This window comes from Populus trichocarpa, chromosome 9 (genome assembly GCF_000002775.5).
Source record: "Populus trichocarpa isolate Nisqually-1 chromosome 9, P.trichocarpa_v4.1, whole genome shotgun sequence".
In the NCBI taxonomy this organism is placed as follows: domain Eukaryota; kingdom Viridiplantae; phylum Streptophyta; class Magnoliopsida; order Malpighiales; family Salicaceae; genus Populus; species Populus trichocarpa.
In genome coordinates, this window is record NC_037293.2 from 719,075 (window position 1) to 791,163 (window position 72,089).

General features: G+C 34.3%; 3 protein-coding genes across 10 annotated transcripts in view; all 3 read right to left on the bottom strand.

Moving 5' to 3' along the window:
- Positions 1–2,891, bottom strand: part of LOC7496469 (aspartic proteinase 36) — an 8,122-nt gene extending 5,231 nt beyond the window's left edge. Inside the window, exons 1-3 of one of the 2 annotated variants that reach the window (XM_024608083.2) lie at positions 2,806–2,891; positions 183–312; positions 1–36 (exon numbers count right to left, since the gene is read on the bottom strand). The exon at positions 1–36 is cut by the window's left edge and continues 215 nt beyond it. In XM_024608083.2, coding sequence (XP_024463851.2) covers positions 1–36; positions 183–312; positions 2,806–2,876 — 237 coding nt within the window. In that variant the 5' untranslated portion in view covers positions 2,877–2,891. Of the gene's footprint in view, positions 37–182; positions 313–491; positions 946–2,805 lie in introns of those variants that run through there. The other variant, XM_002313522.4, reaches the window with a different exon arrangement.
- A 29,004-nt stretch (positions 2,892–31,895) lies between these two features.
- Positions 31,896–37,336, bottom strand: LOC7463337 (uncharacterized). Its single transcript, XM_002313521.4, has 7 exons — positions 37,084–37,336; positions 36,965–37,005; positions 36,808–36,871; positions 36,440–36,610; positions 33,208–33,279; positions 32,521–32,696; positions 31,896–32,435 (listed from the first exon to the last, which is right to left on the bottom strand). The coding sequence occupies exons 1-7, from the start codon at positions 37,237–37,239 to the stop codon at positions 32,318–32,320; spliced, it is 798 nt and encodes a 265-aa protein (XP_002313557.1). The 5' UTR covers positions 37,240–37,336; the 3' UTR covers positions 31,896–32,317.
- A 14,222-nt stretch (positions 37,337–51,558) lies between these two features.
- On the bottom strand, positions 51,559–60,193 carry LOC7463336 (protein DECREASED SIZE EXCLUSION LIMIT 1). 7 transcript variants are annotated; one of them, XM_024609074.2, is made up of 14 exons: positions 59,892–60,191; positions 59,745–59,807; positions 59,600–59,671; positions 59,436–59,492; positions 58,530–58,735; positions 57,541–57,596; positions 57,348–57,441; positions 56,504–56,570; positions 55,102–55,184; positions 54,937–55,028; positions 53,737–53,843; positions 53,290–53,361; positions 52,025–53,213; positions 51,559–51,931 (listed from the first exon to the last, which is right to left on the bottom strand). In XM_024609074.2, the coding sequence occupies exons 1-12, from the start codon at positions 59,993–59,995 to the stop codon at positions 53,319–53,321; spliced, it is 1,044 nt and encodes a 347-aa protein (XP_024464842.1). In that variant the 5' UTR covers positions 59,996–60,191; the 3' UTR covers positions 51,559–51,931; positions 52,025–53,213; positions 53,290–53,318. The 7 variants fall into 7 exon arrangements, with proteins under 7 accessions (XP_024464842.1, XP_024464841.1, XP_024464839.1 ...); XM_024609073.2 differs by lacking the exon at positions 53,290–53,361 and having other exon boundaries at positions 52,025–52,179; positions 53,150–53,213; positions 59,892–60,190; XM_024609071.2 differs by lacking the exon at positions 53,290–53,361 and having other exon boundaries at positions 52,025–52,189; positions 53,150–53,213; positions 59,892–60,190.
- Between the last annotated feature and the right edge of the window lie 11,896 nt (positions 60,194–72,089).

Sequence of the window (72,089 nt, forward strand, 5' to 3'; positions counted from 1 at the left end):
TGGTGAGCTTCCAGGATCAAAGAAATTGAGAGGAATCTGTAATAAGAGAACCGGAGAAACAATATTGAAAACATTGCAACACTAAATTATTCTCCTTTTCCTTCTCTTTTAACAAAATTCACGAGACTAAAAATCAAAATATGAAACAGTATGAATATAAAAGTGAAAGAAGTGAGCTTTACATGAAGTCCACTGTTAACAGGACAACCATTGCAGGAGCCACAACTAACCCACAAAACATCACTTCCAGTATCTATTTGTACATAGAAATCTCTTGGAGGAGTACCCAATTGTAGTCTTGTATAATAAAGCCTACAAAACAACCAAAAAATGAACCAAACCTGAGACTAGCAACATATTTAATCCAAAATTTAAAACCCCATAATCCAAAAAAAAATCCAATTTTTACCAATACAACTTGAAAAACAAGGTGGAAATCCAGAAACTAAGAGAAACCCATAATTCAAATATGTTTCAAAAGATAGAATTACCCAACGAGGAAAGGATCAAAGGTGCCTTGAACAGGGAAATCAACAACACCAACTCCTGAAGACTGCAACATTCTGCCATGCCTCACTCTGTCTCGCTCTTTAAGTTTACTCAGTTTCAGTTTATAGTTCGCCGTAATCCCTCTTTCCAGATGAAAAGTGGCCGGAAAAGAAGACAGAACCACCGTAGCATGAAACACTACAGCAGCGATTAGGATTCCCGCGGGAAAAGGCGCAGCTCCCATTTCTTTCTTTGTTTGGATTTGTTCTTTTTGAACGAATAAAATAAAAAGGATTAGCAGGAATGTCGTTAACGTTTAGATAATTTGGTTTTCTGAAAAATAGAAGAGAGAAATATTAGTTGAGTACATAGAAAGGAGGCAAATGCAGGTTGAGATATCTCTCAAGAGAGAGAAAGGATAGGAGGGAGAGACAAGCCAAAAAAATCTTTAGGTTTTGTAACGGAAGTTTCAAAAAGTAACGTTATTCATTATATATTACCACTGCTTTGTATCCTGTGTGTGTACATACTATCCTATGTTATTTTTGTTTTTGCATTTGTAATATTTTTTGAACGTGATGTAAAAATGTGTCAAAAAAAATAATATTAAATTGATATATTTTTAATAAATAAATATTCTAATATTGAAAAAAAAAATATTTTAATATATTTTTAAATAAAAAATAATTATACCACAATATCAAATATACACGTATTAGGTATAACCTTAATAAATTAATACTTGATAAATTAATAATTTTTATTAAATGATATTTTTGTTAAATTTCAACTTAAATTCAAAATTTAAATAACATCTTGATTAATTAATAAATTTTCATGGTCCAAGGATATTAATTTATAAATTTTTAACTATATACAATTTTGTTAATGATTTTTTTTTTAAATAAAATAAAATAATAGAAATTTACAATTTCGTTAATATATTCTTTGAAAGCTAAAATGTTTATTTTTTTGTTAACTTTGTTGGTGTTAAGAGAATAACTAGTAATATTTTAACATAAATCATAAATTTTATTTTATTTGTATCTCTATCTTTTTTTTTAAATAAACTTTAAAAAATAATTAATAAAATATTATTTGTTACATAAGGTGTACCATGATATTTTTATAGAAGATGTGTGGTGTTATGTTAATAGCTTTTTTTAGTGAAGATAATATTTACATCTTTTTAGTTTTATTTGCAAGAATTATTCTAAATTTTGATTTGAACCTAAATGTGTACTTCTCTTCTATGTATTATACATATAGTCGTTATATTTAATTTGAAAACTTACCAAAAAATAGCTTGACTCATTGGATTATTGGTTTAATTTAAATCAATTGTTTTAATTAAAATGAAGTTATTTTTAAAAAAAATCTTGAAATTAACCTTGATTGAAATTGACTAAATTATTAAAAACTCGATCGAATTAAGTAAGTTTTAGTAGATCAATATCTTTTTATTCATCTTAAAATTTAACTCGATCATGTTCTAAATTATAAATTTTTTAAATTAATGTGGTAGAAAAAATGCGGTTGAAAGAATTAGATCAGTTTTAATAATTATATCATATACATGTACGGAAAATATAAATATGTTTCTACAGAATATGTGATAAGTCTTTAAAGATTTATTTATGGAAAAAAAGAAAAAGAAAAGGCAGAGAGGGGCATGGGTAAAGTGGTAATGGGGGACTTTCATGGTATGCTCCCTGGTCGGTAAACTAACTTCTCCAAACTTCGTCGTGATGAGCGTATATCGTACGCCTTTATCAGTCTCTTATTTGTTTAATGGTTTTATATATTCAGCTGGTAAGAACACAATTTGAAGTTTCCATTTTCCGAGACTTTTACCATTTTCTTTCAATTTGTTTTGCAGAAACTTGAGAATTGTAATCCAAGCATGCTGTTCTTTCTTGTATTTTAGTGCTCCATGTTCTTTTTGTAACCTCGGTTTCTAAATTAAAAGCATTGAAAACGATGTTCTCCGAGAGTGTTTGTTTTATGTCTAAAAAATATTTTTAATTTTTTTAAATTAATTTTTTATTTTTTTAAATTATTTTGATATGACAATATCAAAAATAAATTTTTTAAAATAAAAAAATATTATTTTAATTTATTTTTAAACTAAAAAACACTTTGAAAACAACCACTATTATAATCTCAAACACTATTCTATTATAAAACACCAACACTTGTGTTTGAGATTGTGATGCAGAGTGCTTTTTAAAATAGATATTTACTTGAAATACATCAAAATAGGTTTTTTTATGATTGAAATTCATAATTCAAATATGTTTCAAAAGATAGAATTACCCAACGAGGAAAGGATCAAAGGTGCCTTGAACAGGGAAATCAACAACACCAACTCCTGAAGACTGCAACATTCTGCCATGCCTCACTCTATCTCGCTCTTTAAGTTTACTCAGTTTCAGTTTATAGTTCGCCGTAATCCCTCTTTCCAGATCCGGAAAAAATTATAATTTTTTTAAACGTTAAAAAATTATTCAAGTGTTGCTAACATTGTTTTTTAGTGGAAAAACAATTTAAAATATATGGAGGTTGATCTGATATGATTGGGTCAGCTTAGTAGGTTTAAAGGAACTCAAAAGATCAGTAAAAATATAGTTTGACTAAGAAAAATTCAAGACAACATATTTCTTAAAAATAGTGAGATGATAACATATTGTATCGACTTGGGTTAACTTGCTAAATCCACAACCATGGTCATGAAACCATGATAACTCCATAATAAACAAATTAAAACAAATTATGAAATCTAATTCTCAATCAACCTAATGTTGAAGGATAAAATTAAAAAAGAACCCGTAAAAACTAACTCAGGTCAACCCGGATTAACTTACCAAATATACAAACCAAGTTATGAAACCAGAATAACCCTATAGAAAGAAAATAAAAAGAAATTATAAAATTAAATTATCAATCAACTTAATGTTAAAGGAAGAAATAAAAAAAAAGAGTCATAAAAGAACGATCAAAGTAAACTTGGGTTAACGGGTTAAACCCATGACTTAGGATATCCTCATAGAAAGCGAATTCAAAAATGATTTGAGTCCACCCAAGTTAACAAACAAACCCGTGACCCGGGTCGTAAGGCTAGGATAATTCTATAGAAGCAAATCGAAACAAATTATAATGCACAATTTCTAGTCAACTTAATATTAAAAGATAAAATTAAAAAAAAAATCAATTTAAAAAGGACTAAAACATAACCCAAGAAAATTCAGGTTAACTCGCTAAACTCGTTACTCAGGTCATGAGACTAGAATAACCTTATAGAAAATAAACCAAAGCAAAACAAATCATAAAACTTAATTCTCATTCAATAAAATGTTGAACGATAAAAAAATAACTTAGTTTATGATGTTACACACTTATACTAGACATTCCCAAGACATTAATATGATTTTTCCTAAGGATTTCCTTACATGTTAACATTTTTTCTCCTCTCTTTTACCAAGTATGAATGATATACAAATATGGTGTTGGAAACCAAATTTTCACATATCAATTTAATCCCTCATTTAAACATTTTCATCCTTTTGAGCATGATGAAAATATGATTTTGAGTTCATAGAATTAGAAACCAAATTGTTTTCCTCCTTTACTGGTGATCATCAAGTCACATTGATAAAACTATTTCTGATGGGCCTAAAAAACCCTTATGACCCTCCTTCTTTGGACACACCCAAGGGAATGAGTATGCTCCAAGTGGGGGGGCATGGCAATGTGCCAACCCAATAATTAGACTTGACAATCAACCAACTCTAAGGTAATGTAGGTCTGGTAAACATGTTAGACCCAAGGCACTTGGATCTGACAGTCAGCCAAGTCCAAGCTAACGTGGGTCTGGTAGTTTGCCAGACCCAAGGCACTTGGACTTGGCAATCCACCAAGTTCAAGGTAACGTGTGTCTGACAAACATGTCAGACCCAAAGCACTTGGACTTGGCAGTTAACCAAGTCCAAAGCATTTGGATTTGTCAAATCAGCCAAGTCCAAGGCACTTGGACTTGACAATCCGCCAAATCTAAGGTAATGTGGGTTTGGAAAACATGTCAAGCCCAAGACATTTGGACTTGGAAATCCGTTAAATTCAAGGTAAAGTGAGTCTGACAAACACGCCAGACCCAAAGCACTTAGACTTGGCAGTCAACCAAGTCTAAGGTAATGTGGGTTGGACAAACATGTCAGATCCAAGGCATGTGGACTTAGCAGTCAGCCAAGTCCATGACACCTGAACTTGATAGTTAACCAAGTCCAAGGTGACGTGGGTTTAGCAAACATGCCAGACCCAAGGCACTTGGACTTAGCAGTCAGCCAAGTCCAAGACAACGACCATCCTCTCTGAGGTCTAACCACGGGGAAGAACTCAGCTTCTATAGGGTTAGCTACATTTGACATCATTAGTGGCGTCATTTGTGGGAAATTGATAAAAAGCCATAGGTTTTTTCCTAAAACTTGTTTTTAGCATTTTCAGGGCATTTCATGGTACATAACCAATGCCCCCTAGGGCTAGGAAGTGGGACAAATCAACTTGTTGTCATGGACACTTCTACCTAGCAAGAGCTTCAACAACTCACTAGTCACGTGCAACTCCTCACCCAGGTCGTGTTGACAACCCAATGACAAAATCAAACCATGCCACCCCAACAAGTTTTAACATCTTTAATAGCACATAATGCCTTAATGTTAGGGCCACCAGCTATGCAAAGAGCCCATAGACGATCACACTACATAAAGGAAACTAGACAACATGACATTCATGAAAGTTCCTCAAGGGATCACTCACGATATACACACCCATGCACAGAACAAACACTCCAAATGCACTTCTCTTATTTACTATGGGATAAACATCGGTCACCATAATCGCCATTCTATGTCAAGCCCTTCAGGCTCCCAGGAGCCCAACAGACAAAGAGCTAGGAGATAGTTCGTGCATGAGCACGCCCAAGGAAATGAGCATACCTAGGGGAATGTTTATAGTTCCCATCAGTAGAGGGTTTCTTCCTTGTCCAAATGCATATTGAACACTCAAACTCCTCAAGGACTACTTTCCCAGGAATATGAGTTTGGACAACTATGATGGCTTAATCGACCAAAAGGAGCATGTGTAAAATGTACGTATTAGCTTGGAGTTGATCATCCAAGACTATGACGCAATGTGCAAGATATTCCCTTCAACTTTTAGAGGATTTGCGCATGCTTGGTATAACAACTTGGAACCAAACTCTATTGAAGGTTTAAGTGACCTATGTGCAAAGTTAGTGGCACACTTTAGCACCAACATAACCACCAAGAAAACCTCCACAGAGCTTTTCAGTGTTGCCCAATAAGAGGGCGAGTCTATATGTGTATATTTAAGAAGATTCAATGTGGAGATGCTCAAAGTGAAAGAATTGATTGAGCTAGTAGTCTTGGAAGCCTTAATAAGAGGAGTAAGGGAACATACCCTCTGGAGAAAACTTTATGTTTTACTAGATAAAAGCTTGTCCAAAGTAAATCAATTTATGAAAAATCATATACGGTTGAAGAGGCCAGTTTACTTCGACATAGACCTTCTTATTTTTACAAGGACAACTAACATTAATGATTTTTCAAGTGAAGTAATTAGGGTACCCGAAGCTAACATCTTTGTGCCACCTCCATGATATGTTTTCTCCTAAGAGCCTCTCTCATACCTATCACTTAGATCACCTTAGGATGTATAATCCTTGATAAAAATGTTTTTTAAATATGAATGTTTATTCAAAATGACTTTTTATTTTCTCTAGGTAGTCACTTAAGACGGTAGCCCTACCACTCTCCAAGGGATAAATGTGATCTCCTTAGTGCTATATGCACCAATCTCCAAGGGATGGATGTGATCTCCCCAATGCTATATGCATTAATTTCCAAAAGATATATGTGACTCCAAGGGATGAATGTGATCTCCCCAGTGCTATATGCACCAATCTTCAAGGGATGGATGTACTCTTCTTAGTGCTATATGCATCACTCTCTAAGGGATGAATGTGATCTCCCCAGTGCTATATGCACCACTCTTCAAGGGATGGATGTGATCTCCCCAGTGTTATATGTACCCATCTTTAAAGGATATATGTGATCTCCTCAGTGTTATATGTACCCATCTCTAATGGATGGATGTAGTCTCCCCCATGCTATATGTACCAATTTCTAAAGGATGGATGTAGTCTCTCCAATGCTATGTGCACCACTCTTAGCGGAGGCCTCTTAAGCCCTATGACAATGATGGGAAAGCTGCTAGCTCCTACCCTCCAAAGAACTTATAATCACTTAGAAATTTCTAAGCATAGGTTTACTATTTTTGGGTTCCCACTACCCACTTAGAAATTCTCTAAATATGGGATCAACACTCGATTTGTTTTGAGGTAGGAATTCCTCCAAAGCGAGTTGATTTCCTTCGATGGGTCCCCCCGACCATTTAGAAATATTCAATGAACTCGTTATAACAACCGAGTATTTTTACAAGTCTTTGTGTATCAATATCACAAAGACTTGGGGGCTATTGATAAAACTATTATTACTGGGCCTAAAAAACCCTTATGACCTTTCTCTTTTGGGCATACCCAAGGAAATAAGCATGCCCCAAGTGAGGGGGCTTGGTAGTGTGTCAAGCCTGATATTTGAATTTAGTAATCAACCAAGTCCAAGGTAACATGGGTCTGACAAATATGCCAGGCCCAAGGCACTTGGACTTGGCAGTTAGCCAAGTCTAAGGTAACATAGGTCTGACAGTCCACTAGACCCAAGTGCCTTGGGTTTTGCAGCCAGTCAAGTCCAAGGCACTTGGACTTGACAATCCGCCAAATCTAAGATAACGTTGGTCTGGCAAACATCTCAGGCCCAAGACATTTGGACTTGGCAGTTAGCCAAGTCCAAGGTAACGTGGATCTAACAAATATGCCAGACTCAAGGCACGTAGACTTGGCAGTCAGCCAAGTCTAAGGTACTTGGATTTGACAGTCAACCAAATCCAAGATAACAACCATCCTCTCTCTTAGACACGCCCAAATGAATGATCATCCTCTCTTAGGTCTAACCTCCGGGAAGAACTCATCTTTCATCGGCTTAGCTACATTTGACATCATCACATATATAGTCTATTAACATTAACAGAAATATCATTTACAAACATGAGAAATGTTTTTCTTGATAATTTTATATTGCGTAATTCTTATAAATTGACATCATCATCTTTACAATTTGGAGCTCTGCCAATCAAAACAAGGGGAAAGATTTTGCTGAGGAAACGACCACAACTACATTCAATATCAATTGCCTATTTTCCTTAACATAGCCCAAATGAATTAAAATACTAATCGATATTATTGATTATCAAAACAAAAAAGACTTCATACAATATTTTTTTTTGTCAAATTATATTTTTTTTTATTAATTGTTAGATAGAGATATGTTTAGATTAATATTGTTTATGATTTTAATTTTAATTTTAATAAAGTTAATATTTTTCAATTCAAACACATTTTAAGAAATACTTTCAAATGTATTTTAAATCTATTACCAGACACAACTAAGTATATTGTATACTATGAAAAGGTGAATTTTTGTTTTTCTAGAGGTCATTAGAAAGTGGACTCGTGTTACATTGCGTATAGGATTTTGTCAAAGAACCAACTCAAACTAAAAGCTTAAGCTATTAGGTGAGGTCCTAAAATATGATTTATATAATTTTTTAACACATCCCTCAAGTAAAAGCTCTTTGAGATTGAAACTTACACAGACCCATATTACCTTGTGCTTATTTTTTATCAAATAGAATAAGGATAGTGAGATTCGAACTCGTGACTACTTGATCAATAAGGTTCTGACATCATGTCAAAGAACCATCTCAACCTAAATGAAGATATTCTTATTACTTTTGGCTCTCTTCTACTTGTATATGTTTCTTTCTTAAAAGTGTGCTTCATGGAGTAACTAGACGCCACTAGTTATTCCCGCTACATCATAAAAAATTTCCTTTCGAGGAGTAAGTGCTAATAGGACAAGAAAATGTATGGCTGATACAAATATCAAGGGAATAAATTGGTCATTACTTGAATTTTGAGGGGCTTTAGTTGTCAACCTTTAAGAGTGGTATGTGGGGAAAAATTAGGGATGACAATGGATAATCACGGGTTGGGTTTTGTATTATATATACCTGAATCTGAACGGGTAAAAATATTTTATATCCGAACCCGACCTAATCATGTTTTGAGTACCTATCGGTATTTATAACCTGAACTCAAACTATTTAATACATAATTAGCTTAATATACATGTAATTTTTTCAAACTTTAAGGTTATTTATTTATTCGGGTTGTTGTGACGTGCACGACTTCGAAAGGCATAACTGCCTCCTTGAATAAAAGGGATTTTTGATTTTAATCATAAAGTTATTATTAGAGTGAGTCACCACCTAGTATAATAATTATTAAGAAACCTATTTTCCTGCAGCTTTAATGGATGGTTCTAGCTTGGTCTAGTTGATGGGTTTGGCTGGTTGGTTGTTGGTTGGGATGCCTGTAGCCTTGCTGTTAGGGTTACTATTGTTGATTTCTGGTGCAGTTTAACTGGTTTGTTAGCTAGTTGGGCAATTTGGTTTTGTGCGGCTTTGCTGATTGTTAGGGTGTTTTCCCCTATTGCAGTGTTGCAATGCCTGCATTTTGTTAACGAGTAACCTCTGCTTATGGCCTTGTTGTGTCTGGTTCTATTTTCCTGTAGCAGTGTTGCTAGTGCTGATGCAATATCTGTCTGCTCTATCAGTTGCTTTCATGTTATGGTAGTAGTTGGTAGTTGTGCCTTTGGAGCCTTGTTCTCTGTAGGTGCTTTCCTGGCTGTTGGAGCTGAGGATGGCTTGCTGCTTGTCTGGGTGCTGGCATTGCTAGTGCCTACTTTTTTTTAGGGCACTGTTCCTGGCAGTTTGTTATGTCTGTTTGCTGCTTAATGCATCGTCTGTTTTGTTGGAGATTTGCTTTCTGCAGGTCTTCTTCTAATGTTATGATTGGAGGGCCCCTTGGGGCTAGTCTGCTTGCAGATTTGTTGGTTGCTGATTTTGTCAGTTCGTTCAGGGAGCTTTTTCCCTCTTTGGTTGTATTTGCTTGTTCAAGGGAACCTGTTCCCTTTGCTCGCTTATATGTACATGCTTGTATATTCTGACTTGCTGGTTTCCAGCTTTGTTTCGCTTTTGATCTATAAAATTTATTACATTTGATCAAAATTTTTTATTAAGAAACCTATGGTCTGCGAGAGTCTGGGTAAGGGGACCAATTATAATTAGAGATAGGTAAACTGCATTGTTGATTGATTGTTAATCTAAGTCATGTTTTTGTTTGTTGGTCTTATCTAAGGTTTAAGGCAGATCTTCCTTTGTGAGGAAGTTTCTACCTTATCAGGTTAAATCCTAACTGTTCCAAGGCCCTAATTTTAACATCATATTTATTTTTAATTTTGTATCTTTAATACCTAAGAGTATACTTTAAAGTGTAATTTTATATCCCCCGAATATTAAAGTCTACAGCTAAATCCTAACACTTCAAATACTAATTAAACAAATTAATTGTTATGAGATTTTTAACATTTTGGTTAAACCCTAACGGATAATCATAAAATAATTATGATATCCATTTTGTATTTTTTTTTTAAATTTCAGAGAAAAATCAGGTATTTTTAATACCTGGTTTGTATTTTACAGTTTAAGTATACAACTCGAAATTAAGCAAAAAAGTTGAAAAACAAGTGAGAGAATTACATATAATTTCAAAATGATCCCTGAATTCTTTAGAATTTTTTGAAGTTTTTTAGGGTTTGTTTCGTTAGACATAAATATGAGGGCATCCTAAAATTAAAAGGAAAGCTCTTGGGGTGTATTTGTCAAACACACCCTAACGACCCAAAACAAGGCATTAAGTTCTTCACAAAAAGAATGTGCCAAACACACCCTTAAATTTGGGTTAGCCTTAGCCCAACCCCCTGGAATGGGGTTTATTGGGTCTCGACTCAAGTCCAAACTACCTGGTTAGGCCCAAGCCCAACCCAATTCACCTATGTTGGACTGGAAAACAGCCTAACATGCTTTTCTCTTTATTTGTAAGTGGGTTGGGTTTCATCAAGTCCATCCAACTTGGTCACTAGCCCAGATCATGACCAAGTTGGCAGAACATGAATTATTCATTCACGTTTTGCATGTTTATTACAATGGGGTAATTAAAAGGAATATGGGAGAATAAGGCTTACTTTAAAAAAACATCATTAAATAAAACAACACGTTAACAAAAAGGTGGATGCAACATCATTTTTTAAACATTACAAACCTTTTTTTATGCTTATAACTACAAATCTAAACCAAAACAAATAATAAAAAAGAAAAAGAAAAGCAGGCCATAAAGGACCTGCTTTTGGGTCTATAATGTATACCCAGAACAACTACTCTCTCTTGGTTTCCCTTTAGGAATTTTTGCCTCTCACAAACTTACAAAATTGAAGAAAACTTTTGTTTAGACTTTTGAACCTCTATCTTTATATTTCTTATTGATATTTCTCTTTTTTTTCCTATCTTTTTTCTTTTTTCTTTCCCTTTTTTTTTCGAGCCTCTTATCTTAATCTTGAAGGGGTATTTATAGGGTTTTACTAAGATTTTGGGAGGCCTTGAATCAATTTCCGACCTCTTGATCTTGAGGGAAGTGTTGCAAATCCTTGATAAAAACCCATTGAGGAGCCTTTGTGTGTGAACACATGAAAACCAAATCATTTTTTGCATAATGGTTGCACTGTCAAAACTGACCGAGTTGCCCACTTTCGAGGCCTCGTGGTAGCAATTTTGACATTATCATTGTCTGAGACCACCTGAAGTTGGTAAAGGGAGTGCATACCTTTCATTTGGATCAAACCATACTCAATTTGGAGGTCTGTAACTTCATATTTATACGTTTGAAGTTGTCAACTCGATTAGCCAAAACTGTCAAAATAGAGGTGCAAGCTGACGAACGATATGTCATTCACCTTCTCTTCATTAAGTCTGAATGACACATCATTCAAGGTTCTTAATTTTGGATTTGGAAAAATTCAATTTAGCCCATGTTCTTCCAATTGTTTTTAATTATACTTGTAATTACCTCAAGACTTTTAATTTCATGCAATTTCACATTTGCCAAGCTCAATTATCAGCCCCAAAGTTGACTGCTATTTTCATTTTACCTATATCTGGAGTTCTAGAGCTCCAAATTAAACGAGGTTAGATTTATTGGAAAGCTAACACCCCAAGCTATAACTTATATGACGATCCCTTTCCTCTAAGTTTATCATGTTTAAGCCCGAATCCTCTTTAGAATCAAGGTGATGAATCTGTCCACTTTTTGTCGACGGTGTTTAGATGAACTTTCCATTATCCCCTTTCCCCCCTTTTTCTCTTAAGACACCCATTCTTATGTTTTTCCTACATTTCACGACTCCTCCTAAGCCGAACCATAAGCTATATTTGTGGTTAATAATTTTGTTTCCACCTCACATAACACACGCATTTGACTCACAAAGTTTTCTAGTATCAAGTTTTCATGCTTTTCCTATTAGTAAGCTAAGAAAGATCAAGGAAAAGGTGAATAAGGGCATGGAAACACCTTTTCAAATCTCACTAGAGGGGTTAGTGATAATGGGCAGGTGAATTTATTTATCGGAAGATAAACACTGAAAGATGAAGTGTGGAGAGAAGCCCATGAATCTTGATTTGCAACGCATCCTGAAAGTACCAAGATGTATAGAGACTTGAAGGGATATTACTGGTGGCCTGACATGAAAAGAGAAATAGCAGAATTTGTGTCAAACTATAGGAAATTGCAGCCAATATCAATCCCAGAATGGAAATGGGAGGACATTACCATGAATTTTGTAATAGTATTTCCAAGGGGTAAGAAGGGTAATGATGCTATATAGGTGATTGTGGATCGGCTAACGAAGTCTGCTTTATTTTTACCCATGAAAATAACAGATTCAGTAGATAAGTTAGCTAGGTTATATGTGAACAAGGTGATCAGATTTCATGGGGTGCTAGTATCTATTATGTCAAATCGAGATCCAAGGTTCACATCAAGGTTATGACCAGGTCTACAACGAGCATTGGGAACTAAAGTGAACCTAAGTACAACGTTCCATCCTCAAATGGATGGTCAGTTTGAACTTTCCAGACTCTCGAAGATCTTCTAAGGTCATGTGTGTTAGAATTTGGAGAAAATTAGGAAGATTTCTTGCCATTGGTGGAGTTTACCTATAATAATAGCTACCAAAATACTATAGGTATGGCTCTGTACGAAGCACTGTATGGGAGGAAATGTCGTACCCCGATCTATTAGGATGAAGTAGGGGAAAGGAAACTCCTGGTACCCGAGAAAGTGCAAATGACAACTGATGAGGTGAGGGTAATCAGGAAAAGAATAAAGGAACCTTAGGATAGGCAAAAAAGTTACGCGGACAATTGGAGAAGGCCTTTAGAGTTCCAAGTAGGAGATTAAGTATTTTTAAAAGTGGCACCTTAGAAGGGCCATCATTGGATTTAAAATGAAAGGAAAACTCGTCCAGAGATATATTGGCCCTTTTGAAATTATAGAAAGAATCAGGTCATTTGCTTATCAGTTGGAATTGCCCTTATATCTGGATAAGATTCACAATATGTTTCATGTGTCCTTGTTGTGGAAAGCAAAGATAAATCCCTCACAAATGTTACCACAGGTTCCTATAGAAATAAAATGGTATTTGGCGTTGGAGACAAAATCAATTAAAATATTGGATTGGGGTGAAAAGGGTGTTAAGGAATAAAAGAGTTCCACTAGTGAGAGCATTATAGAGAAACTCTCAGATAAAAAGAGGAGACATGGGAGAGGGAATATGAGATTAAGGAGAAATATCCGCATCTATTCTCCAATATAGGTACATGACTTAAATTTTAAGGATGAAATTTCTATTAGAAGAGAAGGATGTAACCCCCGAGAATAAACTTTTACATAAATTGAAAATAATATAAATGGAAAAAGGGAAATTAGATAATTAATGTACAAATTCAAATAATTAAATTGCTAAGGGGGTTTTTTTAAATAAAAAAACAGAAAAGAGTTATCACCAAATTGTAAAAGAGAGAAAGAATGGGCCACAGTATAATTAAAAGAGAATGAGACGATAAATACCCCATTCTCTCCATGTGGTTAGCTGCATAAGGTAAGAAAGAGGAGGGGGGAGATTTCAGATTTTTCTCCACCAAAATTGAGGGAAAAACACCAAAAATTTTAGGGCTGTACAAACTTTAAACTACTAAGTAGAGAGAACACTCATTGACAAAGAAATTAACAAGGAAACAAGTGAAGTTCTGAATTTGTGCGTTTCGACCCTCAATTGAACAACAAACTTCTATTTTATTTAATTTGGCTCCTGATTTCGTCAATTTTAGACCCTACATTCACGAGTCTTTTTCAGTTTGGTCCTTGGCTTTGAATTTCTTCAATTAAGTCCCTAATTGCTCATCAAACTTCAATATTGATGCATTTAAGTCCCTGATTTGACCAAATTAGCTCTTAAAATTACAATTCGACCCCCAGACTTTAATTTCTTCCAATTAAAATCTAAATTGACTTCAAAAATCAATCTTTCTTGCGATTAAGCCCTCAATAAATTCAATTAGACCTTGAGAAATTTCAATTGAGTCCTTGAATATCTAATTTTGAATTTCCTTCCTCAAAGTGGATTTTCCTTTGCCAATAGAGCCTTTATTAGTAAAAAATACACTGCCAAATTTTTCAATCTTGTATATTTTAATCTTCCTTAACCAGTCTTTGGCAATTTACTGGGCGTTCTAGTATATTCTTCTCACCGATATATTTTTTTATTTTCTTCCAACATTTGTTTCAATTTTTTTTTGTATTTTCTCTTCTTTTTTTTATGTGGGGGCCTAAAAATGGGTAACAACAAATACTTCTTCTTTACAATACTTACAAAGCAAAGACTTGTCAAGTGCTTTGCGTAGTAAGTTTGGAAAAACAAATGAAATGTTCTTCAAAACTAGTCTTCTCAAAACTTTTAGTTTGATTGACCTAAAACTCTATCTTTGTAGCAATTGTAGACCTCAAGATTTTTAACTATATCCGAAATTCTAGAACTTTGTTTTAAACAAGGTTGGTCTCGTTGGAAAGCTTAGACACAAGGCTACAAGTCTTTAGAAGGGAGGAGAATCGAGTTCTACCCCCAAGACACTCGAAATTACTCGTCAATGAATCAGACTTACTGCCCTATAGGGTCTGTCATGACTCAGTCTCGATTGGTGACTCATAATTGGAGTTCTATAGCTCCAAATTGAGTAAGATCAATTTTCTTAGTTAGTCAACATCCAAAACTACAATCCCTATGAGGAACTCAATTCTAATTCTCTCATTCTTTTACTCGAATTCTCTCTGAAAGTCAAATTTTCTTCTTTTATCTCAACTCCTAACCATATCACATACCATATAAGAGTGCTAAAAATAACTTTTAAGAGCAAATTTACTCTATTTATTTCAATTTCCCCCTCTTAACATCATTTTTTTCTATTTATTTCAAAAATAAAAATAGATGATTAGTTCGCCAAGATTTCATCTCTATAGTTTATAATTTTCTAATATTACTTTTAAAGTTTTTATAAAGTCTCAATTCTATCATTCCCAAAAGAAAAAAAAATCAATTTTATACTTTACTACTAATTAATAGATAATAAAAAATTGAATTTTGATAATACAAAGCCAGCAAGGTCTAATAAGATCATTAATTTGAGAATATAGTTGGTTTCTACTGCAAATCACATTTACCAGTTGCTTCCTTGCTTATTTATATTCTGCCTTCACATGTAAATTAGGCTAAAATGTATTTAATTCTCAGCAAACAGTTATTCTTCCTTGGACTCACCAGCTTCAAATCAATCTCATGTTGCATAGCTTTTCATTTTTATCATGTTTACACTTTTTATATAATTCCTCCATGAAGAAAACAATCCCTTTACGAATATGTTTTTAATTTGCACTTCGTTTACAGCTAGTGAAGTGGATATTTTTTTTAATTTTTTTTATTGTATGTCATTTTTGTTTGGTAATATGTTCAATGTTTTTTAAAAGTATTTTCTAAATTGTTTTTTTAAGTATTAAAGTAATATTTTTTAATTATATTTTCCCATAATTTAATGTGATAATGTTAAAATAAAAAAAATAAAAATATTATTTTGATATATTTTTAATTAAAAATTCATTTTTGCAAAATTAACCTTTGCAATGTCAGGACTTTTTGATTGATCGTGCCAACCTGCATTATTCTCAGGATAAAAGATGGAAGAACAAAATCAAGAAGTGTCATCGCTAGAGGTGAATAAGAACGAAGGTAATGAGGGTGGGTGCAGCTAAAGAGTTGATTGCCCCACTAAAAAAATATGCAACATGTTTGGAACAAAACGCCAACAAGTGGATTTATAACATGATCTGGGTTGTGAGTTTGCATGATCAACCTTATACATGGACATATGGTCGAATTAGGACTCACTTAATTGGGTTGTCACCAGGGCAGAAGCCATAAGGAGTGGCTGTTTGTTCAAAGTTACGGAGGAGGAAAGAGAAAAAAATGAGAAGGGAAGAAGATCAAGCCAGTAGAGTTTTTAGTGGTTGCATAAGAAAAATACTTCTTCCGAGCACCACTCCAACTTCACAGGTGAAGAGACCAACTTCAGATATCTCTCCAGATCAACAGAGAGATTGCTAGTGTGTATAAAATATTTCCTAAAGATGAAGTAGATGAAGCCACTACAAGAGTTTTCTATGGAAATGGGATTCCTTCTAATGCCATGAAGTTCCCATTATAGGTTGATATGGTGAGAGCATTTAAGGAAGCACCCAGAGGTTATGAGCTGCCAAGGAGAACAAAAATAGCCAACATATGGAGTTTTATTGTTTTGGATGATTGTGAAGACAGTAAGAAGGGGTTACATGATAAAGTAATGGTTGTTTCAGAAGGTGAGGCAATATTTATCACCAGCATTGATTGTTTCAGATAAGACAGTAGGTGCATATAATGTTGTTCAGATTTTGTCTAGCGATACATCTGCTAATAGAACTGCTGGTAAAATCTTTGAAACGACTTATCTTCATATATTTTGGTCAGGGTGCATTGCTCACACTCAGTCTCTTACTGAAAGAGATTGTCAAGTCAACTAACCCAAGCTTATCATTTGCTGCAAGGACCTATAGTTTGGGAAAGGGTATCATGAACTACATAAAAAACCATAGCTTACCCTTTATATTTTTCTAGCCTATCTTGAACCAGATATTTTACATATTTAGAAGCTAAAATATGAATGACATATAGTACAAGAGTACATTTTTCAGGTAAATGTAGAAAACAATGGTATCTACAAGCTAAATTTTTCATATCTCTTCTTCTTCTTGTACGAGGAAATATATAGGCAGAGCTCTGAATAGATAGTGCTTTGAATAAACAGAGCTCAAAATAGGTAACAATCGTATTCTAAGGAATTGTAATAATATTATACAAGATTTGATCTGACTCCTATAATTGGTTAGATTCACATAATTACTGCCTATACAAGATTTGATCTGAATAGGCAGTAATCAGATTACAAAATACAAGATGTGATCTAGTTCCTATAATTAATCAGACAACTCATCATGTCAACACTCCCCCTCAAGTTGGAACATAAATATCGGTCATGCCCAACTTGTTAATTATTCCATAAAATGCCTTCCCTGAAACTGCCTTGGTAAGAATATCAACTAATTGATGTTCTGATTGGACAAATGGAAATTGTATGAGTTTTTGATCTAATTTTTCTTTAATGAAGTGACGATCAATTTCAACATGCTTCGTGCGATCATGTTGGACAAGATTATATGCAATGGAAATGGCAGCCTTATTATCACAATGTAGAGTCATAGGACTCGTATAGTGAATCCCTAAATTTGTCAAGACCTGCTAAATCCATAATAATTTGCATACACCATGAGTCATGCCTCAAAATTCTGCCTCTGCACTCGATCGGGCCACAACTTTCTGCTTCTTACTGCGCCATGTAACGAGGTTCCCGTTGACAAAAGTGAAGTATCCGGATGTAGATTTTATGGTCGTTTGATCCCCTGCCCAATCAGCATCTGTATATCATACAATGCTAGAAACACTATGTTTTGAGAATAACAAACCTTTTCCTAGAGTACCCTTCAAGTATCTTAAAATTATGTTCACTGCATTCAAATGTTCTTCGCTAGGTGCATGCATACATTGACTTACGACGTTGACAGCATAGGCTATGTCCGGTCTCGTATGTAATAAATAAATCAGTCTAACAACTAACCGTTGATAGCGGCTCATGTCCATTGGAACCTGATTAAGAAAGATATTGAGCTTGTGATTGATGTCCATTGGGGTTGATGTTGGTTTGCAAGCAAGCATGTCAGTTTTTTTCAACAGATCAAGCACATATTTCGTTGTGACATAGAAATCCCGTGAGCTGATCTGACAACTTCAATTCATAAGAAGTATCTGAGTTGTCCAAGGCTCTTCATTTTGAATTCAGCAGCTAAATGTTCTTGTAACAGTGTCATCTCCTCTAGATCATCGCCTGTCAACACCATGTCATCCACGTAAACAATGAGAGCTGTTACCTTTCCATTTTTGTGCTTTATAAACAAAGTATGATCTGAACTACTCTGTTTATAATTGAATGCCTTCATTGCAGAGGAGAACCACCCAAACCAAGCTCTAGGAGATTGTTTCAGCCCATATAAAGATTTCTTCAACCGACATACTTTGCTTCTATTTTCAGAATTGCACTGCACACCCAGTGGCAAGTCCATATATACTTCTTCTTTTAGGTCCCCATTGAGAAATGTATTTTTAACATCAAACTGTTTCAAATGCCACTCCCGACTAGTTGCTATAGATATAAGGATGCTTCTGAGCCTTCTCCTAGTACTTGGCGTAATCTTTTTGCGTCTAATCGCAACACTACTAGTTGCCCTAAGCTTATCCATTACTCTGCTTTTACTAAAACTAGAGGCTGTAATTTGGTTGATGATGATTAAGACACTAAATGTGACTATTAGAAGATGTGCCTTGTTGGATATATTGTTGGTCGTTCTCCTGACTTTAAAGCCTTGCAGAACCTTATTGTTAACTCATGGCACTATGAGGCATCATTGACTATTCATGAATATGGTTGGTTGATTTTCAAATTTGCTCATGATGCTGACAAATTGAATGTCTTATCTGGGGGTCCTTATCTAGTCTATGACAGTCCTCTCATTCTCAGGGCAATGCCAGAATACTTTGATTTCTCTTCCTCTGATATGCACACTGTTCCAGTATGGATTAAATTTCCCAACCTCCCACTCAAATGCTAGTCTCTTAAATGTTTGTCTAAGATCGTCAGCGTTCTTGGTAAACCTGTTCAAAGTGACATGCTTACCTCTACTATGTCAAGACTCTCCTATGCCAGGGTGTTGGTGGAAGTCAACTTGTTATTTGATCTGCCTTACTCCATTGAAGTTACTTTGCCAAGTGGCAGCTTATTCCATCAGCAAGTTGTTTATGAAACTCTACCACGTTTTTGCAAGCATTGCATAACCCTTGGCCACCTTACTTCAACTTGCACCAAATTCCCACCTTCTAATGCTCCAAGCAAACAACCGGCTCATGACTCTACCCATGTTTCTAAAGGCACCAGAGGCAGGGACTCTGTTTTCAATCGTTTGGGACCTCAAGAAGGCACTCCTGTTGTTAAATGCTCAGAGGCAAATATACCTGCCAAATGTCTTCCTACTCCAATGCAGGTTGAGGCTGAGCTTGTATCTGAGAGTGGAGCTGTTGCTCCTGACTCCGGCGGTTGGGAAATTGTTCAGAGCAAAAGAGTAAGGCGCAAGCCTTCACCCCTAAGACATCCTACTCGGTCCCCTCATGTTGAACCTTGCCCAGCCCAAGGGCTTTCTCATATAGGTCACAGGGATCGTCAGCCTTCACCTCCAATTTCTGTTTCTCCCACCATATCAGCACCAGCTCCGAATGATCTAGCTGGCTTTAGGACTGACAAGGGCAAATCTATGGTTGTTTCAAGTGCTCTAGATCATTTCACATCTCGTTCAACTGGTATGCCCCTAAGGAAAAGGGCCCAGCAGCGCACTGGTGGTATATCTGGCAGGGGCAAGGGGTTGCTTCCCACCCCCCCTTCTTGATGTGTTGTTGTCCAGTGCTGCTGCCATGGCTGGTGGTTTTCTTCTTTTGTTGAGCAGTTGGTAGTGGTGGATGTTTTGCTCTCATGTTGTCCTCCTCGATCGTGTCCCTTCGGAGATGGTTTTTGTGGTTTTCATGTCTCCAATGGTGAGGTCCGGCAGCCAGTTGTTTTATTTCTCCTGCTGGAACTGTTGGTCTTCCCTATTTCTGCATGGTTTTGCATAGATTTGCATGTGTTTTTCGTCAATCGCTGCTGTGTGTTCTTCTGATTGGCTAATTTCTTTCTTCTTCAATCGTTGTTGCTTGTGATCCTTATCCACGTGGAGGAATTCTTTTGGAGGCTTTTGCTGTTTATTTATTGTTGCAATCGATAGGCGCCCAATTCCTTTATTGTGTGGCTTTTCTGCATGGCTTGCATGACGTCCTTTCATGCTCAACGGCTTGTTTGTTCTTCAATTCAGATTGCGAGTTCTGGGCACCGGTCAGTCTTGATTTGTGTCCTGTCTATCCTTTTGTCCTGCAACTGTAGCTGATTCAGTTCCTCGTCGGCTTGCTGCTTGCTCTCGTGGTTTGCTCTTCTATTTAGTCTGAGCCATCTGGTCATTTTTCACTATTGTATTGTTTCTTAGGATATCCCTTTGTCCTGTCTTTTGCTTTGTGTTAGCTTGGGAACCTTGTCATATTTGGTTCCTCTCATAGCCATTGTCTTATTTTTAGTTGTTGTTTTATTAGTAGTTTGCTGAATAGCTCTATAAGGGAGTTTGTTCCCTTTTGTTTATCCTTGTTTCTGAGCTTGCTGGTTCTCCAGCAATGTATATTTTTTGATCTTTTTATACACTTACATTTTGATATATAAAAAAAAAGGATGCAGATTGTGTCAAGCTTGGCAACCGGTGCAAATGTCTCTTGATAAATCCACTCCATATTTTTGTGTATATCCCTTTGCGACCAACCGGGCTTTATATCTGTCAATGCTGCCATCTGTTCTAAGTTTCACAGTGAACACCCATCGATACCCGATTGTCTTCTTTCCTTCGGGTAGGGAGACAAGTTCCCAAGTAGAGTTTTTTTGCAGAGCTTGCATTTCTTCATTTATGCCTTGGCCTAAGCTGGATCTGTCAAAGCTTCCTGCACATTACTAGTAATGGATACATTGGATAATTGATTAACAATGAGTGCATATGATTCAGACAGCTTATGGTTAGAGACATAATTGTTGATTGGATATTGAACATTGACTCTACGATTGGTTTTATACTGTTTCTTTGGGACACCCTTATTGGATCTTTGTGAACATCTTGGGGCTGTATTATCCGGATTGACATGAGAAATATCAGTCAATCCATTGGACTTATTAGATATGGGTTGTAGAAGTACCTGGGATTCAACATTGAGGGGATTCGTTGGTTAATGGTGTTAATAAAGGCAACTCTATATTTATTGGTGACTTCTCATCAGTGCTTCTACCCCCAATATTTTCAGTAATTTCTTCGAGCTCAAAAAATTCATTACTGCCGCTCTTTTGTAGCAAATGTGCGTTGCTAGGCTGCTCCCCCTGAGAAGAAGCGGTGGAACATCCTTCTAAATAAAATGGTTCGGTCTCACGGAAGGAGACATCCAAGGTGACATGTAATTTTTTAGTGTGAGGATCATAGCATCTGTACCCTTTATGCAAGTTTGAATATCCAACAAAAACACACCGGGTGGCACATGGATCAAGTTTAGTTCATAAAACCTTTAGAATGTGGACATAAGTAGTACACCCAAACACTCTAGGCTCAAGATTTGGAAGGTGCGGGATGGACAGTAAGGATTGCATACGCTGTTGCAGTGTCTGAAAATCTATCACTCGAGAGGGTGTCCGATTGATCAAATAAACAACAAACTTTGCAGCTTCTTGATTAGTATTTAAAAGTGCATTTTTATCAAGGTTTTATATCATCATATTGCACTTAAAGTATCATTAAATTCTCTAACTTAAGCATGTTTTATAATAGCAAGTACGATAATATAAGATATCTTTAATTTATGGTAAATGCTCATTTCAAATGCAAGCATGTTTCACAATTCAAATGATTGATTGGTTTGTTTAACTATTGAAATTGAGAAGATAAAGAGAGGGCTAAGCTTAAAAAAGAGATGCTGGTTCAATTCAAACTGGAACACCATTTGGTTATTGGATCATAATTCGAGCTGTAGAACTTGAATTTAGGTTTAGTTTATATGGATGGAAAGTTAAGACATAGGCCTAAAACTTTCATGAAGAGTCCAAGATTCAAAACAGCCGTTTTCAAGTTCAAATTGTAACAACAAAAGAAAAGTTAGAATTTGTCCTGTAGCCTAGACATTGTTCAGTATTCAGCCCATATCTTGAGTTCTAGAAATCCAAATAAGCACATTCTTGTTTTGTTGGAAAGCTGAGACAAATTCCAAGAACTTTATGAAGACTATCTGTTCAAATTATGATGTTAGCAATGGCGTTTTGTTCAGACAAGAAAATAATGGTTGTCACCAAGTCAAGAGGTGGCCACCCACTCAATAATTAGTCATCAAATCAATAGTTTCAAATTTTAGCCTATAAAAGGAGGCATTTGCCATACATTTAGACATCTTGATTTTTAGATCAAGATCATATTCTTGCTTTCTTTCTTTGTATTTTTGTAATGTAAAAGTTTTGCTTTCATTAATCTCTTGTTTGTGCTTTTCTTCATAACTATGTTCTTATCTAGTTGATTTATGTTTCTCTTCTTCATAATGTTTAGCTAAGTTTATTATGTCAAGGTGAAAAGGTTTCACTAATGGTGTTAGAATAGGTATAATATAAACTCAACATGGACTTCAATGTTTATATCCAAGAAAGTTTGTTATTAACATGTCTTATCTTTAAATCTTACTAATTCTTAATACCTTGCTTGTTAAATGATTAATCTAGATGTTGTACAACCCTTGGTACAACAAATACTTGACACTTTCATAGCCTATTGTATGGTATAACCGACACTTGTGCTATGAAAAGAACTTGATTTGTTGTTAACATAAGTTAACATCATGAATTCCTGACAATATTTAAAAGTATGGTGTTACTAAAATAAGATAATTAATATAATCATGTTAATAATTTATAATCTGATTGGAACCTCTTTTGTATATGGTTTCCAGTTAAGTAATAAAATGAGTTTATATTATACTTATTTAAAATACCATTAGTGGATCCTCTAACCTTGATATTTGTTTTATCCTTGTTTAATCCTTACATCAATATCTCATCTCAAAAGTTCTCTTCAACTCCTTTCCATTTATTATTTGTAATTTTATATAATTGACTTCTCTATGGTTCGACCCCGGTCTTGCCGGGTTATTTATTTCTTTGACACTCCTGCACTTGAGATAAGACATCAGTCTTTTGATCGTGTCACTTCTCCCTAGTAGTATCGAGGCATATGCATGCCAAAGAGGGAAGCACGAACCACCTCTAATATTTGTCTATTTTTTTCGTTCGGCTAATCGATTCTGTTGTGCAATATAAGTACATGAAGTTTGATGCCGAATTCCATAGTGATGTAGATACTTTTAAACAGAAATATTAAGGAATTCCATAGCATTAACAGTTTGCCAACTACGAATCTGTTTCTGATACTGAGTACCCACCATACCATGAAATTCCTGAAATGCTGTAAAAACATCACCTTTTTTGTGTAACGAAGACATCCAAGTCATTCTAGTACATTCATCGATAAATGTGACAAAATAATGAGCTTTCAATATGGTAGAAATTTTTGCAGGACCTCATACATTAGAATGTATAATACGATGGCTTTTAGCCAACTCACAAACATTGCAATGAAACTCCGAATCATGGACTACGTTAAAAAGATGCGGTTGTAATTTTCTAAGATACCCAAAAGAAAGATGTCCCAATTGTTGGTGCCATAACCATATTGTTGCTTGATCTGTATCTGAACTTCTAGTTTGATACACTTGGTTGAATTTCTGTCCTCCATTTTCTGTAAGTTCTAAATAATAAAGTTTGCCTCGTTTAACATCATAACCAAGAATCTTCTGAGTCAGAATGTCCTGAAAAACACAGAATGAAGGCTAGAAGGTTACAGTATAATTAAGAGCAGAAGTAATTTGGCCAACTGACAATAGATTAGATGGGACAACTAGGACTGAGTTTAAAGTGAGAGTTTGAGTCAAGATGATAGTGCTTTCACCAACATAGAAGAGGTACTGCCGTTAGCTATGGAAATAAAGGAATGTGTAGAAGAGTGAAGGGATTGTAATTGACCAGTGTCTTTAACCATGTGATCTGATACACCTGTATCAATAATCCAATTATTATTCTTAGAAATTGCAGAGAATTCATTTACCTTAAACACTACTTGAGTGAGCAACATTAGCAGTAGGCTGCAATTTATCATCAATAGTAGGCTGAGTTTCAGCCGTGGTCATCATGGCTTTTCTTATGAATTTCTTCCTTGGTTTCTTTGAGAAATCCCACCACTCAGGATAACCAATGATCTCATAACACCTTTGCTTTAAGTGACCCGATTCACCACAATGCCCACATACAAGACCTGTATATTTTCCAGCAGATGAATGATTGTGATTCTTCATTGTTCCAAACGCCAGTCCTTAACGGGATTGGTTTATGATTATGGAAAAGTGTGCAAAGTGTTCAGTAATTGATCGATAGCTCCATATTATTTGTCTTTGTTGAAACTCCCTCATTACACAGGCATATGTACTCTCCAAATCTAGTTTTGGATCTTTGAGTAGTATTTCTTCGTGGACTTGATCAAACTTAGAATCAAGTCCATACAGAAATATATGAACCCGAAGTTGATGTATTGTTGAATGCAACTAGACCACGCCTTCAACTGTCTCTCCTTGGGAAGCAGTATCGATTTTTTGGAATAGAGCAATCAGTTCATTGTAATAGGTTGACACAGATCTAACCTCTTGTTTGATAGAGAAAGACTTCTGATTTAATTCAAACAGACGAGTTTCATCTGAGCCATCATAGAAGGTCTCCAACACAGCCTCCCATATTTCCTTGGCTGTGGACAGGTGAATAAATCGCTGCATCAGTAACGGACTCATTGAATCAATAAGTCAACTTTTCACCTTTTGAATTTCGGTGATCCATGTTGCAAACATGGGATCTTCGGGTTTGGTTTTTTTCGCTTCGCCAATGAGGTATCCGGTTTTGTTACGAGCACCCATGCGCATCTCCATTAGTTGAGACCATAGTGGATAATTACTTTCATCTAATATGATGTTGGTAGGGAATGCAAAACTGTCTTTGTGAATAATAATGGGTGATGCTTGGCTATTTTGTTGAACGGGAACAATCGGGTTGAGATTCGTCATATAATTATTATTTATGACTTTTAGAAAAAAAAACATATGAGATTCGTATTTGATCAGTTCTATAATTCTGACTCTAATACCATGTAGAAAACAATGGTGTCTACAAGCTAAATTTTTCATATATCTTCTTCTCCTTATAGTAGGAAACATATAGGCAGAGCTCTAAATAGGCAACAATCCTATTCTAAGGAATTGTAATAATTCTGTACAAGATTTGATCTGACTCCTATAATTGGTCAGATTCACATAATTACTGCCTATACAAGATTTGATCTGAATAGGCAGTAATCAGGTTACAAAATACAACATATGATTTAATTTCTATAATTAATCAGACATCTCATCATGTCAACAGTAGAGAATGCTTTGATAAACTTGGTTTTGAGTGAAGAATGGGGTGAACTTAAGAAAGGTAGGTTGAACTCAAGTATGGGCATGGAGAATTAAAGAAAGCTGTTACGGATGATGATGTTTGGGAGATGCTCAATATCACATTGATGTGTATTAAGCCAATATGGGACAGGATCCGGTATTGTGATTCAAACAAGGTCTGTATAGGGGAAGTAGAAGTCCATCAGAAAATGAATGATCTGTTGGGATGCCCATGGACGTGTTTGTCGAGAGGTGTTGATTTGTGTTAGGAAGTTCCAACTACATATGAGCTAACTCTGTATTACTATTTTGATGATTGGTTGACAAGTTTATCCCCAGGTGGAGAGGAAAGAAATAAACCTCATGATGATCCTAGTGTTCATCAGGCTTATCTGAATGCTTTAGATCGACTTGTTAGGGATATCAAGGAAGCATCAGAAGTATGGCGTCAGCGGAGTGGTTTTATCAGCAACGGAGGATTTTGTGATCCTTTACGAGCAATAAAAGTATGTAGGCACTATCATGGTGGCAGCTATAAGGTGTAAACGCGCTAGAGCTGTCCAGCTAGGCAGTTTAAGTGTTGTCTTAGAGTGTCAGTGATAGGTCCCAATCAATAGCAGAGACAATGTTAACGAATTCTGGCTTTCTTAGGGTGAAAGCTAAACCACAACTGTTTTCAAAGAAATTTGATATATTCTTATTCCTTGCTAACGTTCCAATAAATAGAGTTAAGCTTAACAAATCAGCTTTAACTCAGGAAACTATCTAGCCTTATTTAAAGGGAAATACGTAACAACTTTGAATGAGTATACAATGCAAAACAACAGCAAGGGAAAAAAAATATAAAAGCTAATACTTGGTCTTCACTCAAGCTAAAAACTTGGGATTCTTCTTAGGGATTCTTTCAGATCTTCTTGGCCTATCAATACTCCCCCCTCTGACAGGAACCTTGTCCTCAAGGTTCAGAGAAGGAAATTGAGTATGTAACTGAGTGGTGTTCTCCCAGGTAGCATCGTCAGCAGGCAACTGCTTCCACTTTACCAAACTTTCTTCCACAAATTTCTCCCCCTGTTTAATCCAACTTGTCTCAAGGATCTTCTCTGGTGTTATAGAAACTGCTCCTTCATCTATAATTGGCGGCAGCTCTAAGATAACATGTGGAGGATTCCCAATATATTTCTTTAAGAGAGAAACATGAAAAACGGGGTGGATCCTTGTGCTGGTTGGTAATTGTAAGCAGTATGCAACATTGCCAATCTTCTTCTCGATGCAATAAGGGTCGTAGAACTTACTAGCAAGTTTCTGGTGAACTCATTTGAATGCGGTTTGTTGGCGATAAGGGTGTAACTTTAAGAGAACCAGATCACCTGCTTGAAATTCTACAGAGCACCTTGATTTGTCTGCTGTTTGTTTCATTCGATTAGCGGCTCTGTCTAAATTCATCATCAAGTGCTGGAGTAACTCATCCCGATGTAAGAGGCTTTGATCAACTTCATTGACCCAATATAAGCCATTCGAATATAAAGGAATGGAAGGAGGAAGCCGACCATACAATGCTTGAAAGGGCGTCATCCTCGTGGAGCTGTGGTAGGTAGTATTATACCAGAATTCAGTCCAAGGTAAGTAACTATACCATTTTCGTGGCCATTGATGGACAAAACAACGGAGGTATTGTTCAACACAACGGTTCACAACTTCTGTTTATCCATCAGTCTGCAGATGGTAGGCAGAGCTCAATTTCAACTTGGTTCCTAACATCGTGAAAAATTCTTGCCAAAATTTGTTGATAAAGATGGGATCATGGTCACTAACGATGGATTTTGGCATACCGTGGAGTTTGACAATATGTTCTACAAATTGTTCAGCTACAGTCTTTACAGAAAATGGATGGGACAAAACAACAAAATGAGCATACTTACTGAGTCTGTCTACAACCACCAAAAGACTATCTTTGTCGTGAGAAGAAGGAAGGCCTTCAATAAAATCCAAACTAATATCCTCCCACACTTGACAGGGAATGAGCAGTGGCTGAAGTAATCTGGCTGGAGCAAGAGTTGCAGTTTTGGCTTTTTGGCAAACTTCACACTGCACAATATAATCCTGCACTGATCGATACATAGATGGCCAATAAAATTGTTGAGCTAACCGCTTGAATGTTCTCAACACACCAGAATGTCCTGCCATTTTGCTGTCATGAAATTCTTGTAGCAGCTGGTTGCGGATAGCTTGTGGAACCACTACTTTTTGTTTATAGAAACATAAACCATTTTGCATAGAGTATGGACCAGTGGGGTCTGTAGTTGATCAATGATTAACTTGCTGCATGTATGGATCATCTTGTGCAACTCTTTTCATGTCATCCCATAGAGTGAACTGAGGAACAAATAAAGGGTTAAGGAGGGGGCTATCAGGACGGCATGAGAGAGCATCAACTGCTGAGTTTTCACGTCCTGGTCTGTAGAGAATTTCATAATCATAACCCAACAGCTTTGCTACCCATTTCTGTTGCTCTGGAGTAGCCACACGCTGTTCCAAGAAATATTTGAAGCTTCTATGATCGGTTTGAATGAAGAATTTTTGACCCAAGAGATAGGGCTGCCATGTCCGAATTGCTTCAACAATTGTCAGCATTTCTTTAGCGTAAATGGACCATGCCTGTTTGCTTATGCCTAAAGCATGACTCATGAATGCAATAGGTCGGCCCTGCTGAGTAAGAACAGCACCAATTCCATCACCTGAGGCATCAGTTTCAATAATGAAGGAGTCATTAAAATTAGACATGGCTAGAGTTGGAGTCGTTGTCATGGTTTGCTTCAGCAGGTTGAATGCATCTCCTGCTTCTACAGTCCATTGAAAGTTTCCCTTTTTGAGGAGATTGGTTAGGGGCCGAGCCAAAAGTCCATAATTCTAAACAAATTTCCTGTAATAACTTGTCAACGTAGAAATCCACGCAACTCAGTAATATTAACAGGTTGTGGCCAAGCTACCATGGCCTCAATTTTTTTTTGTCTACCTTTACCCCGTGGTGTGTCACAATATAACCCAAAATTCTAGTTCTTGTTTGCCGAAATCACACTTGCTTGATTTGATGAAAAACTGATATTGCCTCAATATGTCTAATGTGATCCTAACATGTTCTAGATAGGATTCCCAGGTAGGACTATAAACAAGAATGTTGTAAAAAAAACTAGTATAAATTTACGAAGATGAGGGCAGAATATGGAGTTCATAGTGGCTTGGAAAGTGGATGGGGGCATTGCATAAACGAAAAGGCATAACTAGATATTCGAAATGGTCGTTATAGGTTCTGAAGGTAGTTTTTGGAATATCGGAAGCATGAACTCGTACCTAATGATAACCAACTCTCAAATCTAGTTTGGTGAAATAGGTTGCACCATATAACTCATCTAGCATATCATCCACGATAGGAATGGGAAATCTTTCTTTGATGGTGGCTGATTTAGTGCCCAGTAGTCTGTGCAAAATCACCAAGTGTCATCTTTCTTTTTTACCAATAAAACCGGGGATGAGAATGGGCTGGTGCTGGACCGAATGACTCCCATCTTGAGCATTTCGTTGACTTGTTTTTCAATCTCTGTTTTTTGAAACTGTGCATATTTATACGGCCTCATTTCGTTGACTTCGTTGACTTCTTTGAGGTTTATGTGATGATCAATGTCTCTTAGAGGTGGTAGTGTTGTTGGTTCTTTAAACACATCTGTATAATCCTTCAAGATTTTTTGTATGTCAGGAATGGTGTCTGCCCAGGTGACCTTCTCGTTGGCTTATAGATAAATAGCAAACAATAGTTGGCCCTGACGCATTTCTTTAGTAATTGAGGCCAATGTTGTTGCTTGAATGGGTTGGTTGATTCCTTGTAATCTTCGTGCTTGTTTATCCCAATGGAAATCCATGGTTAATTGTTTCCAATTACAGACCACAGAACCAAGCATCTCTAGCCATTGGACGCCTAACACCATATCAAGTCCTACTAGAGGTAAAGAATAGAGGGTGAGTGAAAACTGAATATCTTGCACATTTACTTGTACCTCGTCAAAACGACCTTGACAGAATAGTCGTTCTCCATTTGCTATGCGGATAACAAATGATTTTGTTGGTACCACTGGAAGTCGCAGCGATCTAGCTATCTTCTCACTCAAAAAATTATGAGTGGATCCACTATCAATCAACATCATCACGTGTTGAGACTCGATGGTAGCCGCTACTCACATGGTTTGAGGGGATGTCCAACCTGTTGGTGCATGCAATGATATTTTTAGTTCAGCTTGATCTCCCATGTTATCTGCTATCTGCAACTCCTCTTTTTCCATCTCATATTCTGCAGGTTGGCACTCAAGAAGGAGAAGTTGAGGCCCTTGGCATTTATGTCCAGGGGTGAATTTATCATTGTAGTTAAAACATAGTCCTTGTGCTCTTCATTTCTGCATTTCATCCCAACTCAATCTCTTAGTTGCATTTGCTGGGATAGGACGATTTATTGGAGAGGTGGCGGTGGATATGCGGTTCAGCAGTGGAGGTCGTGTGAACCTCCTTGTTCTGGCTAACTGTTCATCTCTCATTCTGGCTAGGCTAATGGCTTCCTTCAATGTTCTAGGTTTAAACATTCGAATTCCATCTGCTATCTCAGATTTCAATCCTCCCATGAATGTGCCGACAAGAGCTTTTTGTGTCCAACCGTGAACTCGATTGCCTAATCTTTCAAACTCCTTTTGGTAATCTCGAAGGGATCCAACCTGACAAACTCTAGACAGTGCTTCATCAAAGTCTTCACAGTCTGTTGGTCCAAAACGAGCCAACAATTCTTCTTAAAAAACTCCCAGGTCACCAATCGGCCTTCCTCCCGGTACGTTCTCCGCATCCATTGCCACCATTGGTTAGCTTCCCCTTCAAGGTGAAAAGATGCTAGAGATACCTTCTGATTATCATTTGTGCCTTGAAATTCAAAGAATTGAGCTACCCTGCTAAGCCATTCGGTTGGATCTTCTCTGGAGTATCTTGGAAATGCCAGCTTTGCCATAGTGGATGAGAAAATCTGCCTGTTGCTATTGTTCCCCTCTCGGGTTGAGTGACAAGATCCTTCTCGTTGGTTATTGCTAGAAACTTCTCTGGTTGACAGAAAAGCTTCTGATAACTTGTTGATGGTTTCCTCCGAATGGTGCAGCTTATCTGCTACGCCTAACTCCAGCTGCTGCATTCCATCTTGAACTCCACCAAGTCCAGCTTCCAAAGCTTCGATCCTCTCTTTGTTGGACGCCATTGTAACCTTGCTCTGATACCAATGATAGGTCACAATCAACAGCAGAGACAATGTTAACGAATTTTGGCTTTCTTAGGGTGAAAGCTAAACCACAACTGTTTTTAAAGAAATTTGATATATTCTTATTCCTTGCTAACGTTTCAATAAATAGAGTTAAGCTTAACAAATCAGCTTTAACTCATGAAACTATCTAGCCTTATTTAAAAGGAAATACGTAACAATTTTGAATGAGTAAACAATGCAAAACAACAGCAAGGGAAAAAATATAAAAGCTGATACTTGGTCTTCACTCAAGCTAAAAACTTGGGATTCTTCTTACGGATTCTTTCATATCTTCTTGGCCTATCAGTCAGCATTACCTGTTCAGAAAGAGCACTGACTACCCATGACTATATCCATAATGTCAAGTCGACATGGAAGCAATTGAATAGACGAACTATGCGATGCTTTATGGCAATGAATTTGATGCTGTAGAGGCATTGCTAAAAACATTGATAGTGCACCGAAAAGTTCAAAGCATATCCTATTTTCAGATAGTTCATTTCAAGCATCATCTGATTCACAGATGGAGGGAACTGCACAGGGTAAAAAGCCTCGTATCAGGTTAAATTTAGAAGGCTTCCTTTGGTTTTTGACTAGGAAATGAACAAGTCAGAGTGCTTAGCTGATAGTTGTTTCTCCTTTGTAAATTCTTTTAGCTTTTGGTTGTGGAATGTGAAAGAATTTAAGAGTCATTCTTGTTGGACCATTGACTTGTGCACCTTCGTGTGCAGGGCAAGTCGAATTGATGCACGGAAAAGAACGGTGCTGCCTTTGTCCTTTTGTGAACTCTCTCGTATTATCACGGCTTCTTACCGCGGTTGCTCTGCTTAGGCTCTCTAACTACTCATTGCTGCTCTAGACTAAATACGTGATCAGACCACATCTTGTCTATATCGGCTAATAATTGGTGCCTTTGAAGTTTGAATGAGAGAGGCAGGGTTCCCTGCCTTACTGGTATACAGGTCCCTAAATGCATTTCTCAACAAGATCGAAGGATTCAAATTTTGCAATTAATAAGAGGAACTTATTCACGGTAAAATAATAAGGAAAAAAGAAAAAAAAAGTTGAACACAAATACGGTTTATTCAACTCTTCACGTCCTCGGGTTTTGTAAATATAAAGGCCATTCAACATTGCAGGCTTTTCAAAACTACTTCTCTGAAACAAAACAGATGCTCCAGGGGGCCTCAAATCCCTACATGCAGTTTCAAAAGGTCTGGGGATAATAGCCAAAAACAAAATCTCCCACAATACATGCAGTTTCAAAAGGTTTCACAGGCCAATGATACTGCAGCAATTGTAAGGAAATCAATATTTGCTGTCATGTAAAGCCAAACTGGGATATGCGCTCTTTCTGCCTCTCAAATAGGACCATTGACAATGGAATTAAAGGATAACTCTAAGTTATCAAGAAAAGAAGGATTCGAACTTTCTGGATGCACGAATCCTTAAAAAAATCGATACAAAACACGGTGCATCAACTGCCTCATTTCTCTTCTAAAAGTAATGACGTGCAAGAAACGAGGGAGGACAATTCCTCTTCCGTGGCCAATCCAAAGCCTCCCCATCTTATTCTTCCAAATTTGTCGAGTAGAAAAATATATCTGTAGAATGACAACAAGAAGAAGCATTTTTTAGAACTGACTCTCTGCTAGCGAAGGGATAAACAAGAATGTAAAGCTTTTGTACCCAGTGAGAAGGTTCAATATTCTGAGATCCTTTCTCATGTAATAATGGTCACCAAATGAATAAACAATTTGCTTCTGAAGTGCATCATTTCCATCAGTATCCGATTTCCTCATCATCCGAAGTAGCATTTTCTTGATTGGATTCAAACATAAGAACCACGAGTCTATAAATGACACCTGGAAAATGTGAAATCTTGATTACCAACTCACACGAGGAAAATATTAACAATCTCAATTACAAGAAACCTGAAAACCAAAAATCAGATTATGCCCCTTGGCATCAATCTTATGTTCTCAGCTAAATTATATCAACTCCAAAGGTTTCAGCAAGCGTATTGATGTACCTTTTGGTATTTTCTAGGGCAAGCCAAGATGGGGCAAGATCTAGCAGTAATTTGTTGTTTCACCCAGATATGGATCATAATGATGAAAAATCTTGGATTTACAATTTTCTACTGCCAATTTATGTATGTGCGCTGAACAATCACTTTGGCTAAGAAAACATTATTGGAGGCACACACAAATATTCAGGAGGCAACAATTGTATTATCCTTGCTGCCTTCCCAAAAAAAAAAAAAAAAAAAAAGGAAAAAAAATATATGATAAATTTTGTCCCATGTCTTGATGCCCAATCCAACAATTAGACGTTACCAAAATCAAGAAATTGAAGGAAACTACACTTTAGTACCTCATATAGGTGAACATTTTTTGCATCACGAAATGCTTCGAGGAAAGGCATGCTCCAAGAATTAATCATTTCCTGCCAATGACAAAGAAAATTTATCTTTTAGCATTAGTAAACTTAACAATAGGCCTTTTATCCAATAGAATTAATAATTATAACATAGCCTCAACAAGTAATTTGGTCTTGCAATATTGTATAATCTTGAAATTTCGTGGCATTATCCTCATAACTGCCAAAAGGGAGAATTAGTTGGCATGCAGTGGAATTCTAATTTTTCACAGCCCCTTTGTCAACAAAAGTGAATCAATCCATGTTTAACAACCTATTTAGGAGAATAGAACTTGACCATGATAGGATTTAATATTCTTCACTTAGAACTTGGTTCATTGCTTCTGTTAAACCTGTTCTCACTACAATCCTCACAGGGCTTTATCACTCACTACAATCCTCACAGGGCTTTATCAAACAGGTTAGCTAAAAATTGTGCCAAAAGTACAAAGCAGAAGTAGGTGCCTGGCCTAATATTGTCAGGTCACACTACCATGTATTGGTTCTAACAGCAGATTGCAGAGTTGATCATTTGGACCTTTCAACTCAAAGATAAGGATTGCAAACCTATGATTGGGGATATTCCCGAAACTCAAAAAAAAAAAGAAGTAAGACAAAAGAGAAAAACTTGGACAAAAGAAAAAAGTAAACCTGGACAAAAAGAAAGTGACTTAGAACAATCCTTTTTGTTGATAACCTCAGACCAGTAGATCCACTATTGATTCACATGTAATCGATCGAACAGTACTTGAAAAAGAAAATGTCTCTTCTGCACAGATATGAAATGTTCCAAATGTTCTTTGTTCAAACATACTAGACAGAAGCTTCATTGTACCTAAAGTAATTATTTGTGCCTAAAGTAATAGCAGTTAGCCAGATGAAGATACTGCATTATAAAGTGGGTGAAGATACTGCATGAATGTATCATCTCAATAGAAGTTAGCCAGATGAAGGAAACACTTGAGATACTTCCAACATGAAAAGAACTATAGAACATTTTGCTTGTCTGAACATGGATGATGTCATGCTAATTTAGGCATTATTTGAAAAAAAAATATTATGTGGGTTAAACAGGATGAAGAAATATAATAATATGGGTCAGGGAGGAAGAAGCGGCTTGATTTTGAGTCCAATTACCCCACAATAGGATGTAATCAAACTATGTCCAACTTTATCCAAACTAACTAAACTCGAATGTAGGCGATTGTAGCATACTGGCAAATCTTTGAGTTATACAGAATTCCTTTTGATATAATGATTGGACTTTCAATTTTGAGGTAATTATATGAAGGTATATACCCTTAATTTTTTGTAATCATATTTAGACATGCATCATAGAAAATAATTGTTATTTTTTTTATATATATTGAAAGAAATGAAGGTTTTAGTAGTAACAGCTAAAAACTGGATTATAATGAGAGAAAATCCTCCAAGAATGAAAAACCACAGAAAGTCTCTCCCTGAAATTTTTCTAAAGAAACTTCCCCAAATGACATGAAAATGAGAACACACCCGTTTGAAAAAAATCCACCAAAGACAGTTTGAGGTCACTATCACAAGCAAAAAGACATGGCAAACACTTTTGAGTCATATCACACAGCAGGGAAGAGACCCAAGTAGCATCCAAAACTACACCTGCAGAGCTTGAACAGGCCTTACATGACTTGGAGAAAGAAAGCAATGACAAGACATATAAAGATGGGGTTTCCAGAGCTTTAAAATGTAACCATCTTCAATACTAATAACCATAATCTGAGCAACCAAACAAGATTGGAAGAACTGGTCTCTTTCTATGGCAGGGCGATAACTAAAATATTCCTCCAAGAGGGCATTCCCTCTATCAATCTAGCATATGCTGCAATCAAGTAATGACAAGTAACACGGCACAAAGATAAAAGATACAATCCTATCCATCAACCATTGCCTCAGAAGGATAAGATTACTGAAAATTCTAGATGTTTCTCCATCCATAAACACCATCTCCACAAACTCTTGCAATCTGTCCTCCCAAAATCCACCAAGTGCAAAAAAAAAAAAAATCTTCCCCTCAGCTGGGAAAGGTTCATTACAACCAGACAACAACCTGCGTCATAGATCTCAGTGAACTGTGATGTATGAGAAATGGAGAGGTACCTATCTACTATCATAACATATGACACATACCGCGGAATAGAGGGCTTCAAGAAGCTCCTTATCCTAACCAATGACAACTTGTTAGTGTCAATATCATGAAGTACTGACATACAAGTAAAACGAGTTACTACAGAGAACACCTGGTTTTCCAACTATAATTGAGATAAAAGAAAGAAGTTGATTTCAGAACCAAAGTAAGATAAGAAGAGAAAGATTTACAAGAAAGAAGATTGATTTGAGAGCTAAAGTAAGAAGAGAAGAGAAAGATTTACAAGAAGAAAAAAGAACAGGATCCCTCTAGAGTCCATGTACACTGTCGAACCTCAAGGAGAATCTAAGAGAGTAAAATACACGAATACCACGAGGAGCTGAGTATACCCCTCTTGATTTTTAAAAAGAATATGTCCTAGGAAACACTACCACCATCCATCCAATAAAATTTGGAAATGGGTGGATTGTACAACATGGAGAGATATAAAAAACACTAAATGACTGGTCTGGACTGCCAACATATTTTGAGTGCCTGTACAACTATAGTATGTGCTACACATTTTCTTCACAAGAAGAGAGATATTCCACCCCTCTTTATTAGAGTAGATTGGCTTACTAATGTTCTTGAACAGAAAAAGGCTTCATGTTCTAGAGTGGAATATAAATTCAAGTACCTGTCACTTCCAATTTAAATATTCTCCTTCTCCATCTCCTCTTTCCGTGCTGTTGTTTTCTTAGTTTTTTCATTACTTCTAGTAAACCAATCATCACTTACATCCAAATGTTTGTTAGAAAGTTGCACATCAAAGTATTTTGATTTAGTTTGAGGGCTGTAGCCTAAACTTTTCTCTCTTTCTGTTATCTGTGAACGCTTTGATCTTCTTCTTCTCTTCCTTTTAAATTCTTCTAACCACACAGTTACAATGACATCCCTATTTCTTCTAAACAAGGTTCTAATCTACCCTAATTTCAGCTACACCAAAGTGTAGCTTACTAAAACTCCTTCACAAGATACGAATCCAAACTGTCCTACATCAATAAATTAACAAACTCCACCCCATACCTGAGAGCTAGCTCGAAATGAAAGACACATTAAAGTTGCATCTGCACCGACCACATTTCCATCGGACCTGATGGGCAGCTTTAAGGAAGTACCATTAGAATAATTCACTTTGACATCAGGAAATTTCACAGCCGCTACTGCAGGGATTATAATTTTATTTGCCACTGCAATCTACATTTAACAACCATTCAAAAGTTTAAACTTCAACGAAATGCCTTTAATCTAGCACAGCAGATTAAAACCACAAATCCAAAAAACAAACTTTCCATGTTAAGAATGCACATCATCTAACCAACAAAAATGGGGTTCTCTTAAAAAAGCACATTTACACAAAAAAAGAAAAAGAACAAAGAAAAAAGAAATATTACCTTACCACCATGCTTCTTAAACTCAGAAATGTCAGCGAAATACCCTCTATTCAATTCATCTGCACTGCCCTAAATCACATCTAAGCCCTTAATTACTTGCATAAGGAGTAATTTAAAAAAAAAAGTCAAAACATGGAGTTCTAGTACTGCAACTCACAGTCTGGCACGCTCTTTTTCAATAGCTGCTTTGTTTCCAATCTGCAAAAATAAAGGGTAATGAAAGATAGGTAATGTTTGAAATCAAGAAATCAAGAACAGGCGTAGTAGCATACATGCCTTGTAAATGTCAAGAAATCGAATTTGCGTTCGAAAAAAATGTTGACAAGAAACTGAAGAATCAAATACGGCTTGTGTTTGTTGTTGAGATGATAGAAAAGTTGAAGTTCTAGTCCACTTATTTGTATGCTTTATCAATCGATTTAGCCTCAACATCTCCTCTTTCTTTCGTTATCTTGATGCTGCTTTTCTCTGTTTCCTTTCTCTGTAAATGTAATGACCGGAAGAAGTTCAATTGCTTGTTTTTGTCGAAGTTGGGTGGTACCCACCTTGAGTTACCCTAGGCCCAATGCCTGACATCTTTTTTGAAAAAAAAAAAAAATGCTAAATATTAATTAAAAGAAATTGGATTACGAGTCATTGGATATGATCATGTAATTGTGGTTCCACTAACGGATTCCTGGAATCATAGTTACCGCCACCTTTAGATTACTGCATATATTATTTTTTAAAATATTTTTTATTTATAAAATATATTAAAATAATATTTTATTTTATTTTTTAAGATTAGTATATCAAAATAATCCAAGAACACTAAAAAATAATAATTTAAAGTTAAAAAAATTCAAAAATTTTTAAAAGTATGATTGGACTACAATGTTAAATGAGGCCTTATTAGATTTATTCTAAGACCTCAATTGTTGATTGATAAAATTAACTTGAGTTCATTTCAAAATGATGTTTTTTAGAGAGTTTTTTTAAAAAGAAAAAACAAATTAAAATGATGTTGTTTAGAGATAAATCTAAAAAACTAGAATGAATATTTTTGAAAAACAAATCTTCGGAGTTGACCTAATTAAGTCGTGGATTGACCTGTTGGGTCGCTTAGTTTTAATTAGATCACTTCTTAACCTGATTTGAAAGCAATGACCTGAGCCAAGCTTAAGAGCGGCAAGTCACCAATACCTAGTGACCTAGGTTGAGTTTAATAACTTTGCTTTGGGGTGACCATGAGTCAAGTGAGAGAAGGTTTTTGATGTACTTATATATAACCTTATCCACTCATAATCACAAAAAAAAGAGGCTTTTTTATTCATTGTGCACATACATTCACATTTGATTGTGGATTCACATAATAAAATAATTATTTTTGACAAAATTAACTTGAGTTCATTTCAAAATGATGTTGTTTACAGAGATTTTTTTTTAAAAAAAATAAAATTAAAACAACGTTATTTAGATATAAATCTAAAAAACTAGAATGAATATTTTTGGAAAACAAATCTTTAGAGTTGACTTAATCGAGTCGTGGATTAACCTGTTGAGTCGCTTAGTTTTAATTAGATCACTTCTTAATCTGATTTGAAAGCAATGACCTGAGCCAAGCTTAAGAGCGGCAAGTCACTGATACCTAATGACCTAGGTTGAGTTTAATAACTTTGCTTAGGGGTGACCATGAGTCAAGTGAGAGAAGGTTTTTGATGCACTCATATATAACCTTATCCACTCATAATCACACAAAAAGAGGCTCTTTTATTCATTGTGCACATACATTCACATTTGATTGTGGATTCACATAATAAAATAATCATTTTGCCCTTGCCAACAAAAAAACTTATAACATGGTATGATGAGTAAAATGGTTTTTTCAACGAGATTAATTGTCAACACAAATTTCACGGGGGCATATAAGTCTTTTCACTTTTAAGACGCACAATAAAATTACTAAAATGGGTTTAAAAGCTAAATTAATTGAATTTGAGGGTGATGGGTTTTTCTAAAATTTTTGTTTTTCTAGTGTTCGTTAAGTTTTTTTTAGTGTTTGTCTACTATTTGTTTCAACCAAATTAGTTTGTCTCTATTTATATTTGGGTTATTTATGAGACAAATAAGTTTTTTCATTAATTTTTGCTTCTATTTTATTTCAAGTCTTAGGTTCATTAACAATTCATATAAACTCGTTTTGCTACTCGTGAAATTATAATCGTAGTTTTGTTTTACTTGTTTTCAGTATATTTATTAATTCTAGATATAATTGGATTGCATTTCTAAAGCCATTGATTTTGATTTGTTTATTTTAGTTCTGAAAAAACTAAAAGAAAGCAAGTTGAGGGGTAAAGTAGTGAGCATATTAGAGTAGAAAGCCTTGATGCTTGAAATATGAGGGTTATAGGGATATATTCAATGTTACTAATCAATTTTTATAGATTCAAAGATGTCTAGAAATAACAACTATATGACACTGAAAGCGAATAACACCTTTCAAATACAAGCTTTCACCAAACAACTTGAGCAACTGACTAGGGTGATAAAAAATCTGAAAGATGATATGGCTTCAATGCAGCAACATATTAGTGGGGTTGATCAGAGAAGATTTAATATGAGTAAGAGAAACAGAGGTTACAAGTTTCAAATATTTATGATCATAATGCGCGCGAGGTTGGATGACTTGCAAAGATTTATAAAGAAACTAATGAAGAATGTGAAGATTTGAGAGCTTTAGTTCAGTTTCAAAATGATGAAAAATAAAAGAGAGCAGCAATGATTATCATTCAAAAATATATACGCAAGTGGATGGCAAGACGTGATTATTTGAAATTATTATCAGCTACTATTTTCATACAATATTGTTGGAGGCAAGTGCATGCAAGAAAAAACTCCAAAGACTTCAACAAAAGGCTAAGGAATTCTCCATTAAACTTGTTGGTGTTTTGATAACGAATCATCTTAAAGAGAAAGAGAATGATACAATCCAAGTAAGGCCAGATTCGAATTTTGGCGTAAAATGTTTTACCGTCTAATTTTACATTATTGAGCATAACTCTAAATAAAACAGTTGGATCGAGCTGAAACTTTACCAGAAAATTCTAGAGGTATTTTTCTATATTGGAGTAAAAAATTAGGTGAATCACAGTTCGGGAAGAACTTGTGATGTAGGTTAGAACAAGTTGTATGAATTTTGTTATTTACTTTATTTTGACTTGTGGACTTTCTAATTGATAAGGATCCTTTTTCTACAAGGAAGTGGCAGCTTATTTTGAAAATTTTCTAATTTTATAAGGATCTTTAATGGGCTGCAACATAATTTCCAAGTGTGGCGATTGTCATAACCAATTTCAAGGTTATTCCCCAAAAATACATATTTTTTTCCAAAATAAAACAAAACAAAAATAAAATAAAGCCTAACAATATAGAGAAAGCATGTAGAGGAGGATTTCAAAAATACATAAAAATTAAATTGTAATTTTGGATGAAATTTGAGGCCTAATTATACCCCATTATACCCAAGATTGAAGAAACAATACAAATTCAAGATCAAATTAAATTATTATTAGACAAATCTAAATAAAAATTAAGTCTAAGAACATAATTAAATTTTTAATAGGCCAATTTGATTTAATCATGGGCCAAATTAGAAGTTTAATCATGTTTAAAAATTAATTTGGGTCCAATTAAATAATTTAATTAGGTAAAAGGACTTAATTATACTTTAAAAGGGGTTAAATTAATTTTATTAGGAGCTTACTTGATGAAAAAATAAGTCTAAGAGCCCAATTTGAGCTTAATTGAGAAGATTGAAATTTTAAGAGACTAAATTTAATTTTTACCAAGTCAATTGATTGAAATCAAGGGTAAAATCACAAGAAAATTAAAGTTTTGGGCTCAAATTGAAAAAATTTATAGCCAAGGACTATTTTGCAAAAGGTGCTGAATTATAGGGACCCAATTGATTGAAATTTGGGGTGAAATTGAAAGTTTAATGGTCAATTAAAGGTCAAATTATATAAATCTAAGACCAATGATCAAATTGAAAAAGACACTGAAATTAGAAGCTGATTTTGAAATTCGACCGGGATAAAATTGCATTAAATCAAAAGTTTAGAGTCAATTAGGGGTGTAATTAAACTAAATCAAAAGCCGAATGACCAAATTGAACTTTAGCCAAAATCCCTATAATATTCTATTTAGGGATTATATAAGAATGTACAAAATGTGATTATATTATTAATGCATGCCATGGTAAATTATATAAGAATGTACCCTAACTTGCATAATAATATTCTATTTATGAATTCCATACACAATTCCAAACATAATAGAAAATTTCATTAAAGAAAGAGAGATGTTGCGATGTCGCGATGTCGCGGTCGCACAAATTAATTACCCTAGCTTAAAACACAACACACAAGATAGTATAGAGCAAGCAAGGGGTCGATCCCACGAGGAAGTTTCAAATCAGATTTTTATGTTGTACGTTATGTAATTGGGGGGATTTGATTTGTGATTATCTAAACTATGACAGCAATTAAACTAGCAAACAAAATCAATTAAAACCGAAACTTATCAAGAAAACAAACCTTGGTCGCAAGCACACATCCACCTACGGAAATTAGAACCGATCCTTGAAACGAAAATTGCAGTTTATGTTCTAAAATTTTATCTTTTCTTAACGTTGATTAATTAACGGATCCACCGTATAACTAATCCTAACCAACAAACAATCAAAGTGTCCGCACTAATGATTCAATTTAATGGTAGCTTTAAGAACTAGATAATTTCATCAAGATTAACATACAAGCTGTCCGCAGCTTGTGTCACTTTGTTCAAATGTTCTCCCTAAGTTCAATAACGTAGTTCCGCCATAATTATCAAGCTTAGTTGCTTCACAAGTTCATATATCACAACTCCGGTTTTGATATTAAACTTAGCAATAGATTGTTCACAACAATAACTTAGAGTCCGCTCTAGCAATCATCAACAACAATAATAGGAAATATGCATAGGAAAACAATCATACTCATTCATAACATAAACTGAAAATAAAAGGAAGAATAAATCTCACGGTTCTTGAAATCTGAAGGTTTTTGCGTCCTTGCAACCAAGAAAAGAGCTTAGCCATGCATAACTATTGAACAACTATTTCTAAATATTGAAGAGAGCATGATTTTAGGGTTTATAGAGGAGAGAATTTGTGTTTATTCTCTGCTGGCTGCTGCCTCCTTCTGCTCTCCCTCTTTTCTGCTGGCTGCCAGCCCCTTCTCTCTTTCTTTTTATATACTAAGAAACCCTAGTCTCTATTTTACAAAATAGTCCTTCCTTAAGTTGGCAGTTTATATTTAAACACTTCAATAACTATTTTCCCTAAAAAGGAGAAATAGCCTTGCATGAAATCTTCAAGATCTGACTTAGAGGAGCTAAATTGCTGATATAAAAACTTGGATGTCGGTTTAGATGCTTCGGAATGTAATTTGGACTCTTTTCTTCACGAAACCTGTTTGCTGGCAGAATTCAGCTGTCATCTTTGGAAAATCATATCACTCTCATATGACATATTTTTTGCTAAACTTTTGAGCGTTTATAGTACTGTTAGTCAGGAATCCAAAAAAATTGAGTTTGCATCAATTGGACTTCTGTAGCTCCAGATATTCAAGTTGGAATGCCCAAAGGTCAACACTAGCAGATTGCGAGATTTGACTTTGAAAGTTGCGATTACCATGCTCATCCTTATTTTATTTTCTTGCCTTAGATGTCTAGAAATTTATGGATGTTAGCCTTTTAATGCCACTAGAATCACTTTATTTCAACCTTTAGAGCTCACGCTCTGCACAAAACATCGACTGAATGTCAAATCTGCCAATTACCTCCAATTTACTCCTTTTTGCATCTTTCATCCAAAAGTGCCTTCAAAACATAAAATAAAGAATATCAAGTTATTTTATATATAAAACATAGGCAAAAAACTAGTTAAATATGGGTGAAACTATCGAATAATATGGTTGCATCAAGAGAGAATTAGAGAGAGTTTTTAGTTAGGTTTACAAAATTATTTACATGTATAATAAAAGTTTTAAATTCTAAAGTCCGACTACAACCTAACTACTAGGTCTGCTAATAGGAGAAGGTCGTGCAACAAAAATTTATTAAGCATAAGTTTGTATTATAATATATTTTTTCTTTTAAACAAATATGATAGTAAGAATACTCATCCTTTTTATCCAACCCTATAAAAGATTTCATGAATATTAGTCATAATTTCATAATAATACCATATCAAGATATTCATACTCAACATGAGTAAGGTCTTACTCTCAATCGCAAGTCAATTAGTATACTTTAATTTACATAGTTATCAAATATTTCATAATGACTTATCATTGATCTTTGATTTATCAAAAACAACTCCGTTTACTATAATTCTCAAATAACTTGTGCAATAACGCAACATTGGCCTACGTGTTCATAAAAACAACCAAAACACACTTAATTTTTGAGTAATTTCGGAGACTCTATATTGGCTTTGTCTCAACGAAAGCAACCCAATCATATTGATTTTCAAACAACTTTAGAAATGATCACAACATTGACTTTTAAATTTGTAAAAGCAACCCCATCACATTGGTTTCCGAACAACATCGAAAATGATCATAACATTGGCTTTCACATCTGTAAAAACAATCCAATCACATTTCTTTATTTCATATAACTATTTGCAATTCATCCGATTTCATTTCATACATAGCATTTGTAATTACAACCGAAAACTTAATTTGACATCACAAATTATAGGTAGGACTTTATTTATGTGCTCTTCTGGTCGAGTAAGCACCACTGATAGAAGATCTTGTCCCCGGTGTTCCCCCTGAACCATATGAATACTCTTCGTTAGCATGTTATTTATAATCCACATACTCATTCTATGTACAAGAAACATTTTTTTAATTTCATACTTAAGCTCACTATGTTTAACAATTCATAACAATGCACCAGAACATTGTTCAGTGTTTTACTCCTCACTAGAGTTGTGTAGAACACAATTCTAAACAAGGTTTATTTTCTAAGTAAGCTAAGACATAAATACACAACTTTATTGAAAAGGGTTAAACCCAGTTCTGCAGTTTACACACTTAAATTCATTGAAATATAGTGACATATGAATTTGTCCTGCAACATACAATCTGATATTTCTCCAGTGTTTTATCCATATTTGGAGTTTTATAACTCCAAATGGTATAAGGTTTGTTTCCCGCAGAAGCTAACATCACTAACCATATTTTCCATAAAAAAATCTACCTCAAATTTGATCATTTCTAATCTTAAGTTCCAGTCTAAGGTTTGATGTAAATTTTGTCCAATAGTTTCCAGCCTGACCTATCTTCAGGTTTTTATCTATATCTAGAGTTTTATAACTCTGATTTGGGCAAATTTGGTCCCATTAAAATTTAGCACCCTTATCTACGACTTTTATGAAGGATAACATCCCAAATTTTATCCTTAACTAGTCTAATTCTGGCCACAATTTAGCTAGTAACACTATCCAGATTCTCAGTTTATAGGTCTAATACACAACCAATTATTTTCATGCATTTCTTTCACTCTTTTTATCACAATTTCACAAGAGCATGTACCACATGAATTTATTTAGATGTTTAGATTCCAGCATATAACATTTCTTGCATGATCATAAACACCTTTTTCTTTTAACATGCATACACAAAATCCAAATTGAAAAGGTTTCCCCCTTTATTTTCTTGTTTGGCTTAAGGTTTCAAGGCCTTGATACTCATCTTTTTCTTTAATTTTTTTTCTTTTTAAACACCATCATATCTCCTTCACTCCCATTTCACAATCCATCCTTAATTTTCATTTACCCCAAAAATCCCCTCAAGAACCCTAATTTAAGAACTTAAATCTTTGTATAAAACTTACCCAAAAGTGTTAGAAATTGATCTAGCAAGGTGTTAAGTTTGTTCCTAACTGTGTTTTCACTTCCCAAAGCTCCTTCTCCCTCAAATCTTTTGGTCTCTCCTCATTTTTCTTATGTTGCCGCCAGCTTCCACTCTCATTCTCCCTTCAATTTGTTTTGTTTTTTATGTTAAATCTTCACTCAAACCCCCCTAACACTCTTAAAAATTGGTTTGCATGTGTTTCTCTCTATATGATCTTTAAGAGAAAAGTGATAAAGAGAAGAAAGTGGCTCCCCCCTCTTCTCTTTTGTTTTCTGCCGTCAGCCCCCTTTTCTTCCTAGAACTAACAAGTTTTTTTCTTATTTTTTTATCCCTCACTTATTTATGTCTTTTTAATTTAGTTCATAATTCTTTATGTTTCTCATATTAGGCCATACTCTCATCTTCATACACTTAGTCCTTCTTTTTTTACTTATGACATTTTCTTCAAGTTAAGAATTTCATGCCTCACTAATGGCCTTTTCTTCAATTACTTAAATTCATTCATTCATTTTCTAGGGGCTTGCAAAAATTTCTATGGGGTGGAGGGGACGAACCCTTGGAGAGTGGTCGCACGTGTGAGAGGTATATAATATCCATAGGATGGCATGGGGCATGAAAAACCTTAATTGAGCAAAGATCTTATCGAAGACTGAAAGGTCTATAACCTTCTTATCGATGGCATGAGGGCTTAAGAGCCCTCTACTGAAGAGTGGTCAATGGTGTGTGAAAGGTATATGACCTTCCTAGGATGGTATAAGACATGAAAGCCCCTCACTAGAGAGTGGTGCCAGCCTAATACTGCATTGGAGAGGTGAGATATCAAGATCAATCCCTAGCAAATTAGTGAGAGGCCTTTTGGTATCACTCGGAAAACGTATCAGTCCAAGACTACACTAGAGAATTGGGGGGGTCTGAGATCAACCCTCAGCGAATTGGTGAGAGACCCTTGCGCATCACCTAGAGAATATGCTAGTCCGAGAGTGTATTGGAGAATAGGGGATCCGAGATCAACCCCTGGTGAATTGGTGAGAGGCCTTTTGGCATCACTTGAAGAATGAGGGATCCAAGATCAACCCTTGGTGAATTTGTGATAGGCCATTAGGCATTACCAAGAGAATATGCCATTATAATAGGGAGATCTCATACCCACCCTTTGGAGATTATAATGCTATTACTCTAGGGAGACCAAGTTAATCCCCTTTAAGAAGAGTGCTGTTATTGCACTAGAGAGATCAAGTCAATCATTCATTGAAAGGTGTTTGAAAGCCCCCACTAGAGATCTGTAGTAAGGAAATGTATGACAAAGATACATTATTTTTATTTAAAAAATAAAGTTACATTTTTATTGAGGTGATTTGAGTAATAGGTATAAGAGAGGTTCTTAAGAGGAACATGTCTTAAAGACGGTGCTAATGTGTTTACTTTGATTGCCCCAATAACTTTGAATGAGTGATCCTTATGATACACCAAATGACCATGGGTTGATCCCTCAAGGTTCTTTTTTTAGCTTTCATTGCTACTAGAAGAATGATTTCACTTTAAAGGTCTTTCATGCTAGTTGTTCTTGTAAAAACAATGAGGCCCATGTCATAGCAAACTGACCTCTTTCATCCGTATGTGATTTTTCATGATTTGCTTCACATTGAGCAAGCTTCTGTTTAGTAAGGCATAAATCTAGAAAGCATGTTCTCTTACCCCTCTTATCAAGGCCTTTAAGACTACTAACTCAAGCAATTCTTTCACCTTGAGCATTTCCTCATTGAACCTCTTTAAATATGTCCATGTAGACTCACTCTCTTATTGGGTATGCGTAAACCCATAGAAGGTTGTGGGGAGGATTTTGCATATTGAGTCATTATCCTGGATGAATAACTCTAAGCTACCATATACATTTTATACATGCTCCTTCGGGTTGATCAGGCCATTATAGTTGTCCATACTTATTTTTATAGAAATATAGTCCTTAAAGAGTCAATTGTTCAATACTCATCTAAACAAGGAATAACGCCTCCATTTATAGGGGATGTAGTCATTCTCCTGGATATGCTCATGTACATACTTTCTCTTAGTTCTTTGTTTGTTAGGCTCTCATGAGCCTAAAAAGTTTGGCATGGAACGATGATTACGGTAACTGTGTCCATCTCACGATAGCTAGAGGGAAGATGTTTGGAGTACCGCCTTTATACATAGGTATCGTCATGGCACGAGTGACCCATTGAGAGACTTTCATGATTGTCATTATATTTAATCTCTTTTGGGTAGTATAATCGTCTACGAGGCGCCTAGTGCAGATGGTGGCAATAACATTGTGTGTTACTAAGGGTGTCAAGACTTGTTTGGGTGGTAAGGTCTCATTTTGCCCTTAGGTTGCTAACACGGTTTGAGTGAGGAGTTGTACCTGACTGGTGAGTTATTGAAAGTCCGACTGGGTAGAAGTGTTCGTGGTAACGGGGTAAATTTATCCTGCATTCTGACCTAAATGTCTTAATTGTGTGCCATGGAATGACTTGGAAATTTTAAAAAACAAGTTTTAGAATTTGATAGCTTTTTTATTAGTTTTCCACAGACAACACCAATTGATGAATCCTAAGATCCAAAATGCTTAGGAATAAGGTTGATGTGTTGGATAATTGATTAATCTCTTAGTTTAAACAATCTGATCCATTCTATCTAGTCAAGGTATTTGATGACTTAATATGGAAAGCCTAGGTGGTTAGAAGCTGGTAGCAAGTGGTGCCTAGTAAGCCAAGATGACTAGTAGCTAGAACCTACAAAAGGTCTCATTTGATGGATGTAGGGACTCTTCGATGCTTAAGTTAGTAACTTTATAGAGAGAGAAAGTGCAATGATATTTTAGAGAGATAGACTCTGAAAATATATATGTTGAAAGTGTAGAAAGGAGAGATTTTGAACCTTGAATGTGAAAGATTCATGTTGTATTTGTAACCCATGAGTTTTGTTATTTTTTTAGAGAAGGGGGACTGAAATGTAATCTCACCTTTATGATATTTTGAGTTGTATTCTACTCAAAACAATACGTTTTTGACCAATATAAAATACTAAGAGATCCGCATGGGGTTATGGGAAAAAAAAAAAGCATGCCTAGTAAGGTTGAGCATGCCATTCCCAACACGCCAATTAGTGGGTGTGTGCCTAGATGGTGGGCCCGGGCTTCCTTGTCCAAGCCCATGTACCTTGGTAAAAGTTGGGTTCGAGCGTGGTATCCCGAGCCTATATGAATGTTTTTGGATCTTTTAAGGGTTTTTGGGATTTTTAGAGGTTTTTTTAGGCTCGTTAAATTTGGATTCATCACCCATAACACCCAATGCATGTTCCCCCATCCAACCACAAAAAACAAACACTCATATTAAAAAAACATAAATTCAAGAAAGAAAAAAAAAAGATGTAGGAACAAAAAAGACCTTCTAGGCTTTCTCATAGTATTTGTGGAATTCACTCACCTTCTTTTTATGCTTGTGCTTGATCTATATCTCTTACTGTGCAGCTTTATGTAATCCCTTGGTGGCTAAATAAAAGAAATCAATACATTAAACAGATAAAGGAATTATACCAACTTTTTAAAATTTAACCATAGTAAATAGACTGTTCATTGGTTGTCGCATTCCATTCTTGAAAAGAAATTAAATAGATAAGGAATTATTATCTTAAGGTGGCCCTTCAGTCAAACTACATTTATTAAATTTTATTAAGAGCAAAATAAAGTACATGCAAACATTTTTCTTATTTTATTTTTGGAGTTTACTCGCTGATTCTGTAAGGATCTTTAAGCCTATTAGAGAATATGATGTTGCTCTACCAAACCTTTTGAAAATCAACTTCATATCCCAAATAGTAGCTTCCAAGAAGAGCATCACGACCAAAATATATTCTACTTAGAGTATCACTTTCGAAAGAAGCTCCATCAAATAATTGACACCTAATAAACATTCTTAATTTATCAGAAATACATATAAAAAAATAGATAAATTATACTAACTTCATAAATATAATTAAAAAAATAATAATTGTTATAAAAAAACAAAAAATAATATAGTAGGGATATTAATTAAAAAAAATATTTAATTTTTTTAAAAAATATATTAAATGAAAAAAATTTAAATACAAAGCCTAGACTCGCAAACCTGGACCTACTATTATTTTTTAATTTTTTGAAGGGCTGCCCCTATTTGTTTTGGGAAAAAATAGGCAGACAACACGCCGCCCGTTGTGGTAGACGACGTGTCGTTTACCAACCCAAATTCCAGCCACTACTGTGGTGGTTGGAAAATCGGGCCTACAGGTTTTCTGCCCAAAAATCTCGTTTTCCAACCCATTCAACCATAAAGACACATTTAGAACACCAAGAAACCAACCTATCAACATATTAAACCAAAAAAAATCCAAACCACTAAATCAAACCGAGAAAAAATATTGCATCCTTGACCTAGATATGGTTTTTAGGCTACATTGAAGTTTAAAATAACCACCATAAGACTCCCCTCACTTCGTGGAATTCGTTCACACCAATTTTAAAATATTTAGTGGTTGGAATCGTCACCAATAAACAACTTTCTTTCTCTTCACCGGAACCTAACGACTCTTTTCTCTCTCTCCTCCCATGAAAAAAAAGAACTGAAAAATAAAAAAAAATAAAGTTTGGTATCAGTCACCTTATAAGCAAAAAAAAGTTGGACTAAAACATACTTCACAAACTAATTTGAAAGTACCACCTATTTTACTTGTATTTTTTATTTCAGTTCTCTATCTTTTAATTTAACCCTCTCTCCAAAAAAACATATAATTAGGTGCTAATTGTGGCTCAAATGGACTTAATTGTGCAAAGAAAAAGTTCGAGGATCAAATGGAAATTTTTTTAAAAAAAATTCACTGCTCCAATACACAATGATTTGTAAAAGAATGAACAGTGATTTTATACACAGTAAAAATGCCAAAAACTAAAACTAGCATTTTCACCGCCCCAATACTTAAAATTGATCACATATTTTGGTTGAAAAGTGGTGTATCTTTCGGGCATGAAGTTGAAGTGGTCAAGAGTTTGGTTGTAATAAAATTTCTTAAATCTAAGCCGGAGGTGGATGCTATTTCACTAGATCTTTCTAAAAGCGTCTGTGTCCATTTGGGAGTGTGGTTGCGGTTGCTTTTCAAAGATGCTTTTCACTTGAAAATACATCAAAATAATGTTTTTTTAAATCATTTTTGATATCAACGGATCAAAATGATTCGAAAACACTAAAAAAATATTAATTTAAAGTAAAAAAAAAATTAAATTCTTTTAAAAGTGCTTTTGAAACGCAAAAACAAGAGGATTGGTATGCTTAACCGCTAGGTTGACACATTGCTTAAAAGAAATAAAAAGCTTAGTAGAAGCCATCTTGGAGAATTCATGGCAATTATGTGTCCTGAAGAATATTTTGACCTGTCACCTTCTTATATATCAAGGATATTTAAAAGAAATCCTGAGGGGTAGCTCAATTAATCAGGTTTTGGGTTAGCTCCTCAATGATCACGAGTTCGAGTCTCCTCAAGGTCATTAAAGGCTTATATGGTCGTTAACTTCAAAATCCGTAGAATTTTCGAGGTGTGCACAAGCTGACTTGAATAACCATATTAATAATAATAATAATAAGAAGAAGAAAAAAAAAGATATCGAAAAGGATTGTGCACGTCTTCAATATCTTTTTATTATAAATTAATTTTATCCCGATGAATATTTTGAGTGCCGGCTTATATACTTCAAGTAGCGAGAGAGATTGCTTGTGTCTCAACTAATAATTTTAGAGAACAAATTGTGACCAGGACAAATTAATGTTGGGAAGAGATATCTAAGTAATTTGTGGAACGTCCCGCCAAAGTTTCACTTTCATATTATTGGCTAAATAATAACATGACGATTTTGCCTTTTTTTTATATTGGTATTACTTAACTTTTTCTTATCCAAGATTATTGGCTAAAGCATATAGAGAACTCTTGAGTTATCAAAGCATTTTGATTTATACCGATTTTTTTTTAAAAAAAATAAAAAAATAAAAAGAAATTAGTACATGAATCATGTTTGGACCAGGAAACCCTCTATTAAATTTTGAGTTTTAATTTATAAATTCAAAGATTTCAAGTCTTTGAACACCAAAATCTAGTGATGGTTAGATCTAAGATTTACATGGGATGAATTTGTGATAGCTCGCCATGCATAGTGATATAATTCTAATAGAGGGATTCCTAATCTGAACACTGAATAATTTAAATATTATAATTAAAAAAAAAATCAAAACAAACAATAGTTTAGAAGGTCTTCATGGCCAGAATCATTCTAATGGCCTTGCTTTTCTTGAAGATAAAATTATTAGAAAAGAAATGTCTAATAAAATGAGAATTTAAAGATGCTTTTCAAAAATATTTTTTAATTAAAAATGCATCAAAAAAATTTTTTTAAAAAAAATCAGCGCTTCAAAATCATCTAAAAACACCTAAGCAAGCATCAATTTAATGATTTTTCAGGCGAAAATCAATTTGAAAAGCATATTATAATACAAAAATAAACAATCACATATATAGCATCACTCAATTATTAGAAAAGAAATGTGTAAATAATGAATTATAGTTTATTACTTGGAGCATGACATTCAATTGACATCAACGAAGCTATCTAATATAATGAATTGATTACACTAATCCCTGCTCACCAACTCCCCGGCAAACCTTGTAATTCCGAGAAAATTATAGTTTCTAAAATGCAAATAAACCATAATAAAAAAAAATCATGAAAATTATAGTAATGATGACTAAGAAGTGAAAAAACAGTGAATATATTAAGATTGTGATGAGAACATTGCTTTAATTCTTTGCAAGGGGCAAGTTAACACCACCCAGTGTCCTTTACTGGAATCAATAGGAAATCCATTGGGTCTCCTGGTATGAGATCAAACTATGTATTTGGTGATGGACAAAAACTCATGATCTCGGGGTTTTCACCTAGGAATGCTATTAATGCCGCTTTGACACATTTTGACATCCTAAAAGTATATCGCAACAGCATTCCACAATGGAGATGGTGCCAAATTAAGTTGTTTTCAGCCCATAAGAACTTCAAATGCTTGTTTACCGTACAATTCTCTATAACCGCCATAGATGGAGACATGCAACAGGCAATTGATTCTTCATCTCTACAAGAATACCAAAAAAATGAAGATAAAAGGACAATCTTTCAATGCTTTCCATAGCACGAACAGAAATTAAGGAAAAGAACAATGCCATACCCCTGCTTGAGAAAACTTGTAACTATGGGTCCATGTTGGATTAGCATACATAAATACCATGTCGTCTCAAGTTTGGGGAGGATACAGTTCCCACAATGCAATTGTTGTGTCTTCTGAAGCAGAAGCCATTAACTTGCAATCGGTTGAATATGTAACTGCATTGCACTGCAATAAATGTATTATGTATCCTTTCATAGATGTAACAGCAGTAAGAAGTTCTGCCAGAGTAAACCGTTAGGAGGACCATACATTACCCAAAATCAAGTTAAAACTAAAAAAAGGCTTCTTGAAGATAGAAATTGACATCTTGGTGAAAAATAGAGGGATCAAATTCATTATATATCATGGCGCACAAATATCTCTTTCCTATTTTCACTGTTATTGCTAAAGAAAGCCCTCTACTATGCTGCTGAAAATCTGATAAAACATAATATGCCATGCAACAAAACAGGGGTGGCCTGTTCTATGAGTTCGATATATTTTTTCTTCTTCAATCACACAATATTTAGCAATTAGATGAAGTCCTGTGAATGAGGTATCCAGTGATTGCTTAGTTTGGTTGAGCATGAAGAGAACAATCTATAGATAAAGTACATTGTGGTCTCTTGTGGGTTATTTTCTCCAAATGGGCATATATGTCTTGAGGATAGGATACTGGGCATTGTTAAGTTGATTCTAAGAAGATAAATTTTTCTATCAATTTAGGCTCCTATCCGTTGAAAGTTTCAAGGTGTTTTCATCAATGATGCATTCCCCTGTTAGCTTTGGTCACCGTAAGAAAGATTGCACACTGTCATATGGACAAAGTTCCAAGCAAAAGTAATTTTATTTTTGAGAGAAAAAGCTTACCATATAAGGGAGTGTTCAATTAAAGAGTAACTAACAGGAAGTTCAACAACTCTACAAAGCAAGTCAAGACACAAGAAACATCTAATAAGCATGACACACATTCACGCAAGTATGGAAAGTCAAATTGAACAAGATAAAAAGATAGTGATGACCAGAGATTCCATTCTCACATTGAAATAAAGAATTGAGTAAAAGGGTGCCAAGCCCTGGATTACATAATCGTTACTGAAAAAAAAAAGGTGACATTGTTGCTACTAGGAATTTGGATTTAAATACCGTAGCATGGTGATACTTCAGTATAGCCAAAGCATTTCCTTTGCGATAGTTATATATCCTGACTCTGGCATCAAAGGAAACACATGAGAAATAAGAAAACTAGGACCCCACACTGTACGAGCTGGTATATGTATTATTACCGATCATAATTTTGGTCGCTGATATGTTCTCATATTAGTGCAAGTTGCTGATATATATTGTGTTCCGAGTTGCTAAAAATCAAAATAAATATAATCAACTCAATTGACAGAAGTTGCTGAGTTAGGTTTAATGAGTTTTGTATAATTTTGTATTCCAATATTTTAAATCTATCGATGAACATCCTTTGTTTGAATATATCTTCCTGTGACTTCCACAAGCAACTCACAATGGATCTTTAAGGACTTATATGAGATCAATTTGAGCTCAGAACATATTACCTATCAAAACATAGTCAAAGTAAAGATGCAAGATTCAATAGCCAATACCTATAGGGAATATTATTGTTTTTTCCTAAGACTACATGATTTACCTTATAGCTGTGAAACTAGAGCTGTCCCAAAATTACAACAAAAAAGAAGCATATTCTATTCATTTGTTTTACTGACCTGTGGTCCCAACCAGCAGTGGCAGCAATTTTGCTATCTGGTCGAATTGAGGTGCCTGATACACCAGGTCGTTCCAAGCTAATCTCTTTCTTCATCACACAAGAACCCTGAATTAAATAATGGACAATTCAATTTGAAGTTAGATAACGACACCTAAAATGTGTACAGAAATCAGCAAATCAATCAGCTGGAATTAAGAATAAATGTTTGTGGAAAGAGAAAACAAAAGAATATCTTTTGCAATAGTTATATATCCTTACTCTGGCATCAAAGGCAACACATGAGAAATAAGAAAACTAGGATCCCGCACTGTACAAGCTGGTACATGTATTATTACTGATCACAATTTTGGTCACTGATATATTTTGTGTTCTGAGTTGCTAAAAATCAAAATAAAGATAATCACCTCAATTGACAGAAGTTGCTGAGTTAGGTTTGATGAGTTTTGTATAATTTTGTAACATCCTTTCTTTTAATATATCTTCCTATGACTTCCACAAGCAACTCATGATGGATCTTTACGAACTTATAAGAGATCAATTTGAGCTCAGAACATATTACCTATCAAAACATAGTCAAAGTAACGATGCAAGATTCAATAGCCAATACCTATAGGGAATATTATCGTTTTTTCAAATACCACATGATTTATCTTACTGCTGTGAAACTAGAGCTGTTCCGAAATTACAATAAAAAACAAAGCATATTCTATTCATTTGTTTTACCAACCTGTGGTAAACCAAGTTTCTTCTCAAAACCAGTTCATACTATATCTGACCATTATAAATATAATAATGTCACTTGTGAAAAGGCTGTTTATAGGAAAGGGAGGAAGCTCATCCTTCTGTTCAATGTAAACAGGAAAGCTGCCAACATTGAAATGAGGCAGACCGCACCAAAACCATGATGCGCACATAGACAGAGGGGCATAGGTGTCATATGTTGTCAACCAAAAAAGAAAATTGATGGTCTGAATTATTATGGTCAATAATACGAAAAGCAGAAAAAATGATCAATGAATTTTGTCATAACCCGCAAATCCAGAAAAAAATTAAAAGCACATGATTGCTCAAACTTGTACCAAAAGAAAGGTCATATAAAAAAAAAATTACATCCATCACTTGCAGAACTTTCACATGCCAAGAAGTGAAATATTATACGAGTAGATGAACTTCATGAATCACGAACGAAGAAAATTACCACAGAAACATCCAAACTATATAGGGCAATTTTGTCATCAGCGGCTCCTGAAATGCCCCCACTGCACAACCCATCGACGCATAGGCTTAGAACTGCAGACAGACATGCAAATATTCAACTTAGTAGTGGGGAAAAGGTGAGAGGCCTCCTGATATGAGGTCCTACCTGGCTCTGTATGGAACTTAACAGAATTTACAAAAGCCCCTGGATTTCGCATATCCCACAAAAGCATGGAACCATCCTCATAACTGCCACAAGCAGGGAGAAGGAAACACAATTACAGTACAGAAATTGAACTCATAACGGACAACCAACAAAAGGTAAGATAAAAATTCAGTAGTTTCATTTCACTTTAAGGGACTTGATACTCCTTTAGCTATGATTTAAATGTTAAAGACCTGAAGGAGACAAATTTAATTCAAATCTAATTGGTTATAAGAAATGTTGAGTGGTGAATTCTCACTCCACTAATTGTTAATCTGCACTCAATTTTTTGGAGGAACCTATATAACGTTCTTTTATATGATTTTTCACCAATAAAACATTTATTTGCACATTCATGTACCTCAAAAAACAAGTCTACTCGAGAAGAATAGAACAGCCCAGAGAATTATATAATTATTTTACCATGAAACTCCCCTTTCTAGTTCTACAACATTTTCTACATAAAATGCTTGCCAACTCCATGGGCTAAGGCTTTTGCATATAGGACTTTTTTGCAAGAATTCCTCTATTCTTTTTTGCAGATTTGCAAGTGACGGGCATTCATAACAATGGCTGGGCATTGGTTAAGTTATTTCTCTCATTAAAATCTGATTCATATGGTAGACTAACCATGTGTTGTTTTCTATTCCAAAAAGCATTTGGAACTTCAGCACAAATTTCTTGTAGAATTTGTTGATTAACAAATTCAATTTTCTCTTCGATTTTAGAGGATTCAGGCTACTCTTTTATTCTTTTAAAAGCTACCTCTTCCTTTAGACAATCAACGAAGTTTTGTTTTGTTTCTATAATCTCTTATAAGAGATTAATTTGATGTGGAATGGTGACAGTAATGAAGGGAAAATGAATTTGAAATCCTAGGATTTCTGAAGTAATACGCTTATTTGTAGTACAATTAGTTGCAAATCAAATCTAAAACAAAAGAATTATTCATTCATTCAAAAATCAAATCTTGTGAATCATTCACAGTTGTGAATTTGTTTCCACACAATTTTCTTTTTCACAAATTACCACTGTTAAAATTATTTCCTAATCCTTTCAAAAACCTAGCTATTTGATCAACTTGATCCTCTGAATCATCACTCAAGACAGTAGATAATCCCTAGATCAATTCTTCATCATAGATGCACACCATCAAGCCTCAAAATTTCACCTTTCGTAATTATCATTTTGTGTGCACAAGGAAGAATATTGCTTAATGAATAACATATGTAGAATCCCAAAAGTTTTGATTCATAGGAAAAACGAGCAATATGACTTCTAGTAAGTTACAAAACTTTAAACATGCCAAACTACTAAGGTACTCAGTTAAGATTTAAGAAGAAGAGAAAGGAGAAGTATATACCCAACCAAGATATACAGAAATCCCTGTGATTCTGATGGTAGAAATGCTTGAACTGCCATGCACATTCCTGCAAATAAACACTTGGTAACAACTTTGTTGATGTCTATATGTAGAATAAGGCATGTAATACTTTATAATACAGAAATCCCTATGATAGTGATGATATCCAATCTAATTGTGTATTTAACCACTGGAAGTTCTGCTATGAAATTTTCTTTTCTTTTTCTACCATTTCTATTGTAATTATCAATATGTGGGGTCACGTCCCTACTATTAAGACTTGTGATAGCACTGATATAATTTCATATCCAACATGATCACACATAATAAATATGTTTTTCTGTCCACGCATAAAAAGGCATCTGATGACATGGATAAAATTTCTATTATTGGAATAAAAATGGATCACAATTGGACAATAATCCCTCGGTAGGCCATTGATGCATAAAAAGGAGACTCTATGATCAAGATCCATTTTAAAATCCCAAGAAACAATTCCTTATAAATTAACTGTAAAAACAATAAGGTATTTCTCACTTGCCAATTAAAATACAGGTTCCTTTTCATCAATCATAAAACCCAAGAAAAGATATGAATAGACACAAGTTTGGATGATGGTTGATTTGAGAAACTATAATACCATCTACACTCTCCAAAAAAGAACACTCCTCTTAGAAAATTGTTCCACAAACAATAAATTAAACTATTATCTTTCTCTCAGTTTAGAAGCTAGACTGCATATCTTATTAGCAATACAGCATTATCAAGTTACTTTGGAGAAGGTGATCCAAATATTTATGCCGTATTACCATTCTTCAAAATTCATATATTGGCAGAAACAAACCTCTTTTGTTAGTAGAAATATTAGATGAACCACCAATGCAGCTTTGAGGTAATCGTGCAAGCCTTTCTGCAGTATTCAGATCCCATATCTCAACCTTTACATATTTGAAATACAGAAATTATGAGCAACTGGGCAACCAAAGATTCAAAGTAGTAATTATATGGCAAACAATACTCTATGTATGCCTGTTGACCTCGGAAGACTGCTCCCCTGCCACAGCAATGTACTTTGATCCATCAGCATGCAAATCTGATACACATCAATTTGTTAATCCTTATAACAAGAAATTATGCAGCAACAAAGACCAATACAGAGAAAATAAAATAAAAAATATTATACTGGAGCAATCACTTCCTGGGAAATCTAAAAACACTTTGTCACTTCATAATGACTGATCTTCTGCACATAAAATTCTTAAAATAAGAGTGATCTTTTTCATGGCACTGAAAATGTTTGCCATGGAAAACTAGAGAATTTGGATCCAAAGACAAGTGGTCGGTGATCAAAACTATACATTATCACCCACAAAATAACACATTGCTTGAGCCCGACTCCATCAACAACAAATCCCAAAACTGAACAGTTTTAAGCAGTGGGCTACTTTCCATATTCAAAGGATGGTATAATTATATTTCAAATTTACTTACACAACCAGTACACACCCCCAATTTTGCTTCTTATTTCTGATTTTCTTAAAGAAAAGAAGTCCTAGATTCTCCTTCACATGGCTTGAAAAATAAAAAAACCAGCACTCCTCCTCCTCCTCCTTTTTCAGGTAATAAGTAGATAATAATTGACTCTCAAGAACATCATCTGGTACCACATTCAGGATGCGTTACAGACTATTTTCCTTCATCCTGGTAATTAGCAACCAAAATCCTAAAAAGTTTAAATTCCAAAGCTAATTTTGTCTCTTCCGCATATTTTTTTAATCAAATGATGACAAATAACATTGCAGCTATTTTGCCATTTAATAATTCTCTACATCAGAAATCCTAACAGCTGTAGACCTGTATCATTCAAAATGAATTTCATCTCTAGTTAGAAGGCATCAACTAAATCAGAGTTGGTTGCCAACTTTGCAACAGTATAATAATTAAGGCATATATAAATAAGTAAAAGGCATCAAGTCTCACAGCATCCCACATAGTAGCAACATTAAGAGTCAAAAGTTGGGCAAACCTTCAAGGGGGTTGGAGCACTCAACTGGATCTTCTTCATAATTTATTCCTTTATTGCCCAGAGAATTGGTATCAACAGTTTCTGTATCATCCTTCTCATGTTTATAATTTGGCCCTTCACCTTGCCTCACACTAGAATTAGGCTTCTTCACTAAAGAGAGCTTGCAAAAATGGTAAGCGTTTGTTTTGATAGTTAGTGAAGGTTCCCTGTCAAGTAAAAGAAAATCTGAGATTAGCTTAAGATAATATTCAATGTTGATCATTATTAAGTAATGTGAGACATCTAAGGTCAAATCAGACAGTATAATTTCCAAGATCTAGCAACTTATGCCAATGCCTAAACACATACACGTACACATACATGGTTGTTAAATATTTTCAATCATACTGATAAGAAACGTCAAATGCTTAAAGAAGGGAATAGACACAGGCATCAAATGTCTCGCTAGATGTTATTATTCAAATACTACCACAAGATACATTCGTTAGTCAAGTTTTTTTCCAATAAAAGTCAACAAAGTGGATAATAAAAGACACAATTACCCATTCTAACTTGAGATAAAAGCCTAAACTAATAAGTTGTTTCCAGTATGACTAGTCCACTAAATTTTCCAAAACAGAGTTGAACTATGCCAAAACAAACACATTTTGACATGCATCTTCAACCATGTTTAGTTGGCTCAAAACTCAAATGATAAAAGAGATTAGAAAATGCCACTTCAAAAGAAGAATGATAGCAATCTTGTTTGCTGGACCATGCAAACAGATCTAAAAATGAAATCTTAATTGCCACACATAACTGGTTTAAACAAATAAAAAAAAATCATAAATTCTCTGATAAATCACAAACCACACCATGTATAATTCATCTGGCAATTAAAAAAAAATACAAAGAAAAGCTTGCTACCTCGACAAACCACCATTGTCAATATCCCAGCACTTTACAGTTCCATCCCTACCCTGGCTACAAAAAAAATCAAAACCATACGTCCAAAAAAACCTCATAAAACATTACACAAACCTCAAAAGTAAATAAATTATCAAGAAAACAATATAATTAAAAAAAAATACCTGATAACTTTGTTGTCACCAATCAAAGGACTCGCAGCCACAGATATTATCCCATGAGCCGCACTATGCACCCTTCAATCCATACAAAATAAACAATCAAATACCCAGAAAAAAGAGGCTTAAAATTAATTAATAAAATGAATACCGAGAAGATGATACAGTTCGATGCTGTACAGTATCCCAAATCCGTAACTCTCCGTCTGTAGAACTGCAAATAAATACGTACATGTATAGATAAGTGAAAACATTATATAATTTTTTTTTTAAGGAAAAAAAATAGTGAAAATCCTACCCGGTGAAAAGCAAAGGTTTAGAAGGATGGAAAGAAGCGTCCATAACAGAGGCGCGATGGCCTCTAAGGACTGCAACTGGATCAGGTGCTGGCCTTTTGCTCATTCTTTGATTATTGTATACTGTATGGTGTAGCAATGGTAGAGATTATTATTCGTTGTTCGAGAAGCCGCCTCGTAGTCACCGTGGTTGTTTCCGGCGTTTCTGGCTGTCGCTGCTGCTTCAATTTCTGGCGTGGTTGAAATATTTTGAGATTTTTTGTTTTGGTTTATTTTGGGCTTGCTTTTGTCCTCGGATTTTCTAATTGTATCTTAGAAAGTAGTCTTTTTAAAAAAATTAAGTTTTGAAAAAGTAAATTATAGAAAAATAAATTATTTCCTGCTATTATTTGGTAGTATATTAAAAAATAAATTAAAAATATTTTTCGGTATTTAGTTATATTACAAAAAATAAACTAGAAAATAATTTATTAATAATTTATTTTTTTCAAGTTTATTAAAATAATAAGAAACAAATCTTATAAATTAAAAAGTTGAATGAGAATGAAATTGAAAAAAAAATATAATATCATAAATTATCTCAAATAAAATAAATAATAATCAAAATAATAGAGATCAAATCTAACAAATAAAAAATTTAAAGATGAAGAAATTAAAACAATAATAATAACTATTTCATAAATTATTTCAAATAAAATAAATAACAATCAAAAGAATGAGAATCAAATTCGATAGATAAAAAATTTCAATTAAAAAATAATAAGGAAAAAGCAAATAATAATTATAAAAATAAGGACCAAAGTTAATATAAAAATCAAATTTTAAAGGATGAAATTGAAAAAAAATTATTCAAAACAAAATATATATATATATATATATATATATATATATATATATATATATATATATAGCAATCAAAAGTTTGAGAACCAAATTTGATATAATCAGCAAATAATATGATATTTCTAAATTTTTCACAACTTCCATAAAGTGTTTTCCGCCCAAAATAAAAGGAAAACACTTTTCTGGAAACCAAGCCACATTTTTCTTTAACTAGAAAGTATTTTCCGTTGACTAACTTTTCTAATGACAAACAAATACATGAAAGTTTGGAAAGAGATTTCCAGGAAACCACTTCCCGTCAAAAAAACGAGGCATAACATTAAAATTAACCAGGGGTGATCATTTTCGGTTCGGTTTGATTTTTATCAAAAAAAATAAACAAACCGGTTTAAAAAAAACAAAACCAAACCGGAACTGGTTCAAACCGACCGGAAACTGGTTCAAATCGACCGGTTTCGGTTCAATTATTTTAGAACAAAAAACGGTTCAAACCAATTTGGCTTGGTTTTTTCGGTTTGACTCGGTTTTTTTCTGGTTTGGCTCGGTTTTTTTTTGTTTGGGTTCGGTTCGGTTTTTTCGGTTTAAGGCTTAAAAAACCGAAACTGAACCGATCGGTTTTTTAAAAATTCTAATAGGTTTAATCAATTTTTTTTCACGGTTCGGTTTTTTCGGTTATTTTTTTTTTCAGTTTTCTCGGTTTAATTGATTTTTTAGTTTTTTTGTTCACCCCTAAAATTAACAGCAAATCTAAAGCGTGTGGTTTTTTTTTTTTAATATGGATTGCATTGCATGAATGAATGTTTGGAAAAGTAATAACAGTTTTTTTTATTTAAAAATATATTAAAATAATATTTTTTATATTTTAAAATTTATTTTAATATCTATGTGTCAAAATAATTTAAAACACTAAAAAATAATTTAAAGTAAAAACATTCTTAAAAGCTTTTAAAACTTCGATTAAAATATTATCCCAAACGAACACTAGATGTAAGCTCATTTTACTATGGATTATGATAATATAGTAAAGATTTTATCCTTAGTTTGTTAGAGACTTAGTCATCTTAGAAGGGTTTTAATGGTTTTCCACCTTGGGTTTTTTTTTCTCTTTTTATCCCATTATATATGGCTAAACAACATTCAAAAACTTTTTCTATTATCTTCTCTATATGACAAAACTATGAATTATGACAATAGAGTGATGATTCTATTCTTCTGTGAAGGATATTTTTTTGTTTTTCACCTTGGGTTTTTTTTCTCTTTTTTCTTCTTGGGAGACGTGGCTAAATAACTTCCAAAAATATTTTTATTATCTTGTTTATTTGACATAAAAACAAGCTGATATTTTTTTCTTTCTTCTTTGCACCAGTTGCTCATGGGATTTGCACTTAAAGATTGTTTTGTTGAAGTCATTGTGTGCACAAGATGCGACCACAAAGGGGTTAGAGGGTTGAGGTTGAGAAGGCTCGAATAAAAAAAAACCCAAAAACGTATTTTTTGGGCTCATTGTGTAAGCTTGATTTTATCTTCTTCTTTTTTGTTTGATTTTAATAGGTTTTTATTGATTTTTAGGGTGATTAGGTTGATTTCCTCTCGTGCTTATGTTATGTTTAACTTGATTTTTATGGGTTGAATTTATATCATTCTTAAAACCTAATTATACTAATTAATTATTGGGCTTTCCTTGATTTTCTGCTAATATTTGGCTTGCTTGGTTGCTAGTGGTTTGGATGGAAAATTAAACAGCTTCTTTTCTATTTTCTTTTTGTTGCCTTATGGGATTTTTTTTATTTCTTTCTCATTGTTTGAATTATCTGAAGGGTTCTGCAAAAGCAATATCAATATTTTTTATGGTAAAAATTGAGCATAGATAATTGAGCATCCTTTGCTTCAACTTAAGCATTTGACCTCCTCTCAACTAATTAAATTGTATTTTATTTGAAAAAAATAAAAAAAATTGTAGTTTTTATCTTGCTGGAATTCTTTTTTCTCTCCTTTGATTGTTGTTATTGTTGAATTTCTAAAATTTGTGTCTTTTTTCAAGTATGTGATAGCTAACTAAGATATATATAAAACAATGAAGTTGGGATATAGAGGAGAGGGTGAAAGTTTAAGAGATTTTGGTAGATACATATTCATGTTGTTATTTTTTTTACTAACCTTGTGATTTTTTTTATTGTATCAAAGCTCACCACACAACCCAAGCATTAGCTCAAGTTTTTAAGCTAATAACCAAGGATAACGATGACTATAGAGGAGGGGGGAAATTGCAAGTAACTTTTCCTTTTTTATTTCTAATTTCCTCTCTTTTTATTCTTTTCTCTCAAATTTTGATTTGTCTTTTCTTTGGATCTCTAAAATTCCCATATTTATTAGCTTCTAATTAGGTTTTTTTTAATCAAAGAATAAAAATTAAAAGAATGAACTATGTTTATGCAAACTCTTTTTTTTTTTACTTGCAAAAGTCCTCTTACTATTTTATTTATGCTCTTCGAACTTAACTATGCAAAAAACAAAAAAATAAATTTACAAATTTGGCTTGTCTTTGTCGTAGCAGACTCTTTATCGTCATTGGCATCCATTCACTTGGTTCCTCAAGTAAAGATAACTATTGCATCTTTCTTTTTTTTATTAAAATGCCAGTTCATTACATGGTTAATTGATTATTTTGTACTAGGTGATTATTTTATTGGAATTGATTATTAGTGTTCTAGATGGTTTTCAGTTGATATAGGTTAGTATCTGCCCTTTTTGTGCATGGATTACTAATGATTATAAGGACGATCGATGCTTGAATCATGGGATTTTCTGAAAGGTGATTACTTGAAAGAACACAAGAATGTTGATGTTGTAGTTTTTTGTGAGGCTTTCCCCCTTTCTTATCATCTATCGGGCTGGTTTTCTAGACAATGTACTTACCTATAGTCCATGCTTTGTTGGCCTTTTGTTGTCTTTTATGTTTTCCATAGGTTGTCCCTCACTTGGTTGTTCCATCACTTTTAGTTTCTAGTTCTGTCATATTTTTTCCTTGCAGATTTAGTGACGCTTGTACTTGATTTGATTCTTATCATTTACTATACACTGGTCCTTTTTTATTCTGCTCTAATTTATACTATTTCATTACAACTATGTGAACTTCAATTTCCATGTGATAAAGTTTAATTTGGCAAGGTGGTTCATTTTATATGTCGTTACTTTTTTTAATTTTGTGTGTCTCTTTCATTTGTTTGAAACATTTCTTAAAATTAGTGAATGGATGTAATTTTATTTTTTCATTTGATCAAGTTGTAAAGCCAATATATTGCTTAAGGGAATGAGATGAGTCTAATCAAGAGAAACTGAACGATGAGGTACGTTATAAAACTAGTCTAAAAAGGATTAAAACAACAACAACAACAACAACATGACCATTAGGTGAAAAACATTGTCTTCTCTTACTTTATTGATTATCTTAATCAAGAAAACTCTAATAATTAAGCTTTTAGGGCTAGTGTTGCAAGCTTGAAGAGGACCTTGCTAGAGGAAAAGAAAAACATGATTGCCTGCTAAACGTTTTACTCCTTATAAGCACCGACATTGTTGGTTTGTTGTTTTTGCACTTACCCTCTTCACTGTTGCGGCTGATCTTAAATTTTTTGCTTGCTTTTGTTTATATTTTTTTAGCTGAATTTCCAGAAATTACTTGAATATATAACATGAACAGGGGGAGAGCACATAAGACAACTCCAAATAATATGCTAGTGAATGCATATTTATTCATTTGTGCTATGTGCTTAAAAAAAGTCATAAATAGATGTTAAAATACACATTAAGAATATAAGAATCTAGAAATGCTAGGCTTTAACTAGGTTTATTAGATTGTTTTTTATAGAGATTGCAATAAGAGATTCAATTGCTAAGATTTTTGGAGGGTTTCTAGACTCTTAAAATTCTTAGATGTTGTCAATTTATTGTTGTTATTGTTTTATCACCCTTCTCGATGATCCATTTTCTTTTTTACCTTGTTTTTCTAGATAGATCCTACAATCCTTTTGATAGATTTCTTTCTCAAACCTCATCAGACTTTATAGACGCAACAACATGTGTTCATTGATACATCTGCTACTACTAGAGACCTAACAACTCTAGAACTCGATGAATCTGTTGTCATAACATAGGTTGACCTTATAAATGCTATCATTTTTTATAGTATGCATGTGTTTGTTCGTTTTCATTTTTTTAGACTCAAAGAATCCATAGCTTGGTTGGTGGAAGTGCAACAATTTAACCCCTTCCTAAATTTCATCTTAGATTGTTAGGAAAAATTAATCAAACCGTTTAAATCTCAACTTATGAAACCAAAAGTTTTCCTATTTGATTAATATTGCTTAGTCTCTGTATCTAAAATCCTAATTTAAATCAATTTGGGTTTTGGTTTTGCATTTTTTTTTTGTTTAGTTATTAATGATTCTGCATGGAATTTGATTATGCTAAAGTTCAATTTTTTTTCTCTTCATCATGATGCCCCATGTCCATCTCTCTTCAAAGGTAGCTCTTTTTATACTGATATTTTGAGATACATTTTCCTACCTTTGTTTATGTCCTTCTTGGTTGCTTAGAAAGTAACTAAAATAGAAAAAAAAAATTCTTAACATAATCATTTGTTGTTGGTGTTTTGTATCCAAAAATATCCATAACTGAATGTAACAAGAAAAGTTATCTTAATTGAACCTCATGATTCTTTTTGCCTAAATTTTAGTTATGATTTAAAAATGCTCATTATTTCTTTAGGGCAATAGAAAAAGGATCACTTTTTTGTTTCTGTTATTTTCGATCAATAACCATTTGGAATTTTTTTAATATTGAAATGATTGGTAAGTAAAGCTTTAGGATTCAATAAGGTGTTTTTTTTTTTCAGAAATTCAAACCTAAATATACAGTTTGTAACCACCAAATTGTTTTTCTATTAAACTTTTCTTAGCAATCTAAAACCAATTATAGACCTTTAGATGTTATATATAACACCTTTAAAATTGAGATCTTATCACAAGAAGCTTAATGTTAATCCTATATTTCAACATTTTGCTTGGAGTGCTCTCAAAATCTGTATATTTTAGCATTATAAACCCATTCCTTTAAAAAGTACATGGTTTAGGTATAGAGTACCAAGTTTCTATTTGACACATAGATTGAGAAGGACACCTTATTGACCTACATCAAGATACACAAAGGATCAACATTATATCATCATCACCATTATTTATGTTATCTTGGTAGTTAAGATTTTACAAAAACTATAGGAATCATGGACAGATAGAGCCACTATTATAAAATAAAAAAAATGTTGTTATTCGAATAAGATCAAATGTTTAGAAAAACATGAATGCTCAACTAACTTACATGACTTAAAGTTAAATTTCAATGTATGATGTAGTTATTTAAATATGCAGATGGGTCAAACCATAATGAAGCTGTTCTTTACTTCCATTTCATGAAGTATCAATGTTTCTATGTGTAGTTATTCCTCTACTGGCACATTTCTAAATAACTAAAAATTTGATTGTAACATCCTAATTACTGCGATAACACGTCAATCATAATATAGGAAAAACATGGTAAATTGTTTTTTTAAAACCGGATTCATGCAAGGTTCATTGAAATTTCTATCGAAATTTCAGTAGAGTTTCCTCTATAAATGGGCATACTAAGTTATTGATAATTGCCTTCATTTTAAAATCTTTATAACCACATAGATCATTCACCTTAGTATCTATTTTGTGACATCTCGACCTCAAAAACATTCTCAACCTCAAAAATATTCTTAACATCATGTATGCATTTGACCTTTCAGTATCAATATCATACACATTCATAAAAATATAACTCAAAATATGCGCTAGAAAAAAGAACTTTTTAAATCACTTATACATGTTGATCCTGACGCGCACACACACACACATAAATGGAGTAGATTAGTCTAAAACATGCATATAAATTAGTTACAAAAAATATATAGTTATCATATTATATAAGGTATTTGTCTACGGACTTTTATTACATAAGACATACATAGATAGAATAATATCAATACGAAGCAAAGAGTTATTGTTTTTCTTTAGTTTAAGTTACAAAATTTATTACATGCACAACAAAAGTCCTTGATGTCCTGAAATCTGTCTAACGCCTAATTACTTGGCCCATTAATATGCGAAGGTCCTGCAATAAAGATTAATTAAGCAAAATTTTGCATTACGAACATAGTTCTACCTTTAAGTGTAATAAAAATGATATTACTCATTATTCCTATCAAATCTTATAGATTTTTTCATGAATGATGATTATGCCTTTCATAATAATTACGCAAAATATGTATGCACATTTTTGTAAATTAACTAACATGCAAAATCACTCAAAATCTTTACGACGACTTCACCATACTAGTCTTTATAGTTCAATCTTTTCTGAACATTTGGAAAACATCTCAACGTTAGCTTTCACTCATTGCGAAAACAACTCAAATTCATTGATTTCTGAAACTTTGGAAACAATCTCAACATTGACTTTCGCTCATCGTGAACACAACTTTAATTTCATTGGTCTCCAAATACTTTGGAAACAATCCCAATATTGACTTTCGCTTATTGTGAAGGCAACTCAAATTCATTGGTTTCCGAATACTTTGGAAACAATCCCAATATTGACTTTCGCTCATTGCGAAGACAATTCAAATTTATTGGTTTCCGAACCTTTGGAAACAATCCCAATATTGGCTTTGCTTATTACGAAAACAATTCAAATTCATTGGTTTCTGAAAACTTCAGAAACAATCACAACATTGACTTTCGCTCATTGTGAAACCAATTCAAATTCATTGGTTTCCGAAACTTCGAAAACAATCCTAACATTAGCTATCGTTCATTGTGAAAACAATTCAAATTCATTGATTTCTAAAACTTCAGAAACAATCCCAACATTGTCTTTCGTTCATTGAAAAAACAACTCAAATCATTTAACCTCACATCATATTCATAATTCATCCATATTACTATCATGTTCGGTATTCATCACTAATCTAAAAATTCAAATCTAACTTCATGAGTTGTAAGCAATTCAAATTCATCAATTTCCTATAATTTCGAAAACGATTCCCCCACATTGGTCTTTCGCTCGTTATGAAAGCATTTCAATTATATCGATCTTACATTATATTCATAATTCATCCACGTTACCTTCCTGTTTTAGTATTCATCATAAATTAAAAAATTCAGATTTAACTTCATTTGTTGTATACAAGATTTCACTTACCTTATTTTTTGATCGAGTGAGCTCCTCCGATAAAAGATCCTATACTTGGTGTTCCCCCTGAACCATACAAATATTTTCTATTAGTATATTATTTAACAAGTTTATATACTCATTCTTTACACAAGAATTACTTCTTGTAACTTCATATCAAACTCATTATGTTCAAACAATACATGACAAGTGCACTACAACATTGTTTAGTGTTTCTCCCACCAGTAGAGTTGTAGAACTCAATTTTATTTGTTGTTTATTTATTTAGTAGGCTAAGACACAATTACACAACTTTTATTAAGAGGGTTAAACCTATTTTTGCCATTTACAAACTTAAAATCATCGAAATACAATGATACGCAGGTCTGTCCTGTAACATACAACCTGACCCCTCCCTAGTGTTTTATCCATATCTGGAGTTCTATAAATCCAAATAGAGTAAGTTTTGTTCTTAGTAAAAGTTAACATCATTAAACACATTTTTCATGAAGACATTTACCTCAACGTTTCTCAGTTGTAAACCTAAATTTTCAATTTAAGCTCCTATGCACATTATGTCCAGAATCTTCCAATTTGACATGTCTTTGGGTTTGTACCAATATCTAGAGTTCAACAGCTTTGATTGAGATGCTTCTAGTCCCATTTAAAATTTAACATCCAATTATACAACTTTCATGAAGGGAAACATCCCAAATTTTGCCTTTTACTATATCAATTTCTGGTTAAAAGTTAGCTAACAACATTGTCTGGATTTTTGGTTTTATATGTCTAACATATAAACAATCACTTTCATGTATTCATTCTCTTTTTTTATCACTATAAAATACAAAATATATAATTTCTACATCAATAATCACACATGAGATTTCAATCATTCAAAAATCAAGCTTCACAAGAGCATACATTACAAGAATTTGTCTATGTGTTAGAGTTTCAACACACTATTATTTCTTGTATGATCTTACACTTGTTATTTTAACATGCATGCATAATTTAGCATAAAATTTTTTTTCCCCCTTCATTGTTTCAGGTTTGGTGAAGGCTTTCAAGCCTTTTCTTAGTCATTTTGTTCTTCGATTTTAAAAAAAATTATCAAGCCTTCTTCATCTCCCTTTCACACTTTATCCTTACCTTCCATCTACCCAGAAAAATCCCTCAAGAACTCTAATCTAAGAGCTAGTATTTTGCATAAAACTTACCCAAGTACTAGAAATTTGTCTTGGAGGATGTTAGGTTTATTCCTAGTTGCGTTTTCTGTCTTTCAAAGGTTTTTCTCCCTCAAATCTTTTGGTCTCTTTTCACTTTCCTTCTGTCGCGGTCTCTTTTTTTTCTCTTAAATTTGTTTGCTTTTTGGTGTATAATCTTCACTTAAACTCATAAATCTGATTGTATGTGTTTTCTCTACTTGTTTCTTTGAGAGGAGGTTTTGAAGAGAGAAAATGACTTCTTACCTTTGACTTGGCTAGCTATCAGGTTTAAGTTCCTTGGGTCTGACATGTTTGCTAAACCCACATTATCTTGGACTTGGCTAACTGCTACATCCAAGTGTAAAAGAATTAATTAACTGCCAAGACCCATGTTGTCTTGGACTTGGCAGGCTGTTTAGAAATTTCAAAGTGATTAAAGGTTCTTTGAAGAGTATGAGTTTGCAGCTTTCCTAACATTCTCATGGGGCTTAAAAACCCTCCATTAAAAAGTGATCATCATGATTTTGTTTTTACGAGGCATTAGAGCCCTCCACTGAGAGTGGTGATTACATGATGTTGCTATTTGTACTAAGGAGACCAAGTTTATTCCATAAAGAGTGGTGAATCTAGCAATGAGGAGACCAAGTCTATCCCATATAAAGTAGTGTATATAGCACTAACCATCATTGGAGAGTGGTGAATATAGCAATGAGGATACCAAGTCTATCCCATATAGAGTAGTGTATATAGCATTAGGGAAACCAAGTCCATCATTGGAGAGTGATGCATATAGCACTAGGGAGACCAAGTCCATCACATGAAGAGCAATGCATATAGCACTGGTGAGACTAAGTTCATCCCATGAAAAGCGGTGCATATAACACTAAGAAGACTACATTTATCTCTTGGAGATTGGTGCATATAACAATGGGGAGACTAAGTCAATCCCATGGAGAGTGGTGCATATAGCACTGAGGAGACAAAGTTCATCCATTCCAAAGTGTATTATTGAAAGGTTCTTTGGCATCACCTGAACAAAATGAAAACATTCATTTTGAATAAGTCATTTATATATAAGAAACTTACATTCTTATTCTCATTAGCGATGTTGAATTTTTATTTGAGTAGAGTGTCTAGTGTGAGGGAGACTCTTCCTTTTCTCTTTGATAGTTATAAAAAATACTTCACATGTTTTACGGTTTGAACCAACATTTCACTTGTACTTGTTGAAAGCTTTTCAAAATCTCAAGGCTCTAACTGCATTTGTGAAGTTGGCAAAGCATAGTTTAAATTTGTTTGTCTCACCTTGAGTGGCTAGCACTGCTTTGGTGAGGAGTTAGACCTGATTGAAGAGTTGTTGAAGCTCTGTTTAAGAAGGAGTGTCTGCAGCAACAAGAAGACTTGTCCTGTGTGGTGGGGCATTGGTTGTGTTCCATGGAATGATCTGAAAATGTCAAAAGCAAGCTTTAGAAGAAACCGATGTCTTTTAAAAAATCCAACTAGCTTGGGAATAGGGCTCTTGAGTTGGATAATCGATTAATAATTAGTCCTAGCAATCTCATACATTCTCCCTAACTGAGGTAGTTGATAATTTATACTTGGTACTTGGTAGACTAAGATAGCTTATGGTTAGTGTCATAACCCAATTTTTGACCTTTTTATTTTAATTATTTACTGAAAAAAAATGATGAAAAACAAGTAAAAATAAAATAAATGAAGAATGAATTAAAATTTGGGTTAAGGGCAACATGATTGGAAGTTTAAAGATTTAATTAAATTCTTGACTAGTTTAATTAATCAAATTAAGGGCTTAATTGGAGAATTGATAAGTTTTGAGACTTGATTAAGCTTGAAATTGATTTAAATAATCCAATCAAGGGTTTGATTGGAGAATTGATAAGTTTTGAGACTTGATTAAGCTTGAAATTAATTTAATTAATCCAAGCAAGGGTTTAATTGGAGAATTGACAAGTTTTAGACTTAATTGAGCTTGGAATTAACTTATTCAGGGACTTAATTGAAGAAATATTAAAGTTTGGGGTCAAAATTGCAAGATTAAAATCCAAGGACTACATTGAAAATGGCCCGCAAATGCAGGGGCCAATTATAGTTTAAACCAGGGGCTTAATTACAAGACTTTCGAAACGGCATGGGTCAAAAAGTAAAATGGCCATCTTTTATCTCCAAACGACATCATTTTGAAGACGTCGTTCATCTTTTTCTCCTTTAAGCTAGTGACCATTTTCTACAGTAAATGATGGAGAAACGTTGCAGCAGTAATCGTTGTCTGTTGGCTTCAGTTATGGGCGCCTTAATGGTGGTCGACCCTCAGCCTACCGCCCGTTACCAACCCGTCGGGCTCTATATAAGCATAAGAGCACTGAAAAACAGGGGTTGGTTAGAGAGAGAGGGAGGGAGACGAAAAAAACCGAAAAGAGAAGAGACACAAAGATACCAGATGAACGTTTAAGTGTTTTTTAGAACCCCATACCAGAAACGAGCTTCCCCTCACCAGTACTGGCCTAAAACAACGAAGGCAGAAACAGACCGAGAGAGAGTAGAGAGAGTTTGAAAAACAGAGCACGGGGAGAATTTCACAGACAAGAAAAGAATAAATAGAAGGCAGGAAAACAGAGGTAGAAGGAGGATTTCTAGTTTCCTATCAACGGACGCCACCACTGATCTTCGCCCAACACGCTAACACTCCGGCAAAGCAACCTGCAGCAAGGTAAGCTTTCTCTTCCTCTTCGTTTTTGTTTCGAAACTTCAGTGCATTTAGCACTGTGCGAAGGTAATTAATTACCTTCGCACAGTGCCATGCACGCATGAAACTAGTTCATGCGTGCTGTGGCCCAGCCGGGTCACTGGCTTGGGCTAGTGACCGAGCTGGGCTGGCTG

Bases quoted from the DNA above. Each gene is read 5' to 3' on its own strand.
- LOC7463337 (XM_002313521.4), bottom strand. From the start codon at position 37,239: ATGTTGAGGCTAAATCGATTGATAAAGCATACAAATAAGTGGACTAGA. The intron at 36,611-36,807 runs GTAATATTTCTT...TGTTAAATGTAG, and splicing joins TTAAGAAGCATGGTGGTAAG to ATTGCAGTGGCAAATAAAAT. The intron at 32,697-33,207 runs GTACTAAAGTGT...CACATTTTCCAG, and splicing joins AAAATGTTCACCTATATGAG to GTGTCATTTATAGACTCGTG.
- LOC7463336 (XM_024609071.2), bottom strand. From the start codon at position 59,995: ATGAGCAAAAGGCCAGCACCTGATCCAGTTGCAGTCCTTAGAGGCCAT. The intron at 56,571-57,347 runs GTTTGTTTCTGC...GTTTATTTGCAG, and splicing joins TATTTCTACTAACAAAAGAG to GAATGTGCATGGCAGTTCAA. The intron at 55,185-56,503 runs GTATATACTTCT...TGCTTGTGGCAG, and splicing joins TTTCTGTATATCTTGGTTGG to TTATGAGGATGGTTCCATGC.